Below are 56620 nucleotides of genomic sequence, written 5' to 3' on the forward strand. Positions count from 1 at the left end.
AAAATAAACCGCAAGTGCTCTCTCACACTTTTCCAGTGGAGGCCATTGCCAGCTGATATTAAGATTTTACATCCACGGCGTGGATTCTTATCAGCCTTCAACATTATATTGGCTCGTTTTAAGGCAGTAATTCTGTGACATTTCATTACCAGAAAGCGTGTAATGATTTAAACAAGGAAATCAATTGTGTTGAAATTTCAACTGCTGGGGTTCTTTATTGTCTGATTCACAAGGCGCCTATAGATAATTTTCCAACTCAACCCTAATAAATTCCCCGTCCCGTGGGAGATTGGAAGCCAATAACTGGTTAAATATGAATCAGTAGAAACTTTGAGTGAGGGCCCCCGTGGAATAAGATAGATTAACTGACTTTATGGGGTTATTGAAGGATGTGAAGGAGGCGGAGCTCTGTAAGGTGCAAGCTCAAGCTGCCACAAGGGCTAAATACACAGGACACTCATTTTGGTGAGCTCTGTCTCCTCCTTTATAAATGAATGTAAAAAAAAAAAAAAAAAAAAATACTTTTCAACTCAATAACTTGATGATAAATCTGTATCCCTGTGTCACTACATATATCATCACATAAAAGCTCATTGCTATCAATAGCTATCGATGTCCTCCCGCGCCCGATGGAATATTTCAGTTTTAGTATCGACTGCAGCTGCTGTGGATGAACTGTAACAGCCTAGTTATTAAAATCAATAGCAATAGCTACAATCCCTTAATATAAGATTGGCTCTTGACTCAGTCAATGTATATCAAGTCACTCTGCCTCTAGAGCACATAATCCCAGTCTGAAAAAAAGAGGTTCGGGCAATGAATATAGATCAGACAGGAACATGCGGAGCACGGGTTTTATCTGCACAACTGACAGAAACAGCACCAAAACTTCATGTTATAGTACTGTGCTATCTGCAAAATGACATATTTTGCCTGTTTAATTGTGTGCAATTGCAGCATAATTTTGTAAATACTCAAAATTTGGTGAAGCAGGTTGACCTACTAGTGTCTCTCTAAGACCAAAGGAAACTATTTATCCACTCGATCCACTTACATTTACTGGGAAGTTTCTTTTAGTTGGGCATTGTTTGGTCGTCCGCTCATCCTGATGTAACTCCTGAACTGTTGCTGTATTATTACATAAGATTTTCACTTAAAAAACAGACACCTTGTGATGATGTGCTTTTATATATCAAGTTTTAGAACTCTCAAATGTCCCACATAAACTAGCATACTTCAAAAAAAAAAAAAAAAAAAAAAAAAAAGCACCAGCTAGCTTTAAGCCCAGAGACGCCTTCAGCTATAGTCAAACCCTTGACCTTTTTCACCACTATTCTCCTTACATTACATTTATTGATGAAAACATTTTCCACTGATGCATATATGCTTCATGAAGACATTATGTGTTTAGGAAAATACATATTTATTCAAAGATAAATGCTGTAAATTCTTCCACTGGGTGTGAGCCCTCGTGTTCCTACATTGCTTCGACAAGCGCGCTCGTATATAAACGGCTGATATGTATTGACTTCAATTTAGAAAATGCTGCCCTACACTTTTCCTTCAACGGCGCCCCCAGGCACCTGGTGGGAAATCCAGACCCGCTCTGCCAAACAAAATGTATTACAGAAGGTCACTAGCACTAGTTTGGAGGGTTTAACAAACCCCTGTACACCTCCTCAATCTTCAGTTGAGGTATCACAGATGTCATTATTGGTGGTGACAGCTAGAGGCAGTTGGTTTGTGTGTCACATTGAATACGTACCTGTGTTTGAGTCTGCGTGATGGCTCAGAATGTGTTTGTTTAGGAGCGATTACCCTCTTGGCCTCAGCTTCAATGGATGTAAATGAAACTGTGATTTTGCACTTAAGCAAAACCTGCTCTTACCAACTGTGGTTCACTCATCCGTCTGCTGGCTGCTGGGAATAAACAACGCGCTCTCGCCACTCAAAGAAATACATTGCATCCACGCAGTATATAGAAAGACAATCCTGACAGTCTGATGTTGACATGCTGGATTGGTGTTCCGAGATAAACAACTGCCGCATTATTAGCACACGTGACAGTCTGGGTCAACGGTGCAATTCATTTCAGAGCTCAAACCATTTTTCACGATTATTTTCGCGACTTGACACCTATGTAACAGAGCCCTGGCAGAGAATGAAATTGCTGAATAATAAGACGTTTATAAAGTATTTCGCACAAATCCACTGTACAGTAGAGCCTTTAATTTACTTAGAACTTTAATTTAAAAAAAAGAAAAGAAAGGAAAACAAAGAAAAAAGTCGCATAATATCACTGAACAGATGACAAAAAATGAAAAGAGAAGACTGAAAAAAAAAAAAAAAATATATATATATATATATATGTGTGTGTTTTATTAGAATGTGAAAAACAGGTGGTTGTTGAAGCGGAACAAGATGCAGAAGTGAAAAAGTCGACAGGTTGTTTGTTTATTGCTGTGCAAGCCAGGAAAGTAAAATGATAATGTGACGCATAAATCGCAACATGACATTCTCGTTCTTTAAAGACGTTGTCATATGTGGTGGTGACGTCTCGACTTTCTCATTTCTAATCATGAAGTGACTGCAAATTGGTTTCGTGCACTCCGTGCTGCGATGGCACACTTGACCTTGACCACCCTTGGCATCCATGGATTTGGTGGCAGCAAATAAATGAATCCATGAATAATGTGGCCCATTTTAATCTGATAATTTTCATAACAGCTTGGAAGAGGAGCTGCTTCTTGACTTCAAGACACAATATAATCTTGTGTATCTAGAAGTGTTGCATTGTTGACAACTAAAGAAACTTACAAGAATTTTTTTTTTCCCCGCCCCATATTGTGATCTTCTATATCTTTGCCCTTCTTTTTTAGCTTTTGAAATATCATTGATAACTTCGACAAGAGCTCTCACAGTCAAGAAGAAACCTATTTTTTATTTTTTTTTTAAATAATAATAATTATTATTATTAGCTTCTACCTTCTGTTTTGTGTGGTGAATAGTTTGATCTGTTAAAGCAGTTATACAAACCAGACTCGTATAGACCCGTGCAGCTATTCGTAAATATCCTCTTGAAAACAGCATTACTTCATGGGACATCAAACATTGACAAAGTCCCTATTGAGAGCTGCCTGTTGGCACAGTAACTCTCCGCGCAAGGAAAAGGAAGTCACACACTGGCAGAATATTAATAACAGCGAGCCAATCGCAGGGGTGCACAGGGGAACGCTATTTGCATATGAGAGGTGAGAGAGTCCATCCAACACACTGCCCTCATACATCTCTGGAGTAGTCGGACGTGGATGTGAGCATGTTTAGCCCGTTCAACACCGAGTCTTTACAAACTTTTCTGAGTCAACAAGACTTGTTTGACTTCTCCTGGTGTGGAAGGTAATGTTCAAATAATTCTCATCCGGATTTCCTCTAGGATGCCGTTGAGATTTTCACACTGACGCAGCTCACAACAAATTGAATCCTGTTTCTCTCATATCTCCGGCGCTTTCGCTTTCTAATATCAGGGCCAACTTTCCGTCAGGATAAGGACTGATCGACACGCAGGTTAAAAAGTCAGGCCAAAGGTCATCCGTGCGCCGGTTAACAAAATGGCTGTGGATCCAATGTGGGGGAAAAATAAAGCAGGGCCAGTTTTATATCAACCTCCTGAAATTAATGAAGGCACTAATGGGATTTTAATGATTTCAGTTTTATTTTAACGGAAACATGTGGCCGTGATTACAAGTGCTCAGCTTCATTATTACCGTTATTCGTATTCATCACGCCCCAAAATATGTGCAATCCTCTTTGTAGACAATGGGATTCCAGTGAGCCACGCTGAATATACAAATATGATGGATAGAATTTTACATTTGAAGACAAACGGAGGGACTGCAGATGTCTGCGCGGTATATAAAAGAATAAAAATAGAACATATGCTTCATTCACGAAAAACGATTAAGCAGCAAGAAGTAATGAACTACTGCGTTTGAGAGAAATGCCATTATGTTTCAATATAGCAGCAATTGTCAACGTCCCCTCAGCTCTCTTTGCGTCTTCTCCTCTCCTTCCCTCTCCTCCTTTGTGCATTCCGACAAAACACTTCAAAACACATTAAATCAATTGTCGTCTTTTGCATCATGTGCAGTTTTGCATGAGCACACCACATTGTGTTGATATTGGTCATCGGAGTCCCAATCCTGTTCCCACTAAATTGAAATCATTACAATCGATCAATGAGTTGGAGGTTCTTCAGTGGACAATGGATTTGTTAAACAAAGTGACTCGATGCTGCATTGTGTGAGAAGAGCAGGGACGAGGACGTAAGAGACAAATGACTTTGTCATCACAATCACTGTCCATATTGTGGCTAATGCGGAATTTACTCTTCTTTGGTGGCGGAATCGAAAAGACGATAAAAATCTGATGTACAAGCAAGAACAAAATGGTTTCAACCTCAAAGGGGCTCAACCAAAAGAATGGAGGCTGGAATGCATGATTTTTTTTTTATTTTATTTGAGTTCCAATTTTGTTATATTGAGTTGGAAGCAGTGGCTCTGACCTCAGGTTGCTCTTCCAAAGATTGAGCTCAGGCACAGGCAGGAAAACCTCATCGAACCACAAAAAGACGATGAGCCTATGTTGTTTTGTTAAGCGCAGGAACCATGTTGTCATCTCAGCAGTCACAAATAATCTCAGCGATGATCGGCGCTTCTCTGTGATATTATATTATAAGCAGAGTTGCTGCAGTTACTTTGAAAAAGTAATCCGACTACTGGTTACTCCCTCAAAAAGTAACTTAGTTACAGTACCGATTACTTGAATTTAAAAGCAACTAAGTTACTATTAAACTTACATTTGGCAGCCGACTACAATGAATAATATCTTTTATGTCAATTTTGAGGTTGGAGTTCTTCTGGGTCCAGCGTTTTTCCATGTTTATTAAGAATGACAAGCAAAACAAAGTGGAATATTGTCATTTATATAACAAAATATAGGGAATGCACCATTATTTTTTATTAATGTTATACTTTTTTTTGCTTTTTTTTTAACTGCAAGGCAGAAGTTTCTTAAGTGTCAGTGTGTCACATCTCCTGTTGGCCACCTGGAGGCAGTAGTTGCAGTAAAGTGGCTGCTCTTACTACGCTCTGTCGCACCGGAGGATGATTTTATATCTGACTTTCGAGAGAAAATGCAACATCAGTACATCACATGAGTACCGTTTCTTCCTGCACCAAAGAAAAAAATAGTCTATAAAAGTCTAAAAATCTATCATAAGTGTTGTTTAACTTGACCTATCAACATAATTTAAAAGAAACTGGTGCATAGTTTTTTGAGTCCGCACTTTTGACACATTTGCGAGGCTACTTTATTTCGCTCTCTTTAACCGGTGATTTCTGTGTGTTGGTGGATCCTGCAGGGTTCATACTGTCATCTATAGTTACTCAGTTACTCAGTAACCTTATAAGTGAATGGGTGGGGTGAATGCAGAGACAACAGACCAACAGTGCCAAACATTGCCTTTTTATTTTAAATGACACGCTTTAATGGAAGGGTGGAAGCCATCCAGCAGGGGTTGAGTTCTCTCCAAAAAGTCAACACAGTTTCAGGCAACTCATGTCAGGACCTTCTGTAACAGAACAGGAAAACCAGGATTCAAAAAGAGGTTTAAAACAGTGCTGGAGCAAAGACACACAAACCAAAACTTACTGGCAGCTTGCCCAAGATGAAGTCAAGTAGATGCAACACATTTGACATCTGCCTGCCTCCCAGTGCCGGAGTGTCTGTTTCCGCTCCTGCGTGTGCAAACACGAAAACTTAAACTCAAACTGAAATCCTAAAGCAATTCAGAAAACAAGCTCAAACTTCACATATTGAACGATGAAGACTCTTTTGGAGCCTCCTGCCCACTAAAGACGTTATGATGCTCAGCGTCTGCATTCGAGCCCCCGTTTGAATGGTGCCAGATTAGCGACTGACTTCAGCCCACAGTGAGGGAATCTGTATATCCTGGTATGAGTCAACTCTCCTCAGACTGTGGGTCGATGGTGCTGACTGAGCCAGGACAGCTAATAAATCACCCCCTGCCATCCTAAAATGGCGGGGTTGTGATTGGGGAGGGAAAGGAGCCGTGAGCGAGGGTTAATGAATACAGGACACATCGATCTGCTTCCACCGGTCCTCTTTTCTCTCACCATCCATTCCTCTATTCTCAGGCCAAATGCTTCTCCAGCATTTTGCTGACCTGCCACGCTAAGCAGAGGCCGAGCGACGAGGGATCAACAAGAGCCAACAGTCTACGGCTAAAGTATTGGCTAATGCTACTAGCTAATTGGATCCGTCAGTTCCATCTAGACTCGACTAACTCTAACAGTAGCGGATAAGAACAACAAGAGCACTTGGCGGAGTGTGACATGCAGATATGCGAGGAAGCTGCGACGCATACAAACGCGTAGCTCAGCATTTGCATCAGCCCTCTGCAGAGTCACATCCAACCCCTGTTGCGGGTCGTGTGGGCTGGATGTCACATGACCAATATTGACCTGACCCCATGTCACCGCCTCCTCTGCGCTCTGCAACTTATAGCTGATACATGTTTATCCAGTGTAAAAACATATAGATGGTTATCAGAAGGGAACATCAATCAGAGGTGTCAGACTCAATGACGCAGGGGCCAAATATGTAATATATTAAATGAACCTTGTCTTAGCAAAATGTACAATATTCTCCACCTCATAACACAAAAGACATTTTTTTTATCTTTGGTAAATTCACCCTCTTCTGCATCAATGTTTTGGAACGTTTCCGGATGGAACATTCCCACACAGTATGACTTGGTGGGACACGTTTGGACCCCGAGCCTTGAGTTTGACACAGGTGATGCTGCATAAATCATCATCTCTCCTTGTACATCTTTGAGCTGTCTGTAAGACTGGAAGTCATTATGATGATAAGACAAGGAAGTAAAAGAGGAAGAGGAACAGGATGTCTGTAATTCCCTTTAGAGGCATACGAAATGTTGGGCTGACACTTGCAGACATTGTAGCAACAGCAGAACACTGCTCGCTGCTCTTCTTAATGTTTCATCCTGATTTTTTTTTTTTTCTACGTACATCAAAGTCGCACTATATGAGGTCAGGCTGGAAAGGTCAAAGGGTAATTTGGCTGTGTATTCAGTTGTTCTTCTTCTGCGATGAACATGGTCTCAGTAATAACCGTTATTTGACCAACAGGTTCTCAGGCAAACAAAGGCGTAAATACTATGGAATTTTCTCCACTGGTTGCAGACAATTCCAGCAGCATTCATTACTTTAGATGCAGTCACCCTAAGGTCTCAGTTCAACAGTGAAACTCCAAAAGCAAAACAGAAAGAGTGACATTTGACGCCTTTGATTCACTTAAAAAAAGTGACCACCAGCTTGTGGATCAAGAGCTTTGTGTGTTATGCAACTGAACATTTGCGGCGTTTATCTTTGTGCACTGCAACGCCGCGAAAGAAGAGAGACCCATAGATGCGAAGGTGAAGAGAGGGGAAGACAGTCATAAACACAGCAGGAGGAAATGTCATATATTCCGTGTGCTTACTGACCTTTTCATGCTCATGCCCCCTATAATAGCATTAACACAGCCGCTACAAGCATGGCCATCAATTATCTGACCGGGTCGTATACTTACCACGGACCCACCACCATAGACACGCGCGCCCTCCTTTCTTTAAAATATTATCATAAAAATTACATTATGGGTGTGATCTGACTTACATGGCAATAATATGTATTATTCTGAATCACAATTCTTGCTGTTGGATAAATGGCCTTATACTGTGGTGTGAAAAACCACAGTATAAAAAAAAAAATATATTATTATTATTATTGTAAACATGTCCTAGTTTTTGCCAGGGGTTGGTTTGTGTCCACCGCACAAAAATCACAAGTCATCATAACCCTGGTATTTTCAGCAGATTCCGATAATCCTGAACGCACTGTCAGCACGCAACCAACACACGTAGATCATCGCTTCACCAGAGAGAGCCACCAACGCAGTGAAGAAAAGCAGCGAAAGCAAATGCAGTCATGTGTAAAAGAAACATATTCCTTTATTTATTTTTTAGCTCAAGGAAGTAGTGCAGGTTGCTTGATCTACGGTGGCCTGAAGTGGACAAAAAGTAACCCTCACGAAAGAGGGATTCATAGGAAAGGATATACAGTATATATAACTTAACACATGTAGTAAGCCTGTGTCACAGATGCTTTTATTGCAGCCTAATCTAAAGCAAAACCCACTGTAATCGTCGTCCATACCACTTCTCAGATGTCACTTTTCCTAATAGTTTTTGTCGCGTCCGCTTCTCAAAACAAACTGACGGCATTGATGGTTTTGGCAGTGTGGTAGAAACTACAATGAAACTTCTAAAACCCCTGAGTATGTCTGGCCATGTGTTTGTGAACTCAAGCTGAGGAGAACTTGGGTTCCACAACACACCGCCTTCTGAATGAGAAAAATACCCAGACTAAATGATTCCTTGACCTGAATGTTAGACCCAACTTCTTAATGTTCACCCTGATAAATCAAGGCACAGTCCACGCACGACACCACGACTCCATACAATAGACACTTTTCTTTTTCTTCCAATTAAGCGTGTCACATGTTCTTGTGTGTGTGTGACAAAGTGTGTCCTCACACACACAAATAAATAGATTGCATTCTCATCTGCCTTGAGACCGCTGTGATTTATGCATGAAAAATCCATTAGTTCTCGTCTTCGTCTCTTAAGCATTTGTTTAAATTAGCAGTGTTTCATCTTTCCCATGATCCGACCACGAACGTCGCAGCACTACTTCCTCGTCGACTTAGCACGTCCAATCATGTCATTCATCAAATAATATTATTTTCAATCAAACGCTCGTGCGGAATTTGTGTCATTTTATGTTAACCAGTGAAATCATTACGGATGAATATGGTCATTATGCCACGGCAGAGAGCTTCTCCTGCATTCAAATGGCATTTAGTCTTACACTCACCACGCTGCTTTTGCGCCTCTGACTCCTGGCCTGCAATTCCAATCCTCTTTTTTGTTTTTTTTCTCTCAGGTTACTGAGGAGAAACATTCCCTAATTCTGTTTATTTATGTAAATGTCTTCTTTTTAGCATATTGGCTGCCATGCCTGTCTTCCACCAAGGACATGAATACATCCCTTTGCACCAAGCCAATCATTCCCGCTCCCTTTCTTGGCTTTTTTTTTTTTTTTTTTGCCACGTAAGTCTGTCATCTTCTATCGCAGAGTCCTTTTCTCTCATCTTTTTGAGATAACTGTGTGCAAGCTCTTTCATCTTTCTCCTCCCTACAGACAAGACTGCCCAGCAGACATGAACAAGCAGTGTCAGCAGTTCGGTCCTCTATGATGTCACGGACCCACCAACCTATTCCCCCACCTCCAAAGCCTTCACACACGCACGCACGCCAGACACACACACATTATATTATGTAAAGCTTTGCTGACGAAAAAAAAAAAAAAAAAAAAAAAAAAAAGCACAGGATAAGAAGAGAAGGAAACAATCTCGATAATGTGTGTGAAATTTGTGACATGACTTGTGGGAAACACTGGCGCACTGCTGTACCAGTGTCAGTTGAGTCGACACATCCACCCCATACCTGGAGTTGAACGTCTGACTTCATGTCACTTCAGGAACGGCCATCATTTAATTTCATAAAGAGGTTTTGGGGGGGTGGGGGATTGAGACGGACGAGAAGTAGGTGATGCCTCGCACAGGTGAAGTGATGTCAGGGGTGGGGATGAAGACGGAGTGAGACGGACGGGAGAGGAGGATCAGGCAGCCACAGTCAGGGGAGGTATATGAAGGAAGATGAGAGGTGGGAAGGTTGAATGTGTTAATACACAGGAACACTGCATCAAACCAATGCTCTAAGGCTGCCTGTGCAGCTGAGAGGAGTGCGTCAGCAGTACATTCACGTTCCCACTGAAGGACAAAGGGAGGGGGCAGAGCAAGCATCTTAGTTGCCTGCAACACCGACACACTTCGGAGGGGGAATAGAGAAAAGAGATTGGGAAATGAACAAGAAGAGAAGATGTGGATTAGAACCCTGTTCCTGCTGCGACCGTGATGGTGGGCTGCCTGTTTGAGTGCTCGCGTGCCTCCTCCTCCACATCTCTCTCTCTCTCTCTCACACATAAACAATTCGCTCCTTGCGCACTCAATCTGTCCCTTGCTCTTGATCTGTCTGTGCCGCTTTTCTCTTTCTCTCCCTCGCTCGCTCGCTCACTCTCTCGCTTGCTCGCTCTGCCGCGCTCCCTCTCTCTTAGTCTTTCTCTACCTGTTCTACTGGCTACTGCAGTAGTCCACCAGCCAGCCGCAAGTCTGACAGCCACACACATGGCTAACTGCCATAACTTACTACCTCAGCCCTGGAGGAAAACTAACATATAAGCGGAGGGGGGAAACCTAAAGAAAACAGGAGAGGAGACAGACAGCGTTGGAAAAGAAGAACCTTCTATACCTTTCTCTGTGCATGGATGCAGATACGAAGCCCACCTCCACTCACATCGTCCCAGCTCTTTTTTCTCTCTTTGCAGAAGAGGACAAGACTGCTCTCTCTCTTAAGGCAGCATTTTGCGAACCTCCAGCAGCGCAGCGCATCTCCCTTCTCAACCCCCCACCCAGTGCCACCATCTCTCCCACCACCCTCAACCCCTCCTCCCCCAGGAGGAATAGATGGATTACTGCTAACTGTGCACACGGCAGCCTGCAGCTGCTCTGACCACGGCCAGCCCAATGTTGGGAGGAAGTAAGAGGAACGCAGCGGAGGAGAGGAGAGGGGGATGATTGTGCCGGGAGTTCTTTAGCCTTTTTCTGTCTCTCAGTCTCTGTCACAACGGGGCTAATCACCAACCGACTAGCCCTTGGCAAAGTCAAACTGAGGGAGGTCTCTCGACAAGCAGGCAGCAAACGGACAAGCCGACACATGTATCTGGAGCTGACAGAACTGGGATTTTTATATCATTAACTTTGTCGCTCGGTCTCGCCTCACCGTTCTTGCGCGGTATGGATCGTTTCGATTTATTCGCAGAACAGATGGACTCTGGACGGCGTGACCTGGCAGGGGAGAAGTTTGCTGGGGCAGAAGGGTTCCGGGCACTTGTCAAGCCCCCCTGGCCTCACCTTCTTCGCTGAGTGCCGTCAATGTAGCCCCCGGTTTCAACACCAGGAGCCATTTTGTACTCTTGGCTAATAGAGGGCCACTTCACTTGTTCAGGAGAGAAGAAAAAAAAAAAAAGTGCCATGTTTCACCTCGATGGAAATTTGTGAATTAATGTGATGACTGCAGCTCTTGACCTTTGGGAAGAGGCACAAGGATCACTTTTAAACTCATGAGGTACGTCAAACTTATTATTCTGTTTTCTTCCTTTGTTCGTAGATGTAGTTTGGCGTGTTCATTTGTATTAATACCCCCTCCCCTCCTCCCATTTCCCTCTGCCGCATTTCTCTTCATGTAGAACCTCCCTGCGCTACGGATGGAACTTAGGAGCCCTAAGTTGCTCCAGCCAGGCTAGGGTGGTCTGTCGACTGGTGCTTACCATCTCCCCCCGCCATGCAGAATAATGAGCCCTCCACACCATGAGTCCTTTGGGCCAGGTTAGTGTGCAGCCTACCTGGAATGCAGCCCTGCTCGCCGTGCTTACCCTCATGGTGCCTGCTTTCAGTATGTGCCAGTCTACAGGCCCCGCATCGGGCTCGGCCCACCCACAGACCTGTCCGGGAGTGTGCTCTTGCACGAATCAACTCAGCAAGGTGGTGTGTACCCGCCGTGGCCTAATTCGTGTTCCTCCAAACATCCCGGCCAACACCAGGTACCTCAACCTGATGGAAAACAGTATAGAGACCATAGAGGCAGACACATTCAGGCATCTGCACCATTTGGAGGTGCTGCAGCTGGGCAGGAATGCCATCAGGCAGATTGAGGTGGGGGCCTTCAACGGGTTGACCAGCCTCAACACGCTGGAGCTGTTCGATAACAGGCTAACCGTCATTCCAAGTGGAGCTTTTGAGAACCTGTCAAAGTTGAGAGAGCTGTGGCTGAGAAATAATCCCATTGAAAGCATCCCCTCTAATGCGTTCACTCGCGTGCCCTCGCTGATGAGACTGGACTTGGGAGAATTGAGAAAGCTGGAGTACATCTCGGATGGAGCGTTTGAGGGTCTGCAGAACCTCAAGTATCTTAACCTGGGAATGTGCAACTTGAGGGAGTTCCCCAGTCTCTCTCCTCTCGTGGGACTGGAGGAGCTAGAAATGTCTGAGAACGTTTTTCCTGAACTCAAGCCTGGATCTTTCCATGGACTGAAAAACTTACGGAAACTCTGGATTATGAACTCCGCCATAACAACGATTGAGAGAAACGCATTTGATGATATTACAGAACTGGTGGAGTTGAATCTAGCGCATAACAACCTCTCCTCTATTCCTCATAACCTTTTCACTCCTCTTCAGTACCTTGTGGAGCTCCACCTGCACCATAACCCCTGGCGTTGTGACTGCGATGTAGTGTGGCTCTCCTGGTGGCTTAGAGAATACATACCGACCAACTCCACCTGCTGTGGCCGCTGCCACACCCCTATACACATGAGAGGACGGTTCCTGGTGGAGGTAGATCAGAACACCTTCCAGTGTTCGGCACCATTCATACTTGACGCCCCAAGAGATCTGAACATCTCAGCAGCCAGAGTGGCGGAACTGAAGTGTCGCACAGCCGCTATGAGTTCTGTTCGTTGGCTTCTGCCCAGTGGTACTGTGCTCACCCATGGTTCAGTTCACCCAAGGATATCAGTCCTAAATGACGGGACGCTCAATTTTTCTAACGTTCTCCCCTCTGACACGGGAGTCTACACCTGCATGGTGAGCAACATGGCAGGAAACTCAAACGCCTCAGCCTACTTAAATGTCAGCAACGCCGAACTAAACACATCCAATCTGTCCTATTTCACCACGGTAACTGTGGAGGTTTTAGAACCCACTGCTGAGGAGACTCCAAAACCGAAGCCTACTGTCGCTGCGTCGCCTTCTGTCTTTCAGCCCGTCTTCATTTCCACCCCAACGGTTTTATTCCAAAACACCCAGACTCCTAGGCAAGTGTCGAATCCCACTGCCAAAGTCCCCAGTGGTCCGGCAGCCAGCCTAGACGAGGTGATGAAAACCACGAAGATCATCATTGGCTGTTTCGTTGCTGTGACCTTGTTTGCGGCTGCCATGTTGATAGCGTTCTATAAGTTGCGCAAACGGCATCAACAAAGGAGCACGGTGGCAGCTGCCAGGACCATAGAAATCATTCAGATGGATGAGGAGGTTCCACCGGTTCCGGCACCCACCTCCATATCCAGTGGCTCTGATGACACCGGGTTGGTTCTGCCTACTTTAGTGGAACACAATAGCAACACCTTTAAACCCGGCTATGTGTCCTCTGCAAACAGACAAATGGGCTATGGAGCCCACTGGACCGAGAACAACTCTCTGCATCGCTCAGTGAGACAGCATCACAGCCACATCAGCACCATCGCTGATCCATACATGATAAAGACTTCTCATGGAAAGGAAAAGGTTCAAGAGACCCAAATCTGACTGACGTTCCTGTGGATTTACCTGGACTCTTTCACCATGTTCATGCAATAGAGTGCACAAAGAACAAAATATTAACTTTATTTTGTACAGTCGTGCGAAGCAGAGACATTTTGGTTTTTGTTTCTTGTACATGCCTATACATAATTATATAATTATTGAAAAAAAAAAAAACCCACAAATATATATATGACACTACGGAGCAGTGGTGAGACATGCAGATTATATTAGAAAAGAAAGACATTTTAAACTATTTTCTAAAAACTGGTGACTTCTATTTTAAAAAGAAACTGAATTGCTTTTGTGATTGATTATAGAACTTGGTGATGTCTACTGTAGAAAAGAAAAGAAGCATTTACTTTGTTTTGACAATATCTAGGACGCAGCTGAAAAAAAAAAAAAATAGTCTTCACACAAGAGCCGGTTTCCGACTACAGCCCCTGGTTACATCCCCACCATTTACTGTGCCAAATACTTTATGCAATACATTAAAATAATCAGACGAAGACACACGAATCTAGATAGACAGAAACCCATCCACGATAGTAACAAAACTGCACAGATACAAAGTGCTGTTCAGTAGCTATCGGCCAAATGCTTTTGGACTGCAGTGGTTTTTCTGACGCTATGTTTTAACCCTCCGTTCGCTGGATCTAACCTATAAGCTTTATTTGAGAGTACCAGTGCTTCTTAGATGTAGTGTTTCTTAACATGTTTTATGTGTACACACAGTTCTCTGTTGGTCCCAGTGAAGAACATGAAGTGCTGACTAACCATTGCTGAAAATACTTTGTTACATTTTGTCTTTCCCCCTTCTGTTGCTTCTTTAATGGCTTGTGTAGTGTTTAGGGCTATTTTAGTAATGCATTAAAGCAGTTGCCTGACTTGTCTCTGCAAGGGCTCATTCCGATACACAATTTCCAAAGGAACGGACACGTGGTGCGGTGGTTCAGGGCTTTGCTGATCGTTCTGACTCCGAAGAGGAGAAAATAAACATCCGACTGGACTCAAGCTAAATGAATGTCTGACGCCGAGGCTTTTTCACGGAGTACCCTGAAACATGACTCTGTTTCTTCCCTTTTCTTTTCTTCTGTTTATTTTGAGCAACACTATTTTTATGGAGAGACAAAAGAGGCTATGAAAAATAAAAACACAACCTTTGGTTTGTATTTCTCTAATCAGAGAGATGTTCATTTGAAGTATATTTCCATCTGTGTGTAACTGTTTTGGGCTGGAGGCAGTATTGTAAATCATTTCCTAACTCATACACCCGCTACCATCCTATGCATTTGCTTAGTGTCTGCATGAATGGGTCTTTAAGTGACTGGTGTACAATGCTGCATTATACCCCACAGTGGGGCTCTATGCAGGTCAGATAGGCTGTTGGTCTTTGATGCCTCAGCTTGCTCTAAACATTAATTTCTCCATGACTGTGAAAGAGAAAAATACATATATCCCACAGCTACACACTTTTATGGGTTTCCTTTCCTCACACGGTTATCAGAATGTTTTGGCCATACCTTAATACACGACTCATGGAAGCAGAGAATACAGCATTCTTTGGGTGCAATGCTTGTTTTGCATTTACTGGCTTGGATCATTAAAAAACAATCTTCAGTCAGACAAAGAGATTTTGTAAGTTCGGTTTTGCTGCTTTTATTTTTTTAATCGACAACCCGCTGAACATTGTAAAACAGTATGACTCATTCACCGTTGCGTCTCATCGCCGTCTCAATAAAAAGCAAAGGAGGCTCTATTTAAAGTGTTTCACCGTTTATATGTACACAACGTTGAAGGTGAGCGACTCGTGATTTTGTTCACTGAGGTTCACATTTGAACAGTTGGGGATTTGAATTAAAAGCAGGGTGAATGTTTTCTACATGCAAACCCAAGTTTGTTGACATCAAGGCTTATACAGTGAAAACAAACAAAAAAAAAAACTTTAAGAAAAAATGTATTCACGATCCGAGGCTTTCTTTCATGTATGAAATATCATTAATTGCAATGAGCTCAATTGGACAGCAGGGGGCGTTTGCCCTGTTGTTCATACAGCACACGGTCAGTAGTAGTGATGGGTAGATGAGGTATCATGAAACAGTATTGCATATGCCACTAGATGGTGCTCTTGGTTTAGAAGTGCTGTGAGGTTTCATTGAATGAGTTGTTCAAGTCCAAACATTTTACAGCAGACAGCGCCATCTGGTGGCCTTTGAAAATCAGGACACTGCTTCATGAAACCTCATCTATCCATCACTAGTAGTCAGTAGTAATTCGGACTTCCATCAGAATTTGATGATCAATTCTTTACCGTTTATCGTTGAAATATGTTTTTGTGTTTGTTTTTTTACTTACTTTGATGGATAAACACAGATGATCACATCACTTCCTGAATACTAATAATACTAATAATAACAGAGTGATAACTTCTCACTTTAGTGTGTGATACAGAGGTCTTGCACTGCATGTTTAAATAAATATTGCTTCTTTAATTCTGACACAAACTTTGGAGTATTACAGTAAAGTTGAATTCTTCAAACAAACAATGTTCAGCTCATGACGTCAGCAGGCGCGTGTTTTTCCTTTGAAGCTCTGTGTTAATATTCCTCCGTGTGAACGCATCCTAACTGATGTGAAGCCCATTTAAGAGCCAAAACTATTCAGTGGTAACTTGCCAATACGGTTTCAAAACACAGTGCAGCATAGAAAAAAACCGGAGTATTTGTCAACACACTTTGCGGGGTGCCAGTACAAGTGGGTCTCATTACGCGGATGAAGCTCCAGTGTCTGTCAGTTGTTCCTCTCCTCAGAAGATGCATCAGTGTAAAATCCTTACAGGCTGTCCTATCACTGAGCGGCGTGATGGCAGCTCTTCGCTTTGACTAAGCAGACATTTTTTACCGAGTTGTTACAGTAACTGTGTGGGTTGAGGAAGAGCACACTCTTATTATTTTCCAAGCACAGCTTGTCTGTGGCCGTGGCTTCATAAGAGCCTGTTGGCTGTTGGCTATAATGGTCCTGACAGCAGTGACACAGACAGAATCTTTGATTTTTTTCCGCTTCTAAAAGAAGACGCCTGCTTAATAGGTGAGGCCCTGACATCACACGGTGTCTTGACCATTGCTGATTTAAATGAATATATTTTATTTTACTGTCTTTTTTCCAACATGACCTCTGATTTAAAGGAGAGTTCATGAGGGTTTGCTCTTCGTCGTCATCGCCTGAGCGAACACATTGCACCTTGAACGACCGAAGGACGCCAGGTGCTACTGCAGTTGCTGCTCATTTTAAAATTTCATGAAAGGCCAGTTCAACCTTCAATCTGTGCTGCGGATCTCAGGTTCAAGCTTGTTAAAGACAGCTTTGCTAACTCATGCTGAAAGCCAGGAGGACTAGATTATGAACTGCTAGAGGAAACCTTCAGTGTTGCACTTGCCCGTATATTGTGTGCTATAAAGACATCATGGATCTGTTTTTAATATGCCAGGTCCAATGACTAGAGCTGGAATAGATTCAGGCCGACGTCATGCTCTCAGCCATATTAAGGGAGGTTGGCTTTTAGCAAATATTTATAGTATATAGCAAACAAAACATGTGCACTGCATATCAGCACACAGATGTCATACTTAAATCAGTGGAATAGTATCTGACTGAAGTCTGGACAGATTTGTAATGCAAGGGCACTAGTTCTCTGCAACAGCTGGTTTAATGTTAGTGAAGCGTTTTACAAGGTTGTAATGGAAGAATTTGGGCTACAGATGAATTGACATTATTTTAAAGGAGTTTTCTGTTCCTGGACAATTATTATTATTATTATTATTATTATTATTATTATTATTATTATTATTATTATTATGAGGTGGGACTTTTATGAGTTGCTTACGATTAATTGCAACAAAAAAAAACATGTTAAAATATTTAATTTAATTTTTGCTCTGCAGACAACAGGGAACCTTTGTAAGTGCAGGAGTTCCTGGTCCACTGATCACACTGATGCACAAGACGCTCCGCAGCAAGGATGATAACAACAACAACAAACATGGAGGAATCCGCTGAGAATGCGTAACTTGGTCATATGGGGGCAAAGTTTCATTTTAAGACAAATATTTTCTAGACATTGAAAGAGCAGTAGTTTAAATAAGGTGATGTAAAAACTTGAATATAGCCACCATCGTGATTTATTGTGCTATTGTCAAACTGATAAACAATATTGGATTCTTGTGGCAAATATTCTTATACCATTAAACTGCAATTAATTGCGATGAATTCATCACAAATTCGCGAATATATATATATTTTTTATTGACTCCCATCCCTAATTATTATTATGGTCTGATTTATTAATTCAGTTTTTCACAGTGTTTGCCTCACTATAAGTAGTTGCGGGTTGCACGCCAAATTTATGAGGCATTTTTTTTCCTGCCACTCTGATTTCCTCCCTCACTCCGGAAACATGCAGGGGTGAATTGCTGGCTGTAATCCATCCATAGGTGGGTGTGTGTTGTTTCAGTAGGCTGGTGACCTGTTCAGCACCAGTCCATGGCGGAAGCAACAGGATATAATGAAACGACAAACCGCTCACACGCTCCCAATGAGTTCGCCGCAAGACTTGGATTATTATTGACTTACACCATTACCTTCAGGTCTTTAATAAAGAGGGTAATGCATGTGTTATGACTCGTCAACTGTTTATCCTGTCATCATCTGCTGCCCCGCTTGCTCCGTTATATCAAGCCAATCGTTCAACGGAGTGCATTTCTTCTAAAGGACTTCCCGTTCCCCTGTATTTTCTTGGCTCAGCAACAGTCAAAGAATCGCTTGGCTGATGCTCAAGAATACCCACCTGTCTCTACCCCCCTCCCCCTCCCTCTTTATCTATTGATTTTCAGCCAATGGGTAACTGATGAAGCATCCACCAAAGACATACTTCATCTTTTGAAGTGAGTGGTGTCACCAGCTCACACGATCCATATTGGCAGGGGATGGAAGAGGTGAAAAGGATAGCACAGCTGCCGCTTTGCTTTTTTGTCTCACTGGCTTGATAGGATCTGGTGCAGGAAGGCAGCGGAGGGGTCTTTAAACCCTGCTGGAATTCTATCAGGGTTGGAAGTCCTCGAGTCGAAGATTCATGGCTGTAATGTGGGCTAGGGCCAGAGTCAGTCTACTGTTGGGCGTGAAACATCACTGGATGCATAAATGAACTGTTTTACAAATAGTTCTTTGCAAATGTCACACTTTTCATGTAATAAATGAACACTTAAGTAAAATAGTTATTGTTCAAATGTCTCTGCCTTCTGACCTGAATTCATGATCAACTTGAATATACATTTTTTTCAGTCATCCTGACATTGTTTCTGTTCCTGCTTCCTTATTTCACTCTCAAATCCTATTTGACAGCCGACTGCAGCTGACACCTGGCCTGAGGCTAAGCGCAGGCTGTTCTTGTCGCCAGTCCACCACAATGGACAACAACTCGCATCGGCCACAGCACCTTCCATAATGTAAGAATGCGTGATAATAATAGCAGTTTGGACCGTCTTCTGTTAAGGACCACGATTGCAAGGTCATAAATAGTGGTTACATTGGCCTCTATTTATCATAGAAAATGGCTTGTCTTATTGTCATAAATTCAGTTAATAAGAAGAAATTAAGTTGCATTACAATTTAACAATACGAGTTGAACAACAGCCACATCACTGAAACACCATCAGTAGTCTCTAGGAGCAAATGGATGATCATAGCTGCAGGTTATTTACTTCTAAATCTGTTCAAAAATAGAGTGCAGTGTCAAACACCCTGTGGGTCAAGCACTCCCTTCTCAGTCTATAGTATCCAAAGAAATTGGGAGAAAGTTTTTCAATGACCATGTGTCTTATTGACAGAAACATCCTTCTAATATGGCACATTATGTTTGGAGTTGTATTTCATTTGCATGTGTCTTATCTGGTGTTTAGTTTTAATCTGATTTTATGTTTTTGTGACCCTGAGTGCATTGACAGGAAGATAAAGAAGCATTATTATGAATATTATTATTATCATGAGTAGTATCTCCTTCCTGTGCTTGAGTGGCATTCTTCTGAGCACTCTGATTTCCTCCTATGTTGTCTACTCTGTCTGCCCTTGGTGGACCGGCGACATGTCCCGGGCATACTCTTGCCCCACATACAGTGCATTGAGTTACATTGAACGGACACAGATATGTAGTGGACTAAGATCATGCTATCAACAAAAGCTTAAAAAAGGACGAAGGATTGTCTTCTACAACAGAAAAAAGACACAGTCGATGGTGTTGCTGATCACTTCCCTGATATTTTGTGCTAATGTGTTTTGAGCAGTCATTGCAAATTTCTCAAGCCAATTTCAAAATGCATTTCCTGTTTGTCTGTTTTTCTCACAAACCTCCAAAAGTAAGATATCAAGGAAAAGGTGGCTAATCTTCTCTTTGCTTCAGGCAGACTTTCAAACTTCCAAAAAAAAAAAAAAAAAAAAATGACTGATTTAACATCCTGCAATAGCTGGTGATCGAATTGTTAAACGCTGTTTTCATGGTGAAAGCCTCCTGTAAAATACTGTCATACAGTGATGTTGCCGAACATGTCATTGCCATCCAACGGCCTGAAGGAAGACACACTGTCTCTTGTCATTCCAATGTAGGCCAGCAAGCTCTCTCTGGACCAGTGCAGCTCTGGATAAAGGCTGGCAGCTGGAGGTTGTTCTTGGAGGTCTCTATTTTTTTTCCATCCTTCACTCTGTCTACTCCTTATCATTCCTGGTGTTTTTTTTTTTTTTTTGTTCCTCCTGTCAAGTGACAGCATATGTTCTGGCAACACCTCCACTCACTGGGAGGGGAATAAAGTTGGATAAAGTGAGGAGGAAGTAAGGGAATGGGGGTTTTATTTTTCCGTAAATACACCCAAAAAGTGTACACATTTTCGTGAGAGGTAATTTACCTATTAAGTAGCAATACAATTCTAAAATATTATTAGTCATACACAGATAGAAGGTGGAAAAATCAACTCAACTTCCAGCACATTCCAGTCGCAACTATCTGTTGTGTGTTTGCTTCAGACTGACCCTTGTTCACTACTGAGCCAGTCATAACTATTTGAGTTATTTTGCTTGCAGACAGACTCCAAAAAAAAAAGTGCCCATTTGTGGAAACATCTCTTTTTCCAGGTCATCAAAGTCCTCATTGTTTCACTGCCCCCAAAGTCTGCATCTACTTTTCTCCCCATTTTATTTGAATAATTCATTTGATATGAAATTTTAAACAGAGAAAATGTATTTAGCACATATCGCCAGGTAGCAAGACACCGATGCTTGTGAAGGTAATTGTATGTCGTCATGTAATATTTAAACATCATTATAAAAGTAGGGAGTGTAAAGTGGAGCTTCGCCTTTCATCAGCTCAGACGTGAGAAGCATGTTTCCAAGCCAAGAAACTCCCTCCTGGTTCAGGGCTTCACAAGTTCTGTACTGTAACCTGAATGGTAGGTTGGATTATTCCAAAGTTATTACAAGGTTAAATTGTACTGCAGAAAACACTGATTTTATTTTTCCGATTTGCCCAGAGGCTTCTACAGTGTTGGCAAAATGAAGCGTTTTTTTTTTTTTTCTTTTTTTTCCCATTACCAGGTGGTTGGCCTGACTGCCCTATGTTCCCTGCATGAAAACCTTTATTGAGGCTAATACTTCCTCTGATCTACTCATGGTCAGATGCTTGAAGCTATTTATCAGTCCGGGCAGTCGCGTTGATCCAGCTGGTTTCGTCTTTAAACTTGACTTCCGTTTCTTTTTCCATTCAAGACACTGACCCTGCCAATCGCAGCCAAGGCCTCTCGGTTGCTATGGTTCCCCAGGATTCCAGAGCAACAGCGATTGGCTGGTGAGCAAATAGTGGGAGACACACAGAGACGTGAATAGCGGGCTGACTGTGACCCTGACAGATTGTACTGTATTCATATTTAAAGTCCTTGCTTTGGAAGACGCAAACCATTTTATGCGTCATAGAATTGCAGAGAAATGTCAATCGCTTTAATATACAGAGTTTCAATGGCTGAGATGCACTTTTACTTTATCAAGTTCAACTTTCAAGTGACAGTTTTCGTGTCCTGCTCACTTGTTCTCCATGACCTTCCAAACAGTCCCTGGCGGAGGCAGTGAAGGGGCTGTGCTTGCCCCTCCCTGCGGCACTGTTCCATGCATTTTAAACTGTATAAGCGTTTGAATACTAATCACATCATCATCATCCGCTGGGCTCAATAACATCAGAATGTCGATGTCTCAGTTCCTAAATCATCCAGACGAGCCATTTTCCCCAACGCCTTCTTCTAATTGCTGGTGTCAGCGTTTTCATTCACTCCTCGGTTTCGTCTGATTTCAGGACATTGGAACTCCTTTTTGTTCAATTCACGTCATTATACTTCATTCTGGATTCGTCACCCAGAACAGGTTGCTAGTTGAGACAGATATGTTTGTGACACAATACCGCATCGTGGAGCTCAATACAACGTGTGTCCGCCCATCTGTTATTTGGGGCTCATCCTGATCAGAGCCCCGTAGAGGTTTGAGCCAAGCTGTTATTTGGTGTGAGGCAGTAAAAAATCCCAAACACTTTGCCAGTTCAATACGCCACCAAATCGCTGTGAGAGAAAACTTTTTCATGGTCTCAATCGTTGGATCGACAGTGCAGCCAAAATGAACTTTATTTGATCCCGAACTCTTGGGGTGCCGCCAGAGTGACACCTGTTTGTATCTGGAAACATCTTCCTTTCCTTTCGGCTTCTCCCTAAAGAGGTCGCCACAGCGGATCATCTTCCTCCATCTCACCCTGTCCTCTGCTTCCTCTTCTCTCAAACAGACCTACAGACCTCATGTCCTCCTTCACCACCTCCATAAGTCTCTTTGGCCTTCCTCTCCACCTTCTGCCTGGCAGTTCCAACCTCAACATCTTCCTACCAATGTACTGGCTCTCTCTCCTCTGTACATGTCCAAACCATCTCCATCTAGCCTCTCTGACTTTGTCTCCTAAACACCTGACCACATGTGCTGTCCCTCTGATCTACTGCTTCCTGATCCTATCCATCCTGCTCACTCCCAGACAGAGAAGCTCAGCATCTTCATCTCTGCTACCTCCAGCTCTGCCTCCTGTCTTTCCCTCAGTGCCACTGATTCCAAACCATACAACATTGCTGGCCTCACCACCCTTTTGTCACACATCACACCTGACACATTTCTCCAATTATTCCATCCTGCCTGCACCCGCTTCTTCACCACTTTCTCACACTCCCCATTGCCCTGGACAGTTGAGCCTATCTGGAAACAGTGGGAGGTTTTAAACTACTTCAAATGTCACTATCAGCTGAGCAACGAAGTGACAACCAATTTTACTGTCTGCCATCGAAGAAACAAGAGTTTGAGCATATTCTGTTGGTCAAACGTCAAACGTGCTTGGCATGTTTTGAACTTCTAAATCAGACAAATATTGATTCCTTCTTTTAAACTTGAAACATTTATTTCCAGTAATAAGAGAGCATGTTTCGGCTGAACATTTTTACTTTGATCTGTCTCTTGTTAAGGTCCAAACGAAAATGAGTATATAAGTCTCATGTTACTGAAGTCAGCAACACGGAGAGGAAGTGGTTAGCAGTTCAGTCTCATGGCAAAAAAGGTTCACTTTGATCCTCTCTGAGAGAAGTTTGCGTGGGCTCCAAACACTCTGATTTCCTCCTGCAGATACATAAGTTAACTGATGACCGTGTGTGAGTGAGTGGTTGACTCCTGTGTCCAGGGTGTCCCCCACACATCACCCTATGTAGCTGAGATAACTACAGCTCCCTGCGACTCCATTAAGAATGGAGCAAATTGAATGACTGACAGGAAAAAGTGGCGCAACATTGATCGGCTACAATGAAATAATAGCTTACTTCCATCTGTATTGATGCCCATCGACGGCTCGGCTACATTCTCAAGCCTTCTTGAATTCGCAGTAGCAGACTAATCCGGCTGTAATTCAGTTACAGGTCGAGGAGGATCACGGTAAAATATAAATACTTGCACAAGAGACATACACCGGACACGAACCAACAACCTCGTGACACACAGCGATGAGCTTAAACCCAGTGGTCCCCAACCCCCCGGCGACTGGTACCGGTCCGTGGATCAACTGTTACCGGGCAGCACAAGAACTAATTCACTATTTCCGTTTTATGTATTATCTGAACTTGAGTGATCTTTTATTTTTGAAAAATCACCAGATTCTTTTTGTTAAGCCTCAGTCACTTGAGAGCTAAAATGTAACCCACAAGCTCGCAAAATGAGTCAGAAACAGCCGTCTTTGGGAAGTTTCTTTGCGAAGAGGAAAAGGCTCAGTGAAGAGACATGAGACAAGCCCACAACTTCCATGAAGAAAAACGTTTTTAACAGACAATAGCAGTAGTCTCTCTTGAAATATGGATTTATAATGGTCGGTGATTCCCAAGTGCCAAGCACACAAACATGCAGAGGCCTTATCTGATGGCATCGTTCAAATTGTCAAGCATAGAGCGGTCCACGTGATAAAAAGGTTGGGGACCACTGCTTTAACCGCTGTACTGCCACCAAGTCATGTGACCAGCTGTTCAGGTGAGCCTTAGAGACTCACATACTTGTAGGATGTGGCTCTTTTCAGCAACACACTAAAACAATGTGGCTCTCTGAATTTTGAGTCAAACCGTCTGCGGTGTGACCGTGTCTCGGTACACGCCACCCAGTCACTGTGATCAAGTTCTGGACAGTGACTCCAGATCAATAGAAAAGCCTTGTTTGTGCTTGGATCATTTTGGGTTTCGTGTTATTGTGTTTGGTAAGCGATCACTGACTCATGAAGCAGAAAGGTATAGTCCCACTACAACTGACATCCGACTTACGACCTGCTCGACTTATGTCCACCCATACTTACGACCACGACCAGGTCCATGTTGTTGTTTTTTTAATTCGATGTCCGGCACCACAGCACGTGGCAACGCGTATGACAGTTACAGCAGCACAGTATCTCAGCATCTCACTCTCACACAGTGATCTACCACTACAGTAGCACCTATAACCCTCACGTCGGATATTTTGACGTCCAATCCGACTTATGACCAGGATCGGTTCCGACCAAACGGTCGTAAGTCGGATTGCAGCTCCGGCTGCTCAGGGGCGTTCCCCACTGACTGCGTCATCGTGGGGGATTAAATTCCCGCGGCAGAACAGCGGGAGTCCGTGAAAGGAGCAGTCACGAACCATTCACCGACCTTTAACAGATCTTTCATGAGGCACCACGGAAAGCATTTGAGCTGCTTCATCTGAAACAAAACTTTTCGACCGACAATGATGACATTGAAGCCTGGTGCAGTACATTCATTTATTTCCACAGCCAGGTCTGTTTGTCGGCAGTCCTTGATACGGAATGTTTTATTGAAAAACACTGTCAAAACAGTTGGTGTGTTGTCTTTGATGCTTCCACAGAGAATTATTTAAAAGGTTGATGCTGAAAATCTGATGCAATTTTGTCTATGTTGAATTTGGTCTAGTGCGACCTTGGTCAGTTTAAAAAAAAAAAGGAACAGGTTGGTTGCTATGACGACAGCCATTTCCTTTCACTTATTAATTGCAGATCCCTTTCAAGTATAGAATAGAAGCCTTTCTGTATCTGATTGTGTGATAATAGACAGACCGTTTTCAGTGATGCTGTGTACAGTGGCGATGTGCAGATGAGGCTTCATGAAACAGTGTCCTGGTTTTCAGAGGCCACCAGATGGCACTGTCTGCTGTGAAATGTTTGGACTTCCACAACTAATTCAGTGAGGCTTCACATCATTCCTAAACCAAGAGCGCCATCTAGTGGCCGCTGAAAATTGAGACACTGTTTTAACAACTCTGAAATACTGTTTCATGAAACCCCATCTACCCATATTGCGTTATGTTTAGTTCGATCTTTTCGCAAAAAAGACTTGAGAATGGTTGAAATTATGGAAAAGAAACAAATGATGACATTTGTTTGGGAAAATGCAGACATAGTTGTGTGTTCTACTGGTGAAACAACGAAGACCAGCTGTCTTCCTGCTTGGAGGAGATTTTCTCTGAGTATTTATTGTTTGTTGTTTTCTCATCTCTAGTGGACAAATGGCATGGAGCAGAGGCACAGCAGAAATATACATTTCCGCTCACATTGAGCTCCGCGGAGCAGTTACAGAAATTAGCATATTACGGGACATTTAAGTTAGCATTAGCAGCCAAACAGGGCTACATTCTCTATCAGCTCAAGTGAATGTGAAAAGACTCTCCATGCTGCACATGAAATAAAAACAAAATATGGGAGATAAGAACAAACAGAATTTATGAATGAACACATCAACTCAATCATTAACATTGCCGGGAAAGAAAGGGCTTGAGATCAGTGTTTAAAAACGCACCAATAAAGGTTACATCTAAGCAGAGGGTTTATAAATAAGTAAGAAGTACCCTCCGAATTACTCACACAAATGCTTCCCTCTCAGTCAAGCAGAGGAGACGGCTGGTAAACATGAGAGGAGGAGGAAAGAGTGTGTGTGGGGGGACTTAAAAGCGTTTTTATATGAGCTCTAATTCTGTAGTGTTTGAATTACGCAGACCATTAGCATGAGTAAATACGCTTCAGGTCGCAAAGTGTAAACGTCTGCCTATGTTTTTTTTTTTTTTTTTTTTTAGAATTGCTTTAAAAATGTGTTCACATGGCGTCGGTAGTATTAATATGGTAAATAAGGCGCTCCTGTCTATGTGGCCCCTTATCACTTCCAAACACTCCGGTTCGGCTCTGTCAACCCAAATGAGCCAATTGTCTCCCGCTCCCTCTGATTTCCATTTTAGCAGCATCCATCTCTTTCCCCGGTCTCGTATAGCGCCTCTAAATGTCTTTTGTCTTAGAACTGCGGCACAGCCTAATTGCTAAAGCAATATATTAAAAGCCCAATAAACCTACTGACTCGGAGTCCACGCGTTTCCTCATTTAACTTGGAAGAACAAAAACTTTTAGGTAGCAAAGCAGATCTGCTGCAACTTTCATTTTGAAATTATGTAAATAATTTTGCTCTCAGGCTAAACAATCTGCATTTGCAAGTGACATTCAGTGTTTAAAAACTCCCATAAATAACCTAATAAGCATAATGTTTTAGTGGCGGGCAACAGGAATTACCCATTAGTGCTAACTTTACAAAGAACATTGTCCAACCATTCAGCCAAAAGAAGACTATTAGCATTTGATAGATGCAGTATTTCCCCTGTGTGGACTTTATTTGGGGCCGTAGTGTCATTCAAGTATGAATTAGTTTCTTGTGCTGGATAGAAAACCATATTAGTGATCAGCGGTAAAAGAGCTGAAGTGGACCTTGGGCACTCAGGTAGCTTAACTTCCAGGCTCAAGGGAAGGACAGTCTTTGTTTTAAAGGGGTCCCATCTTTCATTTCTAACTTTTCTGCCTTGTGGTTAAAAAGCTGAACTCCTGTTTTAGAAATGTAAAATGCTGTGTGAACCAGCCTGGACACGTAGATCCTCAGGTGGCTTTCTGCGAGTTGTCTATAAGTCTGCATTTAAATCTAGAGGTGACAGAGCTCTGACAGAAATGTCAGCACGCCTCAACTCTGGTGCAGTCTGCCAGGGGAGATACGATCCACAACATGTACCTCCACCTTTAAAACTCTGCTATAAACTCATTTATTATTATTTTTATTGTTTTTTTTTATTTACTTTAACTGTATGTAATATCATCCAAACTTCCAGCCCAACTGGGCTCCAACTTTGTGGTCTTTCAGGAAGGAGTTTGCATGTTCTCCCCATGTGTGCATGGGTTCTCGCTACGGCTTCCTCCCACAATGCAAAGACATTCTCATTCGGGGTTCAGGTTGAATGAGCACTCTAAAGTGTGAATGTGTGAGTGCATGAATGTTTGTCTTTATGTGTTGCCCAGTGATGAACCGGCGCCTATAGATGCTGGGATTAGCACAGCTCCCCCTGCGACCCACCTCTGGAAGACAAAGAGGAATAGAAGATGTATGTGAATCTACATACTTCACGGATAGTTTCGCCGTACATCGCTGTCGAATGGTCGGTACCAAGAGTTTATTGTTATTAGTATTAAAACAGCTACAAAATAAACAACAATTATTAGCTCATATTCTAAACAAAACCCAGTGTCACGCCTCCTCCCCGTCTGTGGTGCAGGCTGTGTTATGATTTTAATACTAGATGATTCAAAACGGACAACAAACTGACTAACAACATTCAGACACTGCAAAAATGGGCCATAAATGGCAAGCTTTTTTGTTTATAAAAACCTGGAGGTGGACCGCAGTTGGTGTCCTGTCACCTCCAGCAGGTGTGGCTGCAGTGGGAATTTGCATTGATGGCAACATGTGCGCCGGCGGAGGGGATGTTTGCCTGGGTCACCTTGAAGCACCATATTGTCCCAATCTGTGCGCGGTCACAACTTTAGGAAGTCCACAAGTTGTTCTGCAGTGAGAAGAGAATGTGACTCTGTAGTTAACTCTGTAGTCACTGAGACTCTCATTCAGTCTTTGTTTCATTCACATATCAGAAACTTGAGTAAAGTAAAGTAAGCACCATTTACTGTACTTCAAACATTGCTTGCTAAAACAAAGGTATTCAAAAATGTATCCCACTAGATTCAGGCCACCATCATGAACTAAACCCTGAAGAATTGTCTCACGACCAGAGCCTTGTCATTCATCAACTGTTAACTGTATTTTTCGTCTGCAGTTGCCATCCCACCATAGTTCTCGATGGGCAAACACACATTTTCCATGATACATACAGTCAAGATTTGTGAATTTTATGAACCCACATACAGGACCCCAGACTCTTTTAGCAGGAACAGAGGAAGCAGAGTGTGATGTTTCTCCCACTGAACAAAATGAGTTCCACGGTGAGGATTTGTGACGTGAATAGATCGTGCAAGATGGATAGCTATGGCACCAGCATCCTAGGTCCATGCCCTAAAAGCTGCAAGGTCAGCTTGTTTTTCTGGTGAGGAGTTCCATGAGTCTCCTCAACAGAGCTCACTATTTAATCCCTGTTTCACACAGTAATCCGATACATATATATTTGTCTACCGCGCTTCCTGTTTTCTGATTCTCATTTCTGAGGCTGCATTTGCCCTTCAGTGAGTGAAGGAGGATTATACCGCGACACATGGTGATGGTGCAGTGGAGGGGGATTTGGGGACGCCTGACTTTCTGTCATCTCAAAACTGACTCATAATGCCAATGCGCTCTATTATCGTCCCACTGATGCATCTGCCTAACACGGAGAGGAGAGAGAATGAGGAATAACGTGCGGCTGAGTTTCACTTATGGCTTTAATTGACAGAGCGGCCTCTCTGTGGCGCAGAAAAATACTTGTTCCTAGAATAGTCCGACAGCTTCTGCATTTGGATGAAAAGCGTGCTCTTGAAGTGTTCAGTTTGATGTTGAATATGGACAAGTTGTCTGTGACCAGTGGGTTGTAATGTTGGACATAATGTATTGGTTATCTTCTTTGTCAAACTTGTCATTCAACTGTCCCTGTCTTTCCATGTCCTAAACTTAGTCTTCAAGCTTCTCCACGTCTTGTTCTGTTGAGTCATTCCCAATGAAAGCATCATGGTGGCTCTCACTGCTGTTCCAAAAAGTTTGTGTAAGAGATCATCCTTCACAGTTGTGCGCATCTGTTCCGCTCTGCCTACTGTCCCTTTTGTACCTACTAATGTGTATCTTTTCCATTTACTCTGAGGCTACATCCACACAGAAACATACATTTTCTTATCCGGGGACATGGAAGAACCTGCTTTGTGCAGTTGGTACTGGTCGACAGATGACACGAGACAACAAGATTAAATTTAACACTTTAATCGATGGATACAAATAAATGAATATACAGACAAGTAACTATGAACCAAAGGCGCCGGGAACCAAAGCGCGGACTGGAAAGAACACACAGGGATGTGGGAAGCATCTGGAAGACAAGAGAGGCGAATTAGAATCACAAGCCTTAAAACTGGGAGAACAGAAAACTCACTCGGAGTTAAGCTCGACGAGGTGGCAATGAAGTGAAAGTGCTCGGTGGCGGTGGCAATTCACACTCACGCACACGAGGGGTTAACTAAGCGGATCTATTTTAACTAAAAAGTGAGACCAATATCTGTTCACACGCGGAATGAATGGAAGCTTGGGAAGCTAATCAAAAAAAGCGAGGAAGGACGTGAAAACAAAGGGTTGCAACAGAATAGGAATTCAGCGCGGTAGGAATTTACAAAAGGTCGAGAGCTAAAGCGAGAACACGGAAGTCTTGGAAGAGATACCTGAGTGGAGAGTCAAAATCTATCATCTGGCAAATGTAGCTGGCGTCGGGAGGAATATATCCGCGGAGGGGCTGATGAAACAATGAGAGCCAGCTGCGTTTGCCTGTGAAGTTGGGGATAGGAGGAGCGGAAACGGAAACAAGAGGGAGTAACAGAATAAAAGCACGAGGAAGGGACGCAGAGAAAATACAAAAAATAGACAAACAAAACAGGAGTGCGACATGACACGCTCTCTTCAATAAGCAGCTGTCCATCGCTTCATATGTCTGGCCATAATGTGCGACTTCAGTTCCATGAGTAAAGGTTAAGGTTATGATGTTTTTTCTGGATTTTTCCACTGAATACCCCCTGCATGATGTGTTACGTGTTTGTTTTGGATGTTTCCACTTTGCGTTAATACGTTTGATCACATGAGATTTCATCTTTAAAAAGAGATCATTTTTCTGATGCCGTGGCAGCTCTCGTCGAAGCCATGGTGGTGGGCCATGCTAGTTAACATGTAACAGAAACCGCGATCACGTTAAGACCAATAATTAGCTGACATGTTGTTGCTGAATCTACGCTACTCTGTACTCTGTCGGTTTTATTGTGAAGCGGCAACTTTCAGGGAGAGAGTCGAGACAGATAGGGGCGTCATTGTTTTCAGACATATCCAGATCCGTTGCACATATGGAGGCATGGATTCTCATATATTCACCGGTTTCAAAAAGTGAATCTGTTTGGTCGAAAGTCTTATCCGACATAGAACTCGGATTCGAATGACTTTGAAGGACAGGGATCCGTATCAAGCTCTTCTGCTTCCCTTTATCTTTACTGTGACTCCTGCCTTTCTTTCCTTCACTGTCATACATTGTAATATTTGTTCAAAGAACTGTGAGGATCATTCCTTTTCTGTGGATATGAATCTAAATTCTGGTGCAACATTATTGCATTGCACAAGTTTTAAAATCTGCCCTGGTTTCCCAAATCTGATTTGCTTTAACCCTCTCAGACCAGAAGGCCACAAGTGCTTGCTTGTTCCCAGCTGAAGAACAAGAACATTCAGAAAGTCTTCTTTTTGTTTTAACAGTTCAGTGTGCTTTAGCTGCAGAGAGTGTTGGTGATTTTAAACGTAAATTTTAAGACCCATCTTTTCACTCTTGGTTTTATGTAAATGCCAATAATGTATTTGTAGTACATTTTATACAGTGGAAGTGACAGGGTCATAAAATTAAAATTCATGGAGAAAAACATCTTGTTCACTAGCAGCTGGAATCAGAATCAAGAACCAGAATCGATGGAACTCAAAAGAACATGTCCTTCTTTGCTTCTTTTATCATGTCAAGCACATTGAGCAGGAAATGTAAAATCACATTTTTAAACAGAGCACTGGCTACTTATAAAAATGAAAAGATAACTATACTGGATGAACACTTGAGATCAAACTTTAAACTTTCATTTTATCCAACGGTTCAAATTTGATAGTATCTTTTATATTTAGACCTTTAGAGTCTCCAATTTTGGCCTGAATATCCACTTACAGTTATAAAGATGTGATTTAAATCAATAAATACTATCACACAAAATATGTTTCCCAGATATGTGATATCAGCGTTCGAATAAAATGTGGAGGTTGGGTTCACTGTTTGGCTTTGCAACCTATAAAAATATTCCCTGGATCGATAGGCTGCGAACAAGTCACTACAAAGCCGATGCAGCAGAGCCAAAGCCGAGCAGTGAATGATGCGGTACTGTAAACCTCTGAGGTTAAATCTGTCGCGCGTTCTCTCATGATTCATGTGACCAGGTTTCTCCCGGGAGAAGCTAGATTGGGTTTCTTAGAATTAAACTGGAAATCAGGCCAATGGCATTACATCTGAGACTATTATGGATTTATGCAAGGCATCCAGAATGCTGTGCCTCTTTGCACTTGTGTGACGGCCCTAATGGCAATTTATTACAGGACCGGAGCCGAACGGAAAACAGCTGTCGCAATGTGCAAACAAAGATAAGACTTGTTATCCCCACACTCAGTTTGTTTGGAGAATCAGCCATTGTGCATTTACATGCGAGGACGTGCGCGTTTATCAAGTCATCGAGCGAGTTAGGGGAATATTTTGCTCTGTGTTTTACAGTGAAATTGGGTAGCTCATTATGGGATGGATGGATAGTTGGATGGATTGATAAAGTGTACCACATTAAAACCACCTGCTCTGTGCCATAATGGCACATTTCTCGAGTCCAACTATCACTCTCATTTTTGTAATATAATATGGCCTTTTTTTCCGTGGTTAATTGTACAAATTGTTTTTCTTAAAAATACCTTATGAGTGGTTATGCACAGGGGCACAGCATAACCAAGTAAATACAGCAACTGAAAATATGTTTTCTTGTACTGAATCACTTTGGTGTCAAACGTAAGGTCCACTTTTGAGGGCACAAATTAAGCATTGAGGCCCAGACTTCCCTCGTCCAGAAACCAACTAGGCCACGCAAAGACCTTCCCCCGGCAGTATTCCAAAAATTGCTCTGTAAAAATTGTACTGGGATCAACCAAAGTTCTGACGAATTAGTCACAATGATATTTAAACAAATAACTGAACAGGTGATGCCCGCACAAATATAATGTTCTGCTAAACCAGACCTTGAGCCTCTGACAAAATAACTGACGGCAAATGGAAAACATTCTGTGTTGACAAATTAAGGAAAATGTACTACTAGTAATAGTAGTAATACTAGGAGTGTAGCAAAAAATTAATTCAAATACGTCCCAAAGTCGATTTAAAAACTTTCTTTTTTTGTATCTGCTGGTTGTCTACCATTTTTTAACCACGAGCGATGTTTTTATTTGCTCTGCTTTATGAGCCGATCTAGAATCGCGAGCTACTGTACATGTGCCACTGACTCCAGCAAGTCAAATATTTATATGTAGAAATTTCGATGGGATCTTGGGTGTGGTTTGAGAAAATGAAGTTTGCTCCACGTATTAAAACAGTGTTTTCGTTCTCTCGGTTCAGTTGGCATTTCTTAACTGTTTCTTCATTATCATGAAAGAGTAGCCCAAGGTTATTATTTACCGTAAATTCCGGACTATAGAGCGCACCGGAATATTAACCACACCCTCTGAATCTATAAAGGAGAATAGATCTTGTTCATACATAAGCCTCAGCGGTCTATAAGCCACGGATGCAGTGGTGCTGTCTGCACCATAGAAAGGTCAGTGTTGCAACCGGCTTAAAAATGCATGAGGATCGCATTTAAACTACTTTTGAAAATGGCGTCCAGCATGGCGACTGACTCATGAAACAAACTGGGCAATGAACTTGAATCATGAACTCCTCACATCTTTTATTCACATGAATGCTCTCAAAATATGTTGTTTTGCCTGCCACAGCCGGTCTCAGCTGCTGCTTCTCATCTCCGGTCCTCCAACAGATCGGCTCTGTTGGTAGAGCAGCGGACACTTGGGAGAAAACAGTGGCTTTTTTTTTGCTTTAAGGTCAATAAAACCCTTGTGATTTCATTGGTTTGATGTGACAAGACTCAATATTTTGACAGATGCTCTTTAGCCTGTAAAAATACATATATTAGCGGCGGCGTTGTATAAACTGCAGGGTTCAGACCTGAAAAAAGTCTGCGGTATTCAAATTGTTGATGATGACCTCTTGGGTGGAAAGCCAGAGAGGCAGGGCCTTGAGATCATTGTTTTGACAAAGTTGATGTTCAGATGTAGACACCACCATCGCTCCACACCAGGGTTTTCCCCAGCGCTTCAGCGCCTTAGGGGAAAATCATGTCGACATGTTTTTGTCAACATGATGTGTTGACACGCCCCCAGGCTGGGATGGAATTGTGGGGAGATCCCTACACTGTGGCACCAGGTTAATAAAGGCTTTGGTTCTAATGACTGAAAGCGCTGACTCCTTGGATGAAGCTCCTATCCAACACCAAACTTGTGCGGATTTGTCTGACTCTGACTTTGGACTTCAATGGAAACCCATTGCAGCAGTCGCGTGTGCCGGCCGAAAACCTTCAGCACTCCGGCTTAGTTTAAAAAATCTGTCAATATTTGCCATGAACAAAACCAGCAACTAAAGGCAGCCTTGGGTGCAGTCCAATGGAATGGAGTCTGACCGCATGCAGACTGACATGGCCATAGTGTGATCCAATGGCCCTTGTTATGTGAGCAACTTGCCAACAGAGGATAAAAACTGCCTTCACAATAAGGTACAATTTGACAAAAACCTACAGGGCATTTGGCTGAACCCGCTCATATATTTTCAGTCCTCCACGGCCGACCAAGACCGCTGTCATTATGAAAAGAATAATGGCTTTTTCTGGGCAGATGACTGGCGTCTGTGTGAGAGAATGGATGTGTTGACATCTCATCCAGTCGCGGAGAGTTATGACCGAACAGAAACTTTCTTCACTCAAAACCAAGCAGCCGAAGAGATTTTCTGGCCAAGAAATGTTTCTCTATTTTCTCTTTTAACACACAATGAACAGTGTTGTGAAGCCAAACACACTTGTTGCTTCACTCAAACAATTACTGTCAAGAGTATTGTCACACTTCTATTATTCATAAAATCTGAAAAGTTTTTTTGTTTGTTTTTAATCCAGTGTAAACTCTGCACGATGAATTATGCAAAAGAATATATTGAAATGTAAAAAGTTAATGTATGCACTGCGTTGATATTCATGCATTTATGTCTATATAAAGGCTTCCTGCTTTATGCTTTGCTGTGGGGAATCGAGTCATTGATATTCCAAGTAGTTACTTGCCACATTCAGGAAATAAGAAGCTGCTCATGAAACACAGCCAGCCCTTTGTACTGACCTCTGTCTGACTGTCCGTCCGCCTCGCACTCAACGGACTCACTGAACACGACAAAATGTTGACAACCTTCAGCATTTGTCGCAGTGTTTTTTTTAAATAGGCAACAATGGGATTAGCATCTTCCCCCTCTTAAAATAAATTAATAACGGTGTCTGGAAGATGGAGTCATGGGAGCCCTGAGACTGTTTATTCATGTACCACCCTGGGAGCGCTCACAGGCTCACGTCGGAGGAAACACTTTGCACAGCAGAGCTCATCAGCTGCATATATTACTGTGAAGGCAACGCTGTTCACTTTGGAGTCCCACAGAGTGAACACTACTGATCATCATGAAGCGCACACACAAACAAGGCAGCGCTCACACACGCACTTCAATTCCCTTTCCCATTTCACACCCACCTACTACTCAAACCTCCCCAAACTGCCTGCTCTTCTATCTTGTTCCGCCGTCTTTAATGTGAAGAGCAGGGGAGGATGTTAATAGGCAGGAAAAGGTCAAGGACAGCAATTCATGTCCTGCTTAGGCCGCAGAACCACCTTTCCAGCAGGGATGATAGTTGCTAACGGTAGCGCTGCCAAATCCACACGCACTCTGTTTCCTTGCAGGAGTTTTTGCTGCAGTTCCTGGTGGCTGAAAACTGACAGAGTTTAATAAATACCTTCATGAATGAGTCGCCTGATCTGTACAAGTTGACCAGCTGATATCATGACAGAATGGCTGCACTACACATAATACTCCATGTTGAAGGGGTTCCTAAAAAGAACACGTTGGCAATGAGCCCAAATAATGTATATATTTTTGTTTAAGCAGTTCATATTTAAAGTGTAAATTCACTGTTTAGAATTTCTGAGATGTAGATTTAATGGCTGCCTATATAGCCAGTGGTTTTGTAGCTCAGGTGAACCTGCCACACACCTAAGGATTTTCAAAAAGCGTTTGTTTTAAGTCTCCTGTTCATTGCTTTGTCTGTGATGTCACTAACTGACCCCTCGCCGCCCTCCACACATGTAAAGAGTCTGCCTCACCACCGATCCAAAGGCTCATCCTTCAAACCAGAAAGTTCATGTGATTAAACAACAGGGAAACTGTGAAAGTTTAAAGCACACATGGCAACATGTAAGGTGTTTTTTTAACGGACTAATCTTCAAAGAAACACTACAATAATGAAATGGTGGATGGAACAATTATCAACAAATATAAAAACTCCCCCTTTGCTTCATTGTTTCTCTGTTGTATCTATTACGTTCTGTGTCACAGTCACAGCTGTCCGCACGCAGGGAATGGTTTTTGGTTGTAAATATTGAACATGTTTAACACTTAAGACTCTTCTGACATAAGGATTCTCTTATTAGAGTTAGGGAAAAGGTTGAATACGTTACAAGATTTTATATTGCGCACTCCATGGCGGGAATAAAACGGGATGACGGACTGACTCAGGACCGACTCAGGACTGACTCCAACTGGAATAAATCGGTGGGGTCTTGCTGAAGAAATAGGTCAATAAGCACTCAAAACCAAGAGCCGTTTTAGGAGTGAGGACTCTGCATAGTGAAGAAAGAGCTGAGCCAAAGGATAAAGATCTTGATTCATCTTTTCCTACTTCCCAGGTCACGCCTTCAGATAGGGCCAGAACTGACAAAATTGTAGATGCAAGTGCCCAAAATGAGTTTTTTTGTCAAAGTGGCCGGACTCTTCCTTTGAACTCAGTCGACTACGAGAGACTCTGAGTAGAACCTCTGCCCGTTCAGGTGCCTTACGATGCCTCCTGAAAGGTTCCATGGTGAGCTTTTCTGGGCAAGTCCAAGTGGAACAAGCTGGGATACAGTGAAGAGAGACTGTCTCCCAGTTTTAGGAGTAGGACTCTGAAGGTGGAGAAAGAGCTGGGTCCAAAAGGCTAAACACCAGATCGACCTGTTCCTACTCTCAGTCTTCAGATAGGGGCCAAAATGACAAGACTGTAGATACAAGTTTCCAAAATGAGTTCTCACGGCAGGTAGCTGGACTCTTCCTTGAACTCAGTCACCTACGAGAGACTCTGAGAAGAACTGCTCCCAGTTCAGGTGCCTGTACGATGCGTCCTGAACAGGAGGGAGTCTCTTGCTTGGCCTGGAAACCTTGGTCTTACTCCTGAATGGTTGGTTCACCTGCTCCTAGCTGATCCTATTTGTACTTTTTACATGAGTGTTTTGGTTGAACAGGAGCCCTACACTATCAAAAATGCAGTAACCAGCCTGCTCAAAACTGAGGTCACAAAAGCAATATAAACCTAAGTGAGTGTGACCCACTGTGAGTGTCGACCGCAGACGGAGCGAAGGACCTTCACGGGGCCTGGCATGGACGTTGTAGTTTACATGCTCACACCTTCCTGATGGCATAAATTTGTTAGCTGACCCAGTGAGCTGTGAATATCGGCTTGTGCGAATGGCACATTTATGAACTAGTGTGACTATTCACACGGGTATATCACAGGAACTGCAGTGTGAAAAGGCCCTCGGACTTGTCTGCAAAAAGCCCCAGCAAAATCCGATGCACTTGTTCCACGAAGTTAGTGCTTTAAGCTAATGTGCTATATTACTTTGAGCTGTTAAACAAGCTCACTTCTATAGGGTATGCAAATCAATTTTCAGCACTGTGCCACGAGCCACCCACTTGCTAACAAATAGACTTGCTCCTTTTTTTGTGTGTTTTTGTAAATCATTATGCTGAGGGTCTGACTGACAGACGACCCAGCCTCTCTGCTCCCCCCCTCCCTCCCCTTCGCTTCTGTCTCTCCTACTCTCTCATTTCTGAGCTTCCTTCTGCTCTCATTCTGCCTGTCAGCATTAAACCACACACACACACACACACACTCGCAGAGAAATTAGCAAGACGAAGGCGAGCTCCAGCAGCTTTGACTCTCAACGTGTGTGCGCACGTAACATCCTAAATTGGGTTGCAAATAATTCCTGAACTTTGCCGACATCCATGAGTGTTCTATATTAGTTATTCTTAGTCCCAAACTAAATTTGTAATGCACAGAGGGCAAGTGCTGCGCCGTGCTGCCGAATATTAATGATGTCGCAGTAATGTCTTTGTTCAGGGTTTATTCACTCCAACAGTAATTCTAAATAATTACTCATCTCATCAGTCAGCAAACAGTTCAGTTCCATCAACGTCTACATGCCACGAGAAGCTTGTAATTAAACTAAAATTCAAACGTCCGTGCAGGGAACGTGCCGCTGGTTATGAAGTGTTTTCATATTTCAACCTATGTCTGACTTTTCATCTGCAGCGTTCATTCTTCTTTGAAGGATGACGGTACTTGCCGACTCTCACGTGCCCTACAACCATTCTGGCACTTATTCTGCCGAGCGTTGGCACAAGTGTGTCACTATGTTTGACACGATTGTCCCTCCGTGTTTCCTTCAAGTGACTTCTTTGCACATTTTGTTGTTATTCAATATGACTACACCTCAAAATAAAAGTTGTTTAAGGACGAGATTTTCATGCCCCTTGTTTAAAAAAAAAAAGAATATATATATATATATATATATATATATATATATATATATATATATATATATATATATATATATATATATATATAAAATGGAGATATGTACATAGATAGATAGATAAATAGATAGATAGACTCATCCTTATTTTATTTTATTTTAGTTTAAAGATTAGTCAGATTATACTGCAATATTTTGTGTCTAGATATAAGATGCAACTCGACTGAATTAAGGTTGATCTAATAATCTAATAATAATAAGTCCAATTTATATTTCTTAAGCACATAGTATTTAAATAAAGAAATAACATCTATAGAAAGGGAGGCGCTGGAACTGAGGAAAACCAACAAAAAAAGTAGTTGAAAATGCTATTATTCGCAAGGAGGTCAAAAGATATGGCAAAAGTAAAAGCTTAAAACTCAACTAGAAATTTCTGATGGACCAATGACAATGATTTTTAACTATTTTTAACTGCTGAATATACTGTACCTGTCAATAGCTGCCATCAAAATGTGACAAAAACATGACACATTAAAAAATAAATAAGTAAATTTACATCATTCCACAAAAAAATGAAATATATAAAATACATTAAAAATAATTACATTAAAAAATATATGTGTGTGTGTGTGTATATATATATATATATGTTATATATATGTTGTAATGGGTGGTGAACACTATTAAATGAAAGCAATTTTTATATTTCAGTTTAACAGGTGACATTTGTCTCATGGTTCCTTCCACCCAAACACAAATGTTCACCATCACATCTGAGCTTTCCTGTCAGCTTCTCGACTCTCTCACCAACGAAGCTTTCAGTCAGCGATTCACCACTCGTCTTAAATGGAATCCTTCCACCCCACCATCTCAATTCTGTTGAGGAGCCATGGAGGCTGTTGGTTCTGCAGTTTGTTGGGGTGATGCTGGAGATGAGGTTCCATTGAATGGGGACAGCACATGAGGGGATAGGGAAAAGTGTACAGGTCAAGACAGATCAGAAGGCAAGAAAATGTAGTCCAGTGAAGGACGGAGCAGCAATAACAAGCCTTTATTCATGTCACCTTATTGTGTCAAAAGTGTATATGATACCTTTCCTTTTCTTTCCTGCCGCTGACTGCAGTGGTGAAGACTCCTTTCTCTCCTCATCACAGACAGGAAATTACAGTATGATAACATTTAAATAAGTATTCTAATGTGAGATAGCGGCGGAAATCACTTTAATATAAATGTAATAATGCAAACTGATGGAATTTTCTTTTTTAATAGAACTATTTTCTATCTCACTTTGTGTAAAAGTACATGACAGGATTTTCAGGGATCATTCAAATTAGACATAATATCGAATTAGGATGATGAAGTTGAGGAAGTTCTGTTTGACCCGTGGGATTGATTCAATCTGCTGCCATGCAATTTACTGCTGACTTAAATATCTATTGATAGAGATTATTGAGACGCAAAGATGATTGGAAAGTGTCGAATGTACGGATGTAATAAAGGGTTTTATAATAATGAATATTTCTAGTTAAATGAAGTGAAGACAAGTAGACAGAGATATGATTCTTTCAAATGTAATAACATTAGTGAATAAAGACATTTTTCGAGAGGTGTCTAGATATAAGATGCAACTCGACTGAATTGAGGTTGAAAATCTAATAATAATAACAACAATAATAATAACACAAGTCCAATTTATATTTCTCAAGCAAAAAAAAAGTAGGTGAAAATGCTAGCCGTAGCACGGAGGCCAAAAGACATGGCAAAAGTAAAACCATAAAACTCAACTAGAAATTTGTGATCGACCAATGATTATGACTCTTAACTATTGACAATATATTTGTCAATAGCTGCCATCATAGTGTGACAAAAACATGAGACATTAAAACATAAATCAGTAAATGGCATTAAATTATTCCACAATCAAAAACTGAAATATATAAATGTCTGGACATAAAAGAGCAATTAAACTCTCAACTTTTTATAAATAATAAGGAATAATAAACTGCAAAATTAAAAACACATATGACAACATGTAAGGCGTTTTTTAACGGACTAATCTTCAAAGAAACACTACAATAATGAAATGGTGGATGGAACAATTATCAACAAATATAAAAACTCCCCCTTTGCTTCATTGTTTCTCTGTTGTATCTATTACGTTCTGTGTCACAGTCACAGCTGTCCGCACGCAGGGAATGGTTTTTGGTTGTAAATATTGAACATGTTTAACACTTAAGACACTTCTGACATAAGGATTCTCTTATTAGAGTTAGGGAAAAGGTTGAATACGTTCCAAGATTTTATATTGCGCACTCCATGGCGGGAATAAAACGGGATGACGGACTGACTCAGGACCGACTCAGGACTGACTCCAACTGGAATTAATCGGTGGGGTCTTGCAGTGAAGTGTTTGGTAATATATATCTGCCTACAAACTGAAGAAATAGGTCAATAAGCACTCAAAACCAAGAGCCGTTTTAGGAGTGAGGACTCTGCATAGTGGAGAAAGAGCTGAGCCAAAAGATAAAGATCTTGATTAATCTTTTCCTACTTCCCAGGTCACGCCTTCAGATAGGGCCAGAACTGACAAAATTGTAGATGCAAGTGCCCAAAATGAGTTTTTTTGTCAAAGTGGCCGGACTCTTCCTTTGAACTCAGTCGACTACGAGAGACTCTGAGTAGAACCTGCAAAATTAAAAACCATCAGCAGCAGTTTAACACTTCTGTCTATATTGTTAGTCCATATATACTACTGTATATATATATATATATATATATATATATATATATATATATATATATATATATATATATATATATTACATATGTTGATGTTGTTTAAAGTGAAGATTATTTGTAATACATTGCAACACGATACATTACATTAAACATGGTGTTTGACATAGTAATAAGGCCTGTAATGTTTGACCTTTGCTTTCGCCGGACCATCTCTCATGCTGCTTTGTAACTGCCATATTATGTGCCCTTCTGCTTTGTGGTCAAAACAGGCTACAAACTCAGTGAAGACCTTTCCAGGGTTTTCTTTTTTTTTTGTCCGACACTTAAGTTCTCCATTTGTCACCCCAGCTGACTAGAGACCAGCTCCTCGCCTCTCATCAAATTGGATTGGCTTCAGCTGTGAAGAAAATATTTTACCAACACGGGACACCCCGCTATTAGATTCCATTTTTCTAAAGCGCTTTGGGCGCCTTCGGGGAATAAAATCTCTGAATGATTTAATAGAAACGTCCACACGTTGCATGAGAAAGACTTTCTAGAAAAAAAAAAAAAAAATCTTTGGAGAAAAATCCTGTTCCTCAGCAGCTGTTAGCCAGTCAAGCAGTAAGTGCCCATCAGCGCTCAGAGGATTGGGGTTCTTTCATGGGGTTGGGGTTAGCGCATGTGAAATGTGCCTGAAAAATGAACAATGTCCTTGATGGCAGTGTTTTGGATTTTCAGCAGTTCTGGGAGCAGTCACTTGGACGGCCATGAAACTATGCGTGTAATACTTTTTATTGGTGCCTTTCAAGTATTAAAACTTGTGCCTCTAAATGTGCCTTTCATGTCGGTGTCCAAAAATTGAATCGCTATAGTTGTGTCATGTGACATCCAGTGGTAAGAGTAGTATCGTCCAAATTCTCTTTTCGTGCTAAAGTCTTTATTATTCTTAAAAAGTTTGTTTCTTTATTTGGGTTGTGCAGCAGAGGAACCTGCCCTGGGAGCCCAGTACCAACCAAACCAAATCTGATACGGACCGCCTCTTGTGTCCGTCAGCTGGATCAGATTTGCTCCCAGCAATGAGAATATCTCGTGATGGACTTCAGCTACACAGGCTTTTGCTGAGGCTGCGGCTCTGGCTACGAGCAAATCGTCGAATTTAATTAAAGATCAGAATGCTTCTTCCTAATGTCCCACGTGGCCTGCTCCATGACATTCCTGCCAGCTAGGAAACCAGCCCGACATGCCCACTCCTCTTGTTAGTCCCCAGACCTCAGACGTTTTACAAGAATATCCCCTCACACATCTCCTTCTCGAATGCAATTAACTCAACGGTGGATTCAGTGAGCCTCTTTAACAGCGTAGTTTTTGACTCAAACATCTTCTTCCAGCAGGTTGCCACAGCAAGTGCGCCTCCTTCACCTCTCTTGCGCTGTCACACCTTCAGGTTCTCATTTACCACATCCACAAAAATCACTGTTCGTCTTCTTCTTCTCCTTTAACTGTACCTGGATCATGTCTTGCTTTGTCTCCAAACATCTCCACACAGTATGACTTGTCCCTCTGATATACCTACCTACCTGTTCTGGCCTTCCTAGTCACTCCCAATAACAACCTCAGTATCTTCAATTCTACTGCTTCTTAAGGCCCATTTAAGCTCACTTTATGTATGAAATTGTACCCGACAGTTTCAAACGTTGATCACATAATTCTGAGTTCTTTACATAGGTATTGCTCAATATATCCACCAGGGGTAGCCGCCCACAGTCAAAAATTTCTAACAACGGCAAACTCCAAAACAAAAATGGCTACTGTGGAAGTATTGATAATATACCTCTTGCACAAAAGAGGGAACAGAGGCAGCGTTGTAGGAGGCGGTGGTCAGTGAGGCTGTTACATATATCGCGACTGGAGGACAGAGAATTTCCGCCATTGTTATGTCTTCTTCATGCCTCATTAAATAGTATCGGGTAGTAACAGCAACACTGCCCTCCGCGGTTTCTGGTGGTACTGCTCCGTTTGGTCTGTATCCGTAAGCTTTGTGGAAACGTGCAGGAATTCAGACAAAATCAACGCAGAGCACGGACAGAAGGATTCGTCTGTATCCAGATCCGTATGGAATTTTGAGTCTTTGCTGCTCTCGCTACTCTTCTATTAAGAGTACCTTCACCTTGAGCTACTCTTCTGTCAGCAGTGTTTCCAACTCCTCAGTAAGGAAAGTTGCTATTGGTCTTCCTCAAAGCATAAAGTCATCACCAAATTCGCACCAAATTTGCTTATGCGATTCATTTGCAGACTATGAAACTTCAGTTGCTCAGACTGACACCCCTCTCCGTTCTTTGGGACGGAGCAGACCAAGGAAGACCGGCTTTTCATGGACCAGAAAGTTGGTAATCGCTTTGTTTGCGTCAAGACAACAACACTGTCCATCTGAGATCACCACACCACCATGCCTGCACTCTCTTCTTAGCCTTCATTTTTCCTTTGCCCTAAGACATGTCTTGAGGTTTCTGCTTCAAGGTTTGTGTTCAGTTGGACTTGTGAAACATACGTAACAGGATTTTTAGGACAGTGCTGTAAATGTGGCCTCACTGGATCAATCGATGAATCGACACATGCTGACCTGAAATGATTACTGACTGTTCAGTTTCTCTGGAGCATCATGAACATGGCTGCTGGCAGTTGGTCTCCCGAAATACTGCTTCCGTGATTAAAGAGACACCAGCGTCTAATCTCAGTTCATTCAAAGTAATTATTTTGATCAACGCTAATTAAAAGATAATAATGAACGAGAGTGTTTGCTGTTTGTTTATCCTGCTGCCTGCACTACAACCTTCCACTGAGGAAACACCTCAGACGCCATATGTTTTTATTTTCCCCAGTAGAAGCTATTTGAAGCGAGATAACTGAATCCCTGTGTTAAAACAAATACTTAACAGCATCAAAATTACTGCACGAAATACATCAAAGTTGTTGTCTCTTTGATTCGGCTTCTGGCGCACGATGAGCTCATCCAGTGGAGGTCACACGTGGCTTTGAGTCTAGAGAGGAGTCTGATGGATTCGGTTCCTGGACGATTGAAAGTGTCCCACAGTTCAGACTTTTTGGGTGGTTTTGTCTGTTGTCCTCCTCCCACACATGAGTTCAGAGTGAGAACTTTGGAACGGACTTCATTCTCAATGCGTCGTGACCATGTTGGCTCAGGCCTCTGTGTTCCATTCATATCTATGTCCAAACACAGTGTCTGAATATGCCCCCAGTATTTTCAGATCTTCGACCGGGACACCACCTGGACTTCTCTGCCCTCTCATGGAGGACGTCACCCCCTCCTTGCAATGGCCTCCTCTGCCACAGCTCACACCGACCCATCAAAAAAGCGGGATCACACTGAAGCTATATGGTATTAGTTGTTCAATATGGCTGTTCTGCCTGACTAACAGCTTCATGTACATTTGTCCAGGGTTGTGTCTAATGGCAGATTTTTTTTTACGCCTGTTAAGCTCTCCACAGTGAACATCAAGTGTTTGCTCTCTCTACTTGCTCTTGCTCTTATTTCCAAGTGACTTGTTGATGAGAGCCGGCGAACAGCCCGAGCCACACTGAAACCCGCCCACACTCCAAACAGAGTGTTTGAGTGTGCGCTGGTTTGTCCAGATAAAAGACCGAGCGCGGCGCTGACGTACAGTTCTCGGAGCCGTGTGATTGTTTGTATCGTGATGAGTGCCGCTGTGAATGCACTCACTCCAAGTTCAGGCTCGTGCTGCTGTTATTCTGCTGCACTGCAGAGGCCTGCTCCGCATCTAGCTCACAACTTTAGAACGGTTTCCCCGGCAACCAGGGTGTCTGCACATGGAGAGCAACCAACTTCCCCAGATGAGAGCTTTTGTCAGTACAGTCACGATCACTTGGCGAGAGAGAGAGAGAGAGAGAGAGTGAGACAGAGAGATGGGAGGGCACGAAATAATCTAACCCATTTATCACTGATATACCTCGGCCAGGCATAAATTGCTATTTGTCCAACAAAGTGGCCAAACCGTCCCAAGTTATAGTAGTGTAGGATCTCTTTCAAACCCGGCTCTGGCACACGGCTCGCTCCTCAGCCATGGGGTTTTCCTGAACTTCCAGTTTGTCGTTACCGTGACGCTCTCTTTATCTGCGCTAATTGGTGTTGCATAAGATGCTGGGGGGTAAAACCGGCACCGCCGCCGAATCTACCGCAGTATCTCATCTTTGCCTCCGTGACCTGGGATACCACCAGCGTGCTCCTTTTTACTCGCTTCTCCTGCTGCAAAATGTGACTCATAAGACAAGACGTATGCTGGAAGTGGCGTTTAACAGCCTCGCCGCCGGAGGTTCACAGGTCTGGCTTGGAGTGTCGGTGTGTGGCGTGTGCATGCGCTCCTCGTGCTTCCTTTCCTTGGGCACTCTGGTTTCCTCCCTTGGGGCAGAAACATACAGAGGTGAATTGCTGACTCTAAACAGCCTGGGGGTGTGAGTGATTGCCTATATGTGCGCTGCGATGGACTGTAAACCTGCTCCAGGCTCCAGGCTACCCTGAACATGAATCAGTGGTCCCAACTCATTGCATTGTGAAACACATTTTGAGTCGGAATAGTTCCAAAATTGTTCCTACTGCAGGAAATCTGCCATAGTTGTGAAGCATGTGCCGCCCTCTTCAACAGCTTTAGTCATTTATATGAGAGTATGGATTATTTATTTGACATATCCGCATGTGACTGTTTGCCATAACCACATCTGCCATGTATCCTGAAGCACAAAATGTTGTCTGGGATTCTGACCTTAAGCTCTTGTAGGCCAGCTAAAAATATATTTGGACCCCCTCAAAATGTGCTCGATTCTGCGGCTCTCGGTCATCAACATATGAGAAGAGCAGCGTAGGCCCGAATCAGATTGCATGCAGTCCAACTTAATAATAAATGCTCCTCCTTTTTATTTCACATCCACCTGCATCACCATATTACAGTGATGGAGTGAAGCACGGGGCCAGCAAACCACAAGTCTGAAGCGTTTCATCTTCTGCTCGGCTTATCTGTCAGTTTAATCCTGGATTGCCGTTTTCCTCATCGCCTTGGTAAAGGCACAAAAGTGCTTAATGATATCAATGCTGGAGCGTATTTTTAGAGCGCTGTTGAGACCAATTTTAATCATCGATTTGAAAGCAGAGGCAAACCGATTTGTTCATTTACGAAACATCCATGACAGGAAGATTTTTTAAAACCTTTTTCTTCCTCTCTGTCTCCGACTGGAGCGGCCAATTAAAGGCACTGAAACTTAAATATAAATCAGCAGACCAAACTGAAAATATTGGATTATGTGTAAAAATGACGGATGCAACAAATATTCGGCCGCCGTAAATGTAGTGCTTTCAGCGCTGAAACAACAAGGCAGAAATATGTTGGGAAAATTGACTTTCGCATCCTATAGCGACGATAAAGGCAGCCTTCAGCTTCGCATGTTGACACCATCGGTTTTCAATAAAAGCACTCATTCTACCTTCCGCAGCAGCATGAATTGTAAAAAAAAAAAATTAAATATTATAAATAAGTATATAAATATATAAATATTAAATTAAATAAATAATTGGATCTTTAGGTTACGTAGCGCCCCTTCATTCTATGTGTAACAATATATCAAGTGCTATCTAAAGCTTTTCCAACGGCCATTCGTTTTCGTCACCGTAACTTCCGCTACTGTCACTAAGGAGTAGAAATATCAACTGACATCCAATATGATTCAGTGAAGAGAACTTAACCGTAAATCATTCACTTTGTGAGCATGTCTTTGGGCTGTGGGAGGAAACCGGAGTACCTGGAGAAAACCCACGCAGACATTGGGAGAACATGCAAACTTTTACCCACAAAGGTCCAGAGCTGGATTTGCACCCTCAACCTTCTTAACATAGTAAGTGGTACTAATAACTGACATAATAGTTATTCACTGTGTCGGTTTTCTGCCTCGGTTTTTGGGTTTCGGTCAAAAATTTTCATTTATGGTCCATCCCTGAAGTTAGAGAGTGAAAATCTTTAGAAGACAGAACAAGAGAGTTTGCGTTCTGTCCGCTACCGTAATGGACAGAGATCAAAGGACGTAAAGAAGAGATTGGTGATAATGCAATCCAATTTACCTTAAGTATTTGCTGTAGCATCAGTGAAGTCTGTGAATTTTGGTGAATACTGCTGTTGTGTTAACTAATCTCATCCCAGATTTTATGGCCTATTTTGTGAAAGAAATTCAGATGGACCCAGACGTCCCACTAACTTTAGACCCGCCCTCAGCAGATTGACCAACTTTTCCATTTCAACTTTCGCCAGATTTAGTCTGGGAATGTCCCTCTTTGATGCCCATATGCACTGAGAAAAAGCAATCCAGCTAAGAGAGAGAGAATGACAGGGGGTGATTTTGCTTAGATTTGATCCACAGTGCAGCGTTCCACAAGGGATTGAAGGTTTTATTATCTGTATGGGATGATGTAATGTCAGTGGTGGATCAATAATCTGCAGCACAACGTCGAGCAGTCATTAATAAACGGCCTTTACCCAGAGAAGTCACTCTGTCGTTTTGTTTGTTGGGGCTCAAACACGACCAGCCAAGCTGCGGTTTCATAAAATGAGTGAGGTTGAGCTGAAGCCAAGAAAAAGGCCTGTTCAGTTTCGCCGGCTGTTCCATTCGCCAGAAGAACCGTGGCAGCAGTTTAAACTTGCTTGATGTCTGTAAAATGGATTTCAGTTTGTCCTTTTTTTTCACCAATTTTATTTTATTTGAAAGACCGAATTAACGCTCAGAATAGAAGCTTTTTTTTTTCTGGACTTCCAAATGTCCGCTGGGCTCACACGTGTCGCAGAACCCGGCCGCACCCCCTCACATCTCCTGTGCTTCTGTCTCGCTGCATGGTCTAAGATGTATGAGTCACCATACTCAAAGGCTCTGCTGCAATTTAGCTTTTCTGTTTCATTCAAACGTTCTCTCATTCTGTCTCTCCACCCACTCACACAATTTTTTCTCAATAATGTCGGCGTTCCCAGCTGACCTCTCCTCTCATGAATAATAATGATTTCGTGTCTGCAAACATCGGTCATTGAGAGCCGGGCAGCGGCGGTGCATCTGGGCATTGTGCTGTCGCTGTAATATTTTAATAATACGATTACGATCACGACACGGAGCAACAAGGGGCTGATGTTTGTTCTCATTAATATTAAACTTGATCATCAGTCGGTCTAATGGCACATTCGTGTTTGTAGGCGAGTCATTACTGCCACTCACAAGCTCATAGCTCTTCATTACCGTTAATAAGGACAAACCTTCGCAGCAGCCACAGTGTTTGTTACGTTTTGTGTTGGATTTTGGGGGCAAATCTGACGATGTGAAGCGCGTGAGAGCGACTCCGCTGCCGGCCCTGGTTTTGTCACGTCAAACCTAACAAGGTTAAATTCCAGCCAATGTAAATGTACACGCAGTGATGAATCGAACGCGTCCTCTTTTTTCTCCGAGCTCCCACTAAGCTGCCGCCTCTTTCTCACCTCAGATAGGCACTATCTTAAATTGTGACCCAGAATCGGAGACTGGTGGACACGGCTAGGCAGACACTTTAGTAGATAAGGATCACATCTCTGACATGACCGCTGCCAATGACATATACACACACACTCACCCACAAAGTACCGCACACACTCAGCCAGCTTCACACATCTCCTCAAAGTCTCAAACGCAAAGGACAAAGTGAATATTTTCAACTGCCTCACATCGATAGCTTTAGAGTCTCAGCAGAGGAATATTGAATTTCCACAATGGCCAACTTTCCTAAAAGATTTGAAGACACATTTTGTGATCAGCTGGAGGTATAACAAGGTCATCTGAAGAGGTTATGTTTTTACTTGCGTTGACCTCTGTCTATGACCACCTGCTGTCCTGTTGAAGGTCATTGCTATGAACATGTTTCAAATGTTACAGATCATATTGAATAAATGTACATTAATTAAATATAGGGCAATAAGCCTGTGTCCCATTTCAACTGCATTTAAGTGCAGTGTGTCCCAATAGTCCGATGACTGAGGGCACTCGCTGTTCACCACTTGAAATGACCCCTTCAAACCAAAGGAGCTCCGCAGCTGACTCGAAACAAAGTGGGAATATGAAGTGTGGATAGATTTCCTGGATACCAAAGTCAATGTTGGATAGGACAATTTAGTAACAGGGAATACTCTTACGTTTATTTACTTTGACTCACAGCAATCCAAATGGTCTACTGTGACCGACAACATGAACAATACAACATGTATGAACAACAGTATGTTTTTATTTCTTCTAAACAAGCAACATTCGGCTAGCATCCAGGCTAATGTTAACATCGTCACACCTGTAACTGATCGATCTCCGCCCATTTCTTGTCCGTTGGTTCACCAAACCAGGTGAGATTATCAGCGCAAGAGGTTCCAAAAACGCTGGAGCTGGTATTTCCAAAATGTCCCCAACACTCAATATGCAGGAAACAAAACACAGCACGGCAACCAGTGACACGTCTTTACGTGTAACGTCATGTAGTGTTGCCCCAATTCTTAGGGCCACTTCACTTCGTGTTCAGAGGGCACTTCATAGTGGAGGGCACTCAAAACCAAGTGCTGGTGTTAAGTGCTAGTGTTAGGGTGAGAAATGGGACACAGCCTAGTATTGGGTTGAAATCATTCTCACTCCCTCGTAGCTTGAAATAGGCGGCTTTTGTGTTGAACTGTAGCCTGCCATATTAAGCCAGCTGTGCTGCGTGCTGACGTCCTGTATAGGTGCTTCATTGGAATCAAATATGCCCCTTCTGTGTGACGTGGAGGTTGGGCATCAGGGATTTCAGCAGAAGGGGAAATACATGATCCAATAGATGGCCGACTTACATATAGCATATTTCATTATTTACAGTGGAAGCTGTGGGATGAGCCTTCAATTGAACGTTTGTTGTGACAAGGTTAAGTGAGGGAGTCACTTTTTTATCCCATTGTAAGTTGGGTCAAGATCATCAGTCACCTGTTTCATCACTTCCTGACCAGGAGAGACGGAGGTTCACTCAAACAGACAAGCACTTGAGGCCTGAGAGGGACGCGCTAACCCTTAAAAAGAGGATCAAATTCTTCCCTCTTCCTCATGGCTGATGTGAAGTGTCAAGCACCCTGGGAGATTGTCGGACACGTTGCTGTGAGAGCAAAATGAAGCCCCAGCTGTGTTGGGCGATCTCGCCTCAGGCAGGACCGTGCTGAGCCAGAGATAAAAGCACAACAGGTTCACCAGCTCCCGACCGGGACTCGCCAGAATCTGTGTTGGCTGTACCTCATAATTAAAATGTCGGCTTTCAATCCTGCTCCCTTGTTACTTCCCCATTACAGTATTGAATAAGGCGGTTTGACTGTTTTATTAATATTCAGTTCTGGAACACGCCCACGGTGCCGTTACTCATGTTTAGGGGCATCTTATTTTGTCTGCCTGGCTGGTGGATTTTATCACCTACACCGAAGGAATGAGTGCTTTGGATTAAAAGCCTTTCGCAGGGTATGTCCCTCTGTTTTTGGTGCACAGTGGAGATCCCTCTCTTCTTGCCTTGGACTTCTGAAGTTCTGTCAGAGACCAGGTGGGACTGCACCGTGAAAACAACAGAAACCTCGCGGAGGGAAAAGCGAGTGCACCTCACTAGAACCAGGCCGGTGCCGTGTCCGGCAGATCTGATAATCCGGTGTCAAGTGCAGGAAGCGGTCGATTCTTTCCAGCGGGCAACACAGGCTGGTTGACAGGCCTAATTGAAAGAAATGCATGACACCAGGAAGTAACCGACTAAAGCAAGAGATCTTGACAAGTTCTGCAGAAATTCAGTTGTTTTGCAACTTCTTATCCGCCGCTCTCTGATGAGACGCCGAAGGCTTCACACGCCAACATTTTCATTGTGGTTGCATCAGCAATGACGAACTAGATGACACGTCCTCATGCATATATGTATGGGACACCCCCTCCCCCCCTCCCCACCTGTAATCGTCCTTCATTTTCATTTGACTGAGGAGTGTTTTTATAGATGTCATAAGGGATTAAGCATTCCTGGCATCGCACTTAGACTCAACATGAACACTTTTAATACAGCTCCGCTCTCAGCCTTCTAGATGGGTGTGTGTGTGTTCCCCAGCCTGCTGCTCCGCTGCAGATTGACAGTAAAGAGGTTGTAGAGCAGAGGAGACGTGATGAATTGACTTTTGAGAATGTTGATTGGAAATGAAGAGCATCAATACGTTTCTCACAGCACTGGAGAACTCGGTTGAAGCCACTCGATACAGTGGATGAAATGGCCGATAGTTTTCTCAGAGCTGCCTGTTGAATCACGGTTATTTATCGAGTGGCAAACAGTTAATGGATTGGATGTTTGTAAACATCTTTGTTTCTATAGACAACATCCCTTTAAATCGTGACGCCACATGTTCGCTTCCACTGGCTTTCAAGGGTCCCTCAAAGACGAAAGCCTGATCTGAAGGACAGGACCCATGGAGAAGTTTGGTGACAAAGTTAGGGAGGCCGGAAGGTTTGGAGCGGACAGGAGAGGCACATGTAGAGGGACCAGGAAAAAGGAGCCGGTAAATGAAGGTATGATGGGGACAAATGTAATGCAGGAGGATGAGTGAGGTTGAGGAGACGTTTCCATCGCCTGACTTGAGGTGAAATCGCTGCGCCTCATATCCGTCCTTTTCAATGAGCTTTTTTCAGTTGCTGGTGAACTGCTGGAGAAGAGTTACTATACTGTCTGTCGGTCATTCAACTGTTGCTTGCATTTTGGAGTTTTAAAGAACGGTGTGACTACTGAATTGTATGTTGAATTTCATTCATATAATTTTGTAACTGCTGAAACCATCCATCCTCATCTGCTCATCTGTTGGTGGGTCGCACCTTCAAGTGGTCGCACCAAATGCCTTTCTCCCGGGGAACCTGCCACCTGCTCCTGCATCCACCTGGGGGATCCTGACCCAAGGCAGTGAAATATATATATATATATATATATTCTGCTGGCCGTGCCTGAAACACCTCAGAGCTTTGCCTTGTGGCTCAGCTCTCAACAGTGCAGTAGAGCGACTGCAATACTGCCCCTGCGAGGCCAAGTCGCAGACCTATCTCCAACTCCCTTACCCCATCACTCGAGAACAAAACCCCAAGATACTTAAACTTCTCCACTTGAGACAGGAACTCATTCTTCACCCGGAGAAAGAGCGATCCGTCCTTTTTCCAAATGCTGAAACAGAAGTCCAGAACATGAAAACTGTGCCACTCTCACATGCTGTCTCCCATCTACAGTAGATAAAGTTGATGCACCTCTGTGCTTTAAATGAAAGGAAGGTCCATTTCCAGCGGAATCTTTGATGAATCTGAAATGCATCACTTTGTGGAAGCAAGGATGAGGGCTAAATGACAAGAATGGGCTGATAGTGTATAGACCATTGAGCACTCTCATCATCTCAATGACCTGACCCTCGGATCCTTTCCGACATAGCCACACCCCGGGAGTATACACTCACAAACACACCCCCACATGCACTTACACACATGATGAATCAACCACACTGTGTTACTAGGCAACTGCTGTGGCCAAACCTGCGTGCATCCTGATCGCACTGCCCCAAGGGCTGACAAAGATGACTGTATTAGTGAGCAAGAGTGTTAATGTGTGGGCTCTTCACACCCCTGCTTTTAATTTTAACATCACCGTTTCTGGCCTCGCAGTTACGTATACTCCCTTTCCTGCTGGAAGTTTTCATTTTGAGGCTCTGGTTGAGACAGGGACCTTCAGAGGTTTTATGTCTATAGACCTCAGCTGAATCTGCTGACTGCTGAAGAAGCATTTTGTTCACCGGAGACATCGTAAAGCACAAAACGGGCTAAAAACGCTGATTTGTGAAGGTGTGTTTATTGTTGAAAGGATCAAAGGGAGAAAATACCCATTCACCGGGGTGCTTTTACTTCTCTTCAGGTCACGCTAACAGCTATATTTAAAGCCCAATATCCAGTCACTCATTTTCTATTGCTTATTTCCCTGTTGAGGTTGCAAGCAGCTGCAGCTCAAACCAGCTACCTCATTGAGCTTCTGTGAGGTTTTTGAAATTGGAGTATTCCCGCAATTCTGCATTCAGCATTCCAGTATTCCAGTAAGCCTGTGTAGCGACTTTCCCGCCATGCTGCCTGGAGAGATCCTTCAAAAATGTCATGATAAATGCCTCCTCGCCACCTCCCAAAAAAATGTCATGAGTTGCAAACCGCAACTTCAAGAATGAGGCCGTGCATCCTTCACCACTGATCCCTGCTGATCATCTGGCGGAGGCACTCGAGCACACTCCATGTTGACATTTTAACAGTACGCTTTTGGACTGCGAGAGAAAATCAGGATAGGAGCAGAGGCGGATCGATGAACTCCACGTCTCCTGCGGGGGCTCATCCTCTGTCCAGCCGTCGTTTTCTCTGCTAACAAGTTGAAATAGTTTATCAATAGTCACTGTTGTGCTGTGGAAATCACAAAGACCTGAGTTTTCTGGGCGGCAGGATGTGTTTTATTTCTGGAATTGGATGATGACCAAAATGGCAACATCTCATTCAATACACAATCATACAAACTATAGGATAGATCAGTGGTCCCCAAACCTTTTTTTGCAGTGCCCCCCCTTTTGGAGATGAAATTATTTGATATATATATATATATATATATATATATATATATATATATATATATTTTAATTTATTTATTTATTTATTTATTCTATACAGTTACAATATATATATATATATATATATATATATATATATATATATATATATATATATATATATATATATATACAGCGGCTCTACTCCAACTCTCTTCCAAGTGACAAAACTCCTCACCCTATCTCTAAGGTAGACGTCTGCCACCCGTCGCAGAAAACTAATTTCAGCCGCTTGTATCCGGGCTCTTGTTCTTTTGGTTACGACCCACAGCTCATGACAATAGGTGAGGGATGGGATGCTGTCAGCGACCAGTATTTTGACAGTGGTGGAGGTGAAGCTGAAGCAAGATGGGAGTCGGCATATTTTCGCGTCTTTGCTGGGGTCAACTTACTTGTTGGTTTGCCGTCTGCTTTGTGGTTAATGGTTAGTCCTCTCACATACTCACATACATACATGCTAGCGGTGAGAATAAGTAAATCCTTTACTTTTCTTTTTAAACAGCCCTCTTGTGGTGGTATTTTTAAGATGCTCGGCAGTAAAATTAGCTCCATCTGCTGGGTGTAACTCAATAATGAAAAATGTTCATGGTAGAGCATCTTCATCTCTAGTACATTCTGTTTCTTGCCTATTGTCAGAGCTACAGTCTCTTACCCAAGCATCATGGCAGGCCTCACTACCGTCTAATAAAAAAAAAAAAAAAGACAGTCATCTCCACCTGTTCATCCTGCCTGCACTCTCTTCTTCACCTCCCTGAATCACTGTGCATTACTCTGTTTGACTGACACCCCTACTCCCTCCTGCCTCTTTTCTCATTTGCACACATGGATTCTGGTTTCTACTGAATTTGGTTCCGAAACACTCCACTGTTCTAGCGTCTCCAGATCATCTTTACTCCCATCTTAACCTTCTCTTTAACGTCTCTTGTGACTCAACACCTTTAAACTTCATGCTGCTGACCTGCACAAGGCCTTAAAGGAACCTGAGTTGCCTTCAGAGTGTTTGAGGGAGTTTCATCATCTATCCTTTGCTAGAGATGGCCTCATCCACAGCATTGAGGATTTCATCCACCATGGGGAAAAGACACTGAAGAGTAGGTGTGTCAAACTCAATCACTCGCTGGGCCAACACTTTGAACACAGTCCAACAGAATCTCTCTTTACTATGGAGGGCTGCAACTTGCACCCCTTTACAGCAAGCAAGAGTCGAAGCAAAGTCTGACACCATAAAATGTCTTGGTTGCTCTCCACTGACTCCATCTCATTGGCCCAAACATTCACCAGCTTTCCACCTTGCATCTTAAAAATAATGTGTAGGAATTTTAGCTACAGCGCCTTCATATTATAAAAGAAACTGTAATGGACCTGAGTTCTGGTATACTACGAGCTTCATGGGTCAGAATATGGACTTTCACATGGAAGGGACCTTTTTAGCGCTTGGAACTTTTTCCAAGAAGCATTTTGTTCTGAGAACCATCTTCCCCACAGAGCACTGCTGACGTAACGTGTTGAGACACACCCTACAAACTTATATAGGCGACTAGAGGTGGCAACCCATGTATCATTTTTGGACGTACAAGATAATGCTCTAGCTCTCCAAGGCCAAGCACGGCTCAAGCTGTTGCTGTCACCAAGGGAGGGTTGGTGTTCGGTTAGTCTGGGGGTCACCATCCTTTTAGCAACTGCAAGCTACTCCAAGCGCACTTTCCCACCAGAAGGGCTTCCGTCATGGATGCATTATGGATGATAAATGATATTCCTCCAGTACAGGGGTTCATAACCTTTTTGATCTTGGGGCCCACTTTTCCCAGAACAAATGGTCCCGGGGCCCAAAGTAATTCATTTCTCTGGATTTCATTTGTGATCAACAACCATATTTAATCTATTTAAACGTAAACAAACCAAAATCTCGTGAAATGACATGAAGCCATATGATCATCGCAAAGATATTTATTTGTCATAGAAAAGTCCAACCAGCAGCAGAACCAGATGCAAGTCATATTAATCAAATTTACTAAAGAAAAAAAGGAAAAAAATACACTTGATGCAAACTGAAAAAACTGAATAAAATTCAGAATAAAATAGATACAATAAAACGATGTTTAAATATAATAAAATATATATATATAGCTATTTTCTCCAAAGACGATTTTAGTGTACATGACAGTATGGCTATAAAATGCTGTAATTCATTTTCAAAACTGCTTCAACAGGTGCTTTCATGAACAGGTTTTACTGTTTGGGGCGACATCACATTCTTCATCATTTTTTTCTTTTCAAAAACTTCTCCATAGTTGTTAACTATCACAGATTTGCAGCTGTCAAGTCAATGAATTGACTCACTACTGGCACCGTATGTGGCTAATGTATTAAAACGGAGCCTCTCGCGACCTTCACAGCCGAAAGGTATAAACAAAAAAACTTTTAGCGACCCCCGGCCTTATGGTTAAGCATCTCTGCTCTAGTACACTCATCACATGACTGACTCTTAGCAATGATAACCAAAGGTGTAACAAGAAAGGAAACATGAAATCATACATAATAATATGGTTATTATATGGAAATGTGGTCGCACTTTAGATGTGTATTAACATAGTAATAGTTTTGGTTTTTTTTAAAGGCTTGTGAGCTACTCCCTTGGTCTCTGCGTGCTACCTATATTGGTGTCCCCTGGGTTTGACCACAAGGAAGGACTTCTAAACATCAGTCCGAAATAGTGGCATCAAACTCATTGGCCAACAAAAAGCGGAAGCCTGGTAAAGCCTTGGCAAGAGAGGTTCCAACTTCATTGAGGGATGTGTTAGGGTTTAAGACGCGTGGCGGGACCCACGTGCAGTGATGAAAGAGTCACAGGAGGCTGGAGCGAGTCAAATACAATGATTTAATAAATAG

At 42.6% G+C, this 56620-nt stretch overlaps 1 protein-coding gene and 1 long non-coding RNA gene across 5 annotated transcripts; one reads left to right on the forward strand and one right to left on the reverse strand.

Moving 5' to 3' along the window:
- Nucleotides 1–5508: 5508 nt before the first annotated feature.
- LOC128771136 (uncharacterized) lies at nt 5509–10638 on the reverse strand. The gene is made up of 3 exons (XR_008416592.1): nt 10517–10638; nt 5710–5795; nt 5509–5629 (listed from the first exon to the last, which is right to left on the reverse strand). It is a non-coding gene; the product is annotated as an uncharacterized LOC128771136 (long non-coding RNA).
- On the forward strand, nt 10053–34317 carry lrrc4.2 (leucine rich repeat containing 4.2). Of its 4 annotated transcripts, none has more exons than XR_008416590.1 (4): nt 10053–11392; nt 11514–18563; nt 19021–19124; nt 34302–34317. XR_008416590.1 is itself a non-coding variant. In XM_053886306.1 (2 exons), exon 2 carries the CDS (start codon nt 11635–11637, stop codon nt 13627–13629), a length of 1995 nt encoding a protein of 664 aa, XP_053742281.1. In that variant the 5' UTR covers nt 10053–11392; nt 11514–11634; the 3' UTR covers nt 13630–18879. The 4 variants fall into 4 exon arrangements, 1 of the variants encoding a protein (XP_053742281.1); XR_008416589.1 differs by lacking the exon at nt 34302–34317 and adding an exon at nt 20278–20841; XR_008416591.1 differs by lacking the exons at nt 10053–11392; nt 34302–34317 and adding an exon at nt 20278–20841 and having other exon boundaries at nt 11526–11652; nt 11721–18563.
- Nucleotides 34318–56620: the final 22303 nt, after the last annotated feature.

Source organism: Synchiropus splendidus, chromosome 14 (assembly GCF_027744825.2).
Source record: "Synchiropus splendidus isolate RoL2022-P1 chromosome 14, RoL_Sspl_1.0, whole genome shotgun sequence".
In the NCBI taxonomy this organism is placed as follows: Eukaryota; Metazoa; Chordata; class Actinopteri; order Syngnathiformes; family Callionymidae; genus Synchiropus; species Synchiropus splendidus.

Coding starts and splice junctions, on each gene's coding strand:
- lrrc4.2 (XM_053886306.1), top strand. CDS start 11,635: ATGAGTCCTTTGGGCCAGGTTAGTGTGCAGCCTACCTGGAATGCAGCC.